General features: G+C 41.9%; 3 protein-coding genes and 1 long non-coding RNA gene across 10 annotated transcripts; 1 reads left to right on the top strand and 3 right to left on the bottom strand.

Moving 5' to 3' along the window:
- Nucleotides 1-40,336: 40,336 nt before the first annotated feature.
- Nucleotides 40,337-42,871, bottom strand: LOC149751114 (uncharacterized). The gene is made up of 5 exons (XR_016398621.1): nt 42,682-42,871; nt 42,530-42,566; nt 42,109-42,248; nt 41,766-41,840; nt 40,337-40,690 (listed from the first exon to the last, which is right to left on the bottom strand). It is a non-coding gene; the product is annotated as an uncharacterized LOC149751114 (long non-coding RNA).
- Nucleotides 42,872-43,158: 287 nt separating this feature from the next.
- On the bottom strand, nt 43,159-43,871 carry LOC149751113 (uncharacterized). The gene is made up of 2 exons (XM_089927937.1): nt 43,275-43,871; nt 43,159-43,221 (listed from the first exon to the last, which is right to left on the bottom strand). Exons 1-2 carry the CDS (start codon nt 43,869-43,871, stop codon nt 43,159-43,161), a joined length of 660 nt encoding a protein of 219 aa, XP_089784063.1.
- Nucleotides 43,872-44,813: 942 nt separating this feature from the next.
- NUDX14 (nudix hydrolase homolog 14) lies at nt 44,814-71,683 on the bottom strand. 7 transcript variants are annotated; one of them, XR_005507935.3, is made up of 10 exons: nt 71,381-71,682; nt 65,071-65,176; nt 64,080-64,157; nt 60,970-61,062; nt 60,661-60,753; nt 49,535-49,633; nt 49,048-49,164; nt 48,222-48,425; nt 47,394-47,545; nt 44,814-47,324 (listed from the first exon to the last, which is right to left on the bottom strand). XR_005507935.3 is itself a non-coding variant. In XM_088712109.2 (9 exons), the coding sequence occupies exons 1-9, from the start codon at nt 71,665-71,667 to the stop codon at nt 47,541-47,543; spliced, it is 1,125 nt and encodes a 374-aa protein (XP_088568235.2). In that variant the 5' UTR covers nt 71,668-71,683; the 3' UTR covers nt 47,406-47,540. The 7 variants fall into 7 exon arrangements, 6 of the variants coding, with proteins under 6 accessions (XP_088568235.2, XP_088568237.2, XP_088568238.2 ...); XM_088712109.2 differs by lacking the exon at nt 44,814-47,324 and having other exon boundaries at nt 47,406-47,545; nt 48,222-48,468; nt 71,381-71,683; XM_088712111.2 differs by lacking the exons at nt 44,814-47,324; nt 47,394-47,545; nt 71,381-71,682 and adding an exon at nt 68,424-68,673 and having other exon boundaries at nt 48,027-48,468.
- LOC103723652 (alpha-L-fucosidase 1-like) lies at nt 45,055-46,935 on the top strand. Its single transcript, XM_008814625.6, has 3 exons — nt 45,055-45,581; nt 45,661-45,900; nt 46,000-46,935. Exons 1-3 carry the CDS (start codon nt 45,055-45,057, stop codon nt 46,682-46,684), a joined length of 1,452 nt encoding a protein of 483 aa, XP_008812847.1. The 3' UTR covers nt 46,685-46,935.
- Nucleotides 71,684-72,089: the final 406 nt, after the last annotated feature.

Below are 72,089 nucleotides of genomic sequence, written 5' to 3'. Positions count from 1 at the left end.
ACAATCGTTGTAAGGTTGTGGTTGGTGAGCCTGTGGGGAAAACCAACTGGGTTTGATTGTGAACCCGGAAAAACAATCGGTAGGTTCTAGTCGGTGAGCCTGTGAAAACCGACCGAGTTCGTTGTGATCTCGCAAAACAACAAGTTGGGTTGTGAGCTTGTAAAACAACCGGCTGTAATCTGAGGGATTATAGTGAAATTCCCAAGAGGTCTTGGGGAGTGGATGTAGGTGCTGGGATGCACCGAACTACTATATGTTTGTTGTGTTTGTGATGCTTTTTGTCATTGTCTATCTTGCTCACTTACTTACCTAGATAAATTGCCTGCTTAATTCTTATCCGCGCATCCTTTAGTTGCAAGCATATTCAATTTACTTAATCAAGTCTCATTCGATAAATCAACCTATTGCTAAGTTTAAATTTCACTGTGCAACTATACAACTTAGCATAATTAATCAAAAACTTTTAGAAGTAGGTTAAAAGTATTAAAAGACCCAATTCACCCCCCCTCTTGGGTTGTATCTACTGGGCAACAAGTGGTATCAGAGCAGGTGCTCAAATATTATTTGTAGTCTTAACCGACTAGAGCCAAAGATCATGACAACCCCACATAACGTATTACTTGCTGAGGGACTTTCCACAAACAGACCTCCACTGTTTGATGGATCTAACTATATTCAATGGAAAACTAGAATGAAAATCTTTACTCAATCACAAAACTATGAGTTATGGAATGTCATAACAAATGGCCTACACACACCCACGAAATTAATTGAAAGTATGTTCGATAAAAATTTGGCTGAACTAAATGCTAAGGCTATGAACCTTCTCTACTGTGCATTTAATAAAAATATTTTCAACCAAATTTGTATATGTTCATCTGCCAAACAAATATGGGATACTCTTGAAGCAACTTATGATATTTCCGAAGAACCCCATGTTAGTTTACTTGAGGATAATTGCAAGACTAACATTGAGCATGCAGGAAACACTCTAAATCAGGAAGAAAGATTCAAAAGCTTCCTAAAGACAAAGAAGAAGAGGAAGCTAGAAGAAAGGAAGAAAGAGATAAAAAGGAAGAAAGCCTTGACCAAGAAAGAGTCAAGCAAGAAATTAAAAGTTAGGAGCAACAATGATGATATTAGCTCCAAGGAACTACAAGAGGTAACTAACTCGTGCTTTATGGCACAAGAAGACAAGGTAAAATCTGAATCTACTCTTACCTCAAATGATTTTCAAGAAGAATTCTCTTATGATGAATTATTAAATGCTTTTCATGATTTGTATGGTGAATGTAGAAAATTAGCTGTGAAGAATAAAAATCTTAAGAAACTAAATCTGAAAATTTCAAAAGAAAGAAATTCTAATGATGAAATACAAGATAAACTAAATTCTGAAAATGAAATTTTAAGGTTAAATTCAGAACAATTAATTCAGAAAAATCAGAATTTAATTAAAGAAAATCAAAACTTAAGTAAAGAAATTAACCAATTGAAGTCTTTTATTAACAAATTTACTGTAAGTTCAGAAAGATTAAAAATGATGTTTGAAAGCCAACATGCAGATTTTGATAAATCAAAATTTGGCTTAACTCCTTCACTTAGCAATGAATCCCTAAAGAAAAAGGTTATCAATTCACCAAGCAAACCATTAAATAAGATAACTTATTTCAAACATGAAAAGAATGGGCATAACAACTTTACCTATCGTTCTAACATAATTAAATCAAGTAGTAAAGTTATTACAATTAAACAAATTTGGGTTCCAAAAGGAACTATATGTCCTAACTCTCAAGAACCCAAGCAAGCTTGGGTACCCAAAATGAAAATATGAGGATGTAGATTAAGGTGTGCCAAGATACCCATGAAATAAATAGAACTTTCATACAAATGGGTACTCTAGACACACATTAAAGAGTGAAACTTAAAATACACTTATGAAAGTAATTAAAAATTAATAATAATGAAATCAGTAACCCTTGCATCTCATCATTACTTTTGCTTTAGTATTTGATTAAAATATGAATTGCAAGTATTGATCAATTTTGTGATATAGAAAATACTTTTGAAAATATTATCAAATCACTTCATTTTATAGTATGATTTACTCACTATTGGATAAGTTGCTAAGAATAACTCTTTGAATTCTCTATATGCTTGATTGAGAGTTTTTATCCATGGCATTATTGTTTATCGATCATAGATATGAAAATGTGCATTTGGTATACCTTTGAATATATGCACTATGAATACCAAGATTAAAGAAACCATTTTGGATATAAAATCAACTCATGCTAGTATGTACTTAATCTCAAAAGACCTTGCCTTTGGCTTATCTGAAAGGTCAAAGTTTACTATGCATGTTAACTAAGGAAACAAACAAATGTTTCCAACACTAAGTTTTCAAAAGCTTACATTGGTTTTGTTCTTGGCACTTAAATTGAAATATTTTCTGCATTGGCACAAACTCACAAAAAGGAATCAAATGAAAAAGGTTTGCAAACTATGAATCATGGCATAGTATTGAAAACCAATTTTGTATTAAGTTGTGCACAGAAGATAATATTGAATGCAATTGCCTCTGCACCAAGAACACCATAAGTTAAAATAGGATCAATAGAATTCTTGAAGAAATAAAGAAGGCAATGTTGTATGATAGTCTGATTAAAAGCTATCATCATTGCTTGTCATATATATGTATCTATTAGGTCTATTATTGATGAAAACTCCATTTGATCTTCTGAAAAATAGAAAATGATCTATTGCATATCTTTCATATTTTTCAGTAATTTATGATATGCTTGATATGGTCTTTTGAAAATAATGCCAAATCTGATACAGATATTTTTATCTTTGGATATCATTCATCAAGCAATGCATATAGAACATTCATGAAAAGATTCTAGTTGTAGAAATATGAATTCATTTTATTCTCTATGAGACTAATGATTTATTATCAAGATACTAAAATTAGATTATATATGTATATGGTTAATCTTTTACATATAACAATCTGAAAACTTGTTAATAATTAGAACCAAATTGAGTTTTTCAGAAATGCACTCAATAAAGAAAAATTGATAACTACTAAAAGACTAAATCAAGAAAAGATGAAATAGATCTTGATGAAATTCTTGCATGATTAGAAGTAAAGATCACCATTATCATCTGCTTGCTTTATGAGCTTTATATTCTGTCAAATGAATGTGTAGAATACACTCCTATGTGGTTATTTCATTAAAAAGGGATCTATGTAAAATAACCACCTTATTTGAAAACACTCATTACAAATATGATAAAGCAATTTGTGATTTGGAACAAGCATCAAAAGCATGATAGAATAATTATTTAATAGACCAGACTGTGTGATCATTATGTGCCCTTGTGCAAGACTTCAATCTAACTCTAATGAATCATAATTTATTGATAACAAATGAATCATAATCTGAATTTTGATAGAAACAATTGTTTAAGGCAATTTGATCAAAACTTAGCTAGCATGCCTTATTGATAATTATCTTAAGCAAATAGAATCTAAGCTAAATTGATGTTGAAAATAAGAAATTAATTTGACCTGGATGAATCTTCCTATTGCTTCACATGGTTGTCCTTGAACAGTCTTGGTTAATGAAACTATCTCTTTAGTTCAAGTGACATATGTTTGCTTATATTTAGGCAATCTCTTGAGTAAAGTGACTCTACATTCAATGATTATCATATCTTAGGTTGAGTTACCTAGTTAAGAAATATGTTATATGAATGTTTTGTATCTTGAAGAAACTAATGACTTTCTTTCAAGAAAGAAAAGAATTTTGTTAATAATGCAGGATCCTTGAGTAAGAAAATGAGAGATTTCAACTTGAAGGATATCTCCATGTAAGATACAATAAACATTCTCATGCAAACAAGAGAGAGGACCTTCTTCAGCCAAAAGTTCATACATAAGAAATCTAGTAGGTATTTGACTGAAGAATGCAGAATGGATTGGTAATTCTAGATACCTCTCTCATAAATTAATTGAGCAAAGTCAATAACTTAAATCTTAGAATGGCATGGTTAAAATCTTTAATTATTAATTCGTTGATATCATGTCTATATATATGTATTCATTGACTTATGCTTTCAGAAATTGATTCATGGTTTGCTCAAATTAAAATGCACCTATGCCTATATCATAACCATGAAATACACAAGTATATGCTTAAAATTTTGATGTAAAATAACTTGTGAAAAGTTATGAATCCTTGAGCACAATGAAAATATTGTTTGCATGATATACATCTATATGATACATAAGATTATTTCTTTATTCTGCTCTTTCATGTAAATTACTTGAGAATAACAAAAAGAGAGAGAGATAAAGAAAAAAATGGATATTATTCAAGAGATGTAAAATCTAAGCAAAGGCAAATACTCCAATCTTAAGGAAAAGAAAAACAAGCATAATATATTCAGCACTTTTGGAAGGAATAAAATCCATAATTAATTACACTTAAACAGGGAGAATTTGAAGTAAACATTTTAACCTTTCTATATTGCTCATCATAGGGATGGTGCCAATGGGGAGGCTAGTGGTAGTACCCGGCACTATTTGACCCAACTATTCGGTGTAGGGCATATTAGGGACGGCACAAGAGGGAGGCTAGTGGTAGTACCTCGTGCCCCTTCCCAACTCCACCGGATAGGGAGCAAATAGAATATAGAACATAAGAAAGTTAAAAATGAAAGACAAAGTAAATGAAAGTATATAAGAAGAATCAAGTCAAATTTTTAATCACTTGAAAACACACTTTAAGGATGAAATCAGTGCAAAATTATATTTAAATAGGGGGAGTTTATTTGAAAAGAATTGATTTTGATCCTTGACATTCTTTTTCTTAATATTTTAATGCATGACTTAACACATAATATATTTTGCATATGGAATGATGTTCTGAATTATGGATTCTCAATATTTTGTAATGTTCCATGATTGGATAATCTGATTGAATGTTTGAAATACTATATGAAGTTATTTTATTTTATTATTGAAAAGAAATTTCAGATTTGTCGTTCACAATCATCTCTAAAATCTGGAAGTTAAATAAATTTGTAAAAAGGAGAAGAGAAGGATATCTCTATTTAGGGAAAATAAATTGATTTTGTTCTATCCTTCAACTTGCCTAAATTTGGTATATAATGTTCTAATTCATACCAAAACTCAACATTAAATACGAAGATTCTGAAAGTGCTCTAATGTTATTGAAATATGTGTCTTCAATCATAATGATTTAAGATGAGCTACAATGTGGAAGATACATATCTCAAATTATGACTTTGAAAGTCTCTATTGAAAATCAATTGAATCTGATTTTATATAAAAGCTTAAACTCAATATGATTGCTAAATAAAATCTTAATGTAAGAAAAACAGAATTAATTTACTTAAAATCTTGATGCCTTGGTTGATTGCTCCGATACACATCCGAAACATATCATTACTTATCTTTAGAGTGTACCAATATTGGTCCAAATGATGTGTCTTTCGATGATCTTGATTGCAAACAAAAATTTCTAAATATATGATTTTATTTTGATATTAAAAAGATTTATTGTGTTTCATGTATACATTGCTGAAAAACTATGATTAAGAAATAGATATCTATAAATATATATACCTCAATGATCATCTATATGTTTTTCTCTCCTACATTCTTAAAGACTTCCATCAGAATATATATAGAGTGAATGATTTTAAAGCTAGAAATATTTCAGCTCACTCAAATGATTCTAAAAGAAAGAAAATGTGAATGCGTTTGAAAGAAACTGAGCCTCAAATGAATCATTTTCTGATTAATATTTCTATACATTTTCTCTAAGATTAAGAGAAAGCATAACTTGTTCTTGAAGGATTAGAAAGAGTAATTGCCACAAATTTTGAATAATGCTATATTACTCTACATTCTCGATATCATAGAATTTCAGTTTTATTCACGATTATCATTAAAATCTGAAATTCAACAATAGAAAAGAATGATTAAAGAAGAATGCATCTTTTGAGGGGGAGCTTTAGATATTCAGTATCTCATACCTTGATTTTTATGGATTGATTTTGATGAACCTCCTTATATTGCAAGACTTGCTTTAAAAGTTGTCTATAAAGGTTGTCTTATCTCAAACATTGAGTCTTATGAAAATAAGCTGATACTTATAGAAAATATATTTGTTTTGAGATTGACAATCTTATTGAACATTATCTTCAAATTTTAAACTCTTAAATGGAATGATCAATTAAAAGGAAAAAAGAAAATTTTTAGGAGGAGAGATCATATGGAGCTCAATCGCACAAATCCATAACTAAAGGAGAAAGAAAGAATATTAAATAGTTGATCTTAAGAGCCTCTAATTTAATGAAAAAGGGGGAGAATAATGTGTTAAATTTTCTTGAGTATCTCTCAGAAAATCTATTTTGGAATTCACTAATGAGATCTAATTGGCTTGCTCTTTAGAACTTCAATTTTGTGCCAATTCATATTTTTTATGTATCAAATTGTGCTTTTTTTTTTTGGGAATAAAAGAAAATCTTTAAAAGAACTCTAAATGATCTTTCAAAGCTTTGCATTTTATGTATGCTCTAAGATATATCATAAATTTTATGAATTCATGTTTTGGTATTTATGCCATAATATTTTTACATCATAAAAGAACTTTGCAATCATACTTAATATATTGCTCTTATACTCTGAAAATTAATTAAATTGCTCTCATGTTGATAAAATACTTAATATTTTGGGCAAAAGTTCTTAAATGAACAAGCTTTCATACTTATTATTGAAGAGAGGTTAGATTTCCATTCGTGCTTTCTTTGAATATCATTCGTGGTACTTCTTGAATTAACTTAAGAAAGATTCCACCTACACTTGATTAGAAAACTATCTGTGGTATCAAATTAGAAAACTTCTTAAAATCACATTCGATGTGTTCTGCTCTGAAATTATCTTAATTGTCTCTGATCTATGCTCATTAATCTGATTCTAATATTATTGCCTTGAGTTATATGATTCATATCCTTGCAATAATTTGACATGCAAATCAGAGTACAATAAGAAAAAGAAATATTTGAGTATTCTTATCTTTGTGCTTAATGTTTCACTATCTTTTTGATGTTGTCAAAAAGGGGGAGAAATATCTAAGTATATGCTCATAATGCTTTGTGTTTTGCATTGAACACCAACTCAGCTTAAATTGAAATATGTTGATTGTGTTAAGCTGATTAAATCTAAAGCATTATCATGAAGTATGTTTTTAAATATATATGTTTTCTACTTCATGCAACTTAGCTATGTATTACTTCTAGAACACAATATATTTTATATTGCATATACTCCAAGTTTTGTCATCATCAAAAAGGGGGAGACTGATGACCCAAAGATTGATTTAAAGATTGATTTTGATTATCACAAAACCTTGAAGTATAAATACTAATGTTTGTGTTGCAAGAAGAAAGATTATTTATTTTGCAAGGAACATAGCAAGTTGGAAGAATTCAAGAAGGCCTCCAAAGCTCTCAAGAAAAGTTAGAAGAAAGCCACACCTCATTGGCCCAAGATTCAAGTTCAAAGGCTTCAATTTAGAAGAGCAAGTTTTAAGAAAAATTCAAAGGAAAGGCACTCGAGTCGACTCCTACAGTTCCGAGTCGACTCCAAGGAGCAACAGACAGCCGGACAGAAAGATTCATCTCAGAACCTGTCAACGAGTCGACTCCTGAAGAGCGCGAGTCGACTCCGATGTTCACCGAGTCGACTCCAGGGTAGTATGAGTCGACTCCTAGGAGTCACAGGCAGAAAAGTCTGAGAGCAGTTTTCGGGTCTGAGATTCGAGTCGACTCCAGTGGAACGCGAGTCGACTCCAGTGGAACGCAAGTCGACTCCAAAGAAAGTGAGAGTCGACTCTCAGAGGAACACAAGGAAAAAGACAGAAGACCAATTTACTGACTCTGAGATTCGAGTCGACTCCCGCAATACGCGAGTCGACTCCTAGACACCGCGACCCCAAAGAAGACAGAAGACCAATCTGCTGTGTCTGAGAGCCGAGTCGACTCCCGCAAAATCCGAGTCGACTCCGAGGCAGCGCAACCCCAAAGACAGAAGACGGTATTTTCGTCTCTGAGAGGCGAGTCGACTCCAAGACAGTTCGAGTCGACTCCAAGGCAGCGCGACCCCAAAAGACAGAAGACTGTTTTTGGATACTGAGGGCCGAGTCGACTCCGAGACAGTTCGAGTCGACTCCGAGACAGCACGAGCCAAAAGACAGAAGCTCGGGAGTTCGGACTCTGAGCGTCGAGTCGACTCCCAGAATTTCCGAGTCGACTCGAGTGAGCAAAGTTGAAAAATACATCCATGGATTTCTTGGGATGAGCCGACTCCAAGAGTGCCAGGTCAGCTCCAGACTTTGGGGAGTCGACTCCGGGATAAGTCGAGTCGACTCCCAGTCGAGACAGCATTTTAATTCGAATTTTGAACAGTTGCCGAGCCGTCTCCAGAAAAGCATGAGTCGACTCCTGCAACAGTCGAGTCGACTCCAGATCGCGCGAGTCGACTCCGATCCCAACGGAAACATTGTCAGGAGTTGCAGAATGTGCATAACGGCTCTATTTTTGTCTCTAACGGCTAGTTTTTTGTTTCCACGCCATCAAAAGCTATAAAATCAAGAGGAGAGCTAGGGGAGAAGGGATGGAAGTGGGAGAAAACATTTAGGAAAGAGATCTCAAAGAAAAATCTCCCAAAAGCACAAAAGGGCCATTCAAAGCAAATAGAGAGAAGAAGAGCATCCGAGTGAATCCCAAAGCTTTCTCTTCAACTGTGTGCTGCCTCGGTGATCCTCTACTTCATGCAAAATCAGAAGAGGGTCAAGTGAAGAAGAAGCCGAGTTCCTCCATCTACGAATTAGTTTGAGGGCTTCTTCTCTTTACCTTACTTATTTATATTTGCTATATCTGCTTAAGTGAGAAGCTTGTATTTGTCTTTAAACCTTAGTTTTAATATCTTGTAACTTGATTCAATCAAGGGATTGAATCAAGGGGTTAAGGTTAGTTGGTGAGCCAAAGAGAAAACCAACAGTGTTAGGTTGTGGTTGGTGAGCCTTTGGGAAAACCAACTGGGTTGATTGTGAATCCGGAAAACAATCGTTGTAAGGTTGTGGTTGGTGAGCCTGTGGGGAAAACCAACTGGGTTTGATTGTGAACCCGGAAAAACAATCGGTAGGTTCTAGTCGATGAGCCTGTGAAAACCGACCGAGTTCGTTGTGATCTCGCAAAACAACAAGTTGGGTTGTGAGCTTGTAAAACAACCGGCTGTAATCTGAGGGATTATAGTGAAATTCCCAAGAGGTCTTGGGGAGTGGATGTAGGTGCTGGGATGCACCGAACCACTATATGTTTGTTGTGTTTGTGATGCTTTTTGTCATTGTCTATCTTGCTCACTACCTAGATAAATTGCCTGCTTAAATCTTATCCGCGCATCCTTTAGTTGCAAGCATATTCAATTTACTTAATCAAGTCTCATTCGATAAATCAACCTATTGCTAAGTTTAAATTTCACTGTGCAACTATACAACTTAGCATAATTAATCAAAAACTTTTAGAAGTAGGTTAAAAGTATTAAAAGATCCAATTCACCCCCCCTCTTGGGTTGTATCTACTGGGCAACACTATCGGTGTGCTCGCATCGGCCACCAGTCTGGCAAGTGTTGGTTCCAAGACTCGGTTTTGAAAACGAGGGAGGAGCTTGGGCTCACGGCGATAGGAGACCCGGGTGAGCTTCCCAGTGGATTGAAAGCACCCTCGCAGGCCGAGAGGCGAATGGCTTTTGGCCTGTGGATGACTGTCACCCGGCAGCGGCAGCAAAGGGGAGGAGCCGCCAGGGGTGTGACGAAGAAGGGGATCGAGTCGGCTGAGGCAATTCGGCGGCCGGCCGTGGCGGCCTCAGTGTCAGGCCGGTCGGGGACGAATCGATCGTGCCTGACTCACCGTCAGACTCCAAGGGATGGCAGAAACCCAATAAGATTGCCCAGCAGGTGTCGCCGGGGAAGGCTCCCGAGCAAAGCCACCCAATAATTGGCTCGGCGACGAGTTCCCATTAGACTGAGTCGACTTGGAACCTACTGCAATAGAGAACCAGCTCAGGCCTGACCCATGATTTGGGCCCAGGGTCAACAAGCGAAGCGCCCCAAGCTACGGGCTCGCCAGCCAATGGCCTTGGCCCAGGCCCAAGTCAACCCATGGGGCTAACGGGGTTGCAGGCCCGAAGGACCAGGGCCGGGCCAAGGCCCAACCGAACACTGGCTAGCCTGTCAACCGGTGCGGAGAGCAGGCCTGGCCTACTGAAATGGACACGTAGCCCGTCGAAAAAAGGGCCGGCTAAGCATGGTACGACCTATTTGGCACGGGTTCCCTCCATGCCAAGTGGCCGAGGATGGTGGCGGCAAATCTGGGGGTTGATCGGCGGAGGTTCCATAGTTGGAGCCTGTCGCCGACGGTCATGGGTGGCTCCCGATCAGCCAGCAATGGTCCCGACGGTGGTACAAGTGGTCACCGCGGCACGCTCATGCATGCGAGGGCGGAGGTACTGTTGAAGAGGGTTGTGTTGGCCTCCATGGTGCCTGGTTGGGGTGTGGCCCCGGCGGGATCCCAGTGGCCGACCTGCAAGAAGTGGCCGGAGGGAAAAATGGAAAGGAGGTGAGACATGAGGACAAGGTGCGCCGGCATTGAGAGATTGGAACTGTTTTGGGAGTTGATGCAGCAGAACTTTCATGCGGGCTGGCCCATGAGGAGGTTGTCAAGCAAATAAAACAGGTTGTGGAGAGACATGGTAGATGGAGGCAGGGAACTCTAGGGAGGGATGTGGCCCAGCCTAGCACCATCCAGCTTGTTAAATGAAAGTTCTGTTATGGAACTGCTGGGGGGCAGGGAAACCATCCTTCAGACCGGCTTTCCGAAGGCTGGTCAGCCTTCATGATCCTGAGATTTGTGTTTTGTTTGAGACAAGGTTGTCGGTGGTTAGCCTAGAGCGGGCTAGGTGCGCTATCCCATGTTCTTGGGGGACATATGCAGTGGAGTCACGGGGGTTGTCTGGGGGAATTATTGTATTATGGAGGAGGCGGTCTTGTAGTATTGATCTGTTTCACCGGTGTAGTCAGCAGGTAGTTTTAGTGATATCAGAGGATAGTAGGCCACCTTGGGTCTTATTGGCAGTTTATGCGAGCATAGAGTATAGGGAGAGAAGAGTGTTGTGGGATGAGGCCACTAACCTCATCCAATTGGGGCATCCGGTGTTGATAGCGGGGGACCTCAATTGCATTGATGGTCCAAAGGAGAAGAGGGGAGGAAAGGCCTTCACCAACAAAATCGAGGTCAAACAATTTTAGAATTTTATTTTATCCAATGGGCTAATTGATCTTGGTTTCACTGGTCCGAGGTTCACTTGGTGTAACAAGCGTCTGAGACTGGCACGAGTTTGAGAGTGGATAGATCGAGTTTTTGCATCGACTGAATGGATTTAGAGATTTCCTGACTACTGGGTGCACCACCTGCCCAGGATAGCTTCAGATCATAGCCCCGTACTGCTGAATACCTCACACTCAGTTCAGGTTCATAGTCCATTTCGTTTTGAGAAGGTATGGTTGTCCTACTCGAGGTCGTGGGACGTGGTGAGGGAGACTTGGCAATTGCTAGTTCGCGAGAATATGATGTACAAGGTGACCCGAAAGTTAGAGTTGACCAGACACTGATTGATCAGATGGAATAAGGAAGAAGTGGGGAACTTGTTCAGGAGGGTGGAGGAAGTCGAAGCATCCATCACCAACTTACAGGCCCGAGAGGACGTGGTGGAGGACTATCAGAGGATGACCAGGGGGAGCTTAGGGGGCTACTGGCTGTGCACCACTCTCTACTCAGCCAGCAGGAGGTGTTCTAGAGGCAAAAGTATAAGGCTTCGCCGTTTGAGAACACCGGGGGTTCGGGGGGTGGGCCCCCCGGCCTTTCGTCTAGTTGTTGAGAGTTCAGTGGATCGAAGAGGGGGACCATAACACGAGATTCTTCCACCAATCGATCATAATCAGGAGGTAGCATAACAGAATTCACAGGATCCGGGAGAGCAGTGGATAGGTGTCGGAGGACATGGAGGTTGTGAGGAGAACCCTAGAGTAGTTTTTTCGTGCCAGGTGGACCGAGTCAGCGGGCAGTGTTAGTGGTGTATGTGGGCTGAATCCAGAGGAGCAGGTCTCCAAGGAAGAAAATGATGCCTTGATTAGACCAGTATCGGATATGGAGATTCAGGAAGCCCTCTGGTCCCTGGGTGAGGACAAAGCCCCAGGTCCGGATGGGTTCCCTCCAGTCTTTTTTAGGAGGTACTGGCATATTGTTAGACAGGAGGTGTTAATGGCTATTCAGTAGTTCTTTGTATCAGCGTCGATGCCCGAGGAGTGGAGGCAAACTTTCGTTGCCCTGATCCCAAAGAGACAGGATCTTGTGGAGCCAGGCCATTTCCAACCTATCAGTCTGTGTACTACCCTGTATAAAGTGGTGGCAAAGGTTTTGGTCCAGAGATTGAGAGGCATCTTGCCCAGGATCATTTGCCCTGAGCAGGGAGCGCTTGTTGGGGGATGTTCGATCTCTGATAATGTCCTCATTGTACATGAGTTTATGACTGACCTGTAGAGAGCGCCTCGATGTAGGAGTTTGATGGGGGTCAAACTGGATATGGAGCGGGTATATGATAGGATGCGATAGGACTTTGTGTGAGGAGGTTCTTGGAGGTGTTTGGATTTCACTTACAGTGGATCAAGTGGATTCAAGGCTGCATTATTTCCCCATCCTTTGCACTTTTGATAAATGGATCCCCATCGTGGTTCTTGGAGTCATCGGTGGGCCTGAGGCAGGGTTTCCCCCCTTCACGGCTATTGCGGGCACTTCGTCATGTAGCAGCAATGCATGAGGTAAAGGCCTATAGGCTGGTGACAGGTGCGGCCTACATTTCACACTTACTTCTCATAGATGATTGTTTTTTATTGGCCTGTGCGACACGGAGATCAGCACAGGCTTTCAACAGGATACTGGAGAGGTACTGTGGAGCTTTAGGTCAGATGGTCAACTTGTCTAAGTCAGCCATCTGCTTTAGTCTGAGGACCGACCCAAGGGTGAAGGCCTCTATCATAAGCAGTATGGGGATTGGCGAGCAGGAGGGGACACTTAGATTCCTTGGGCTCTCGATTATGGGTCGGCGTCTATGGAGGGGGGAGTGCATATCCATGGAGGTGAGCATCAGATGTAGATTGGAGAGTTGGCAGACGAGTGCCTTATTGATAATGGGTAGAGTCACTCTTATAAGGTTAGTTTTGAGTTCCATCCCTGTTTACTTACTATCTAATACATTGGGGGGGCGGGGGGGCAGAGGGGACGTCCACCTATTGGCATGGGAGGTTATTTGTCAGCCTACTAGTCGGGGTAGGTTGGGAGTCCACTCTCTCCTAGAGCGCAGGGAGACACTGGCTGTTAAGCTGGCAGTCAGATTTCTCTTGGAGCCGGAGAGTTTCTGGGTCTCTCTACTGAGGGCGAAGTATGGAGACCCCACCACCTTGGTAGATTTTTGAGCTGGTTGAGGGTCTTCTTTCATTTGGAGAGAGATATATGCTCGTGCCCCGGGGGTGCTTCGGGCGATCATATAAAAGATTGCAGATGGTCGAACCATCAGCATTCTGGAGGATAGGTGGATACCGAAGGGCTCATTGTAGGACTGGCCCATACTGATCAACCATGGATGGTTGGAGGATCGCACAGTTAGTGATTTGTTTGCTCGGGAGGAGAGAAGATGGGATGCAAACCTTGTTAAGCGGATATTTGGTGAGCAGCTTGCTGAGCGGATCCTATCGTTGCAAGTCCCTATGGGTTTGTCAAAAAAATATAAAAATTAATTATCTATAATTGTTGTTGGTGATAATAAAATTACATCATCAATAATTGCAATTGTATTGATGAAAACTAAGGTTTGTCATCTAATTAATGTTATTACTTTTTTATAAAAAAATATATTCATGAAAAAAATTGGTCACCATAAATATGGTGCCAAAAATTGTAGTAATTGGATAATAGTCTAAAATTTGAATATTTAATTTATATTGAGTCTGATTCAACTAAGGTTTGGATCACTGATCTAACTTGATTTGAATTAAAAATATAGTAAAAATTAAACTATTTAAAGTATTAAAAGTTTTCAATATTAAATACCATTATTATTTTTAATTACTTCGTGAATAAAAATAATCATGAATTATGTATTTTTAAATAACTTTACAAAATTATACAAATATTGAAATATATTAATTATTGATATTTCAAAATATTTTAAATAAAAAATTTCAGAATATTACAAAGAATAAAATAAAGTTAATCATTTTTTGTCAAAAGGATGAGGATTGAACTTTATATGAAAATAACTAATTATTAAAATATGAATCACCATAATATTTTTGAAATGATAATATTTTTTTAATGTGAATAAGTTGGAATAAGTATAATAAACCATATCATAAAAATATTATCATTTCAAATATATTATACTAAGTTGGAATAAGTATAATAAAATATAATTATATATTAGAAGTTAATATTGTCATAGTGGCTGAGTAGCATGCAATAATTTGAGAGATCTTAAGTTCTATTCCTTGTATAGGAACATAAAATAATTTTCTCTACTATTAAATTGTAAGCATATATAATATCCAACTTATTTTCAACTCTAAAATTTATCGATTTTTTTAGTGATGATTTTTTTTTTACTTTTGTGATGAATGATATTGTTACAAAAATATAACCTTTTTTATGATAGTTTGTTTATGTCACCATAGATCGATTTTTAGTGACTAAGAATATTTTTTATTGATGAAATTCTTTTTCTTGTTGTGATGAATAATATTATCATAGAAATATAATCTCTTTGATAACAAGTTTGTTTATGCCACATAGATTAACCTTTGGTGATAAAAAATATCATATCATGACAAAACTTTTAATTTCTTGTGATGGAAACTATCATCACCAAATACTTTACCATTTAGTAACAAATACATTTTTGTCATAGTTAATATATATTTGTTGACAAAATATTTCTGTTGTCAGTGTATATCTTTAGGAATGCACTTTTCCTAGCGAGATCATGACGATTTTTTTGTCACTAATTTTTTTTTTATAAAAATTGATTTTTTAGTGATAATTTTTATTCATCAAATATATTTTTTTTGTTATAGTATCCTTGACAACTTCAATTTGTGGAGAACCCTAGCTGGGACCTATTACCTACATGTACTAATGATTGTGATTGAAAAGTAAATTGTGAATGGCCTCAAGCAAACCATAGTGGAACTTAACTTGGCTTCTTTAGCAAGAGCTTTGTTTGTGTTAGAATAATTCTAGATTATTCTAGAATGATTCCATGTATATCCTTGATTAGGACCATGATTGATTTGTGATTAATTGTGCCAAACTTAATTAGCTTCCATAAAGACTGAATATATTATCAAACTTAATCAGCCTTCTAATACTACATAAAAGCTGCTTCTATACATTATAATTTACAGATAGAAATATAATTCTTTTTTCTTGTACTTTTATTGTCAACAGTTTGATCGACCTCAGGCCACCGTCACTCAATCAAAGGGGCAAGAGCGGCAAGGGCTTTCTCATCAGAGAAGCCTAGCGGGTCTCTGGAGGTCCAAGATGGAGCTGGATCCGGTCTCTCTAATGAGAACTTCAACCTATGTCTCTCAGGCTACAACAGGACAAGGGCAAAGAAGCATCCAGGGTAACCTTGTGTTTTTTTTCTGCTGAAAACAGGCGCTTCATATAGTACGTGTATGAATACACCTAATAAGATCAAAATACAATAACTCCCGGAGTGCCAATGGCAACTCCCCCTCCTCCGACCAAAGGGCATACCCCGAGTGGTGGGCCACGTAGGCAGCCACCCAATCGGCTGCCTCATTGGCCTCCCTGAATACATGCTTAGCCTGGATGGCCATCTCATCTCTCATCATCACCACGATATCGCGGATCAAGGGGAGGTCTGTGCCCTCACCCCTCAACCCCCTCTGAATCCACCCGAGGATAGTGGCCGAGTCACCCTCCAACATAATCAAGCTGGCCCGCAACACTACTCGTGCATGATGAAGGCCTGCCCAAGCTGCACTCAGCTCTGCTCCGGGAACTGAGGTATCCAACAAATGGCAGCCACCTGCAGCTACTGCCCTAGAGTGCGAGTTCCGTATGACAAAACCTGCAACGCCCCGCGTGCCGCCATCCATAACCGACCCATCGAAGTTGACCTTGAGGAAGCTCGGAGGTGGGGGCTCCTAGGTGAAAAACACCATCTGAGGAGCTGCCAGAGCAAAGGGGGAACCCCAGGTGTCCCAAGCTGTCAAAGGTCTGTCTGCAGATAGGGTGGGCCTGATCTCTATGGCCTGTGCTCGAGCGAGCTCTGCCACAAACCTCGGTGACATCCTACGCTCGCCTAGAGTACGAGCGTTCCTTGCCAGCCAAATCTGATGTGCTGTGCAAATCGCTCTGATGCCCTCCTCGCGAGTCTGTGAACTGGCTAACCACTGCCGTATCACCCTGAGAAACTGTAGTCACGCACTCCGGGCCCCCTGCAGGATCCTAGTCCACTGCCATGTCGCCCTCTCCCATGTACACTGGAAGAGCACGTGGTCCACTATCTCCTCAGCTCCACACGTCCCGCACTCTACCGGGACCCCCCAGCCGCGCCTGCTCAGCTCTGCTCTCGTCGGAAGGCGGTCCCAACATATTTTTCATAGGAAGAGAGCTGCCCTCGGGTGAAGTCCGAACCTCTAGATCCAAGTACAGTCCGGCCCCGGCTCGTGCTCCGATTGAATAATGCGGGAAAGATCTCCCAGTCTGACACTAGCCCAGCTCGAGGTACCCCACACCCTGATGTCCGGCCCCCCGCATCCGGGTAACGGAATGGACCGAATCCTCGCAGCTAGGTGTGCCCCGAACAACAACCTGAGTCTGGCCTCATCCCACTCTGCCCCTCCTGGTACTAGGAGGTCACACACCCATAGCCCCTCCACTGCCTCGGTGTCAACCATAGTCGGCCAGCGGCTCAGGGGAAGGGAGTCCACCCATGAATTACTGGTCACATCAATATTCCGACAGTTTCCAATCAAACAACTAGTATGTGCCAATACAGACGGCGGGTACCTCCCGATCATGCGCCACATGAAGGAGACTCGACGACCCCTCCACGCCGCCACTGAAACCCCCTGACCATATCTAGCATCACCTGACTCCAGAGGCCATGTGGCTCTAACATGAATCGAGCCGCGTGCCGAGCAAAGAACGCCTCGCGCCTCTCCATGAGGGACTGCACCCCCAAGCCACCCTCACTAGTAGGAAGGCAGACCTGCTCCCATGCCACCAGGTGCACTCCGTGACCTCCAACGTATGACCCCCACAAGAAGCTCCAAAGAAAGCGCTCGATCCTTAATAGGACTGTCTTCGGAACCACTGTGTTGGCCATAAGATACACCGGTATGGATCCCAACACCGCTCTAACCAGTGTCACTCTCCCCATCATGGATAGGGAGGACGCCTCCATCCCTCCAACCTGCTCTGGACTCGCTGCACCAAACCCGAGCACTCTGCCACCCGTAGCCTCCGGCCAGTAATAGGGACGCCTAGGTAGGTAAGCGTCCTCTCCTGCTCCGGTATCTGCAGTATCCCTCTAATCTTTAGTTTGACTCTGCTCTCCGTGCTGGGGCTAAAGGAAATGGTAGACTTCAGCAAATTCACTCTCTGGCCGGACGCCGCGCAGTAGTCTGCCACCACCCTGCGAAGAACCCGAGCGTCTGGAATTCGTGCCCTGGTCAAAAGAAGACAGTCATTAGCAAAAAGTAAGTGGGAGATAGAACGAGCCCTCGGGGCTGGGACATAGGCCTCCAACTCTCGGCTAGTGCACACCCTCTCCAAAGACCGAGACAAGATATCAGCACAGATAATAAACAAGGGGATAAGGGACATCCCTGTCGTAACCCTAAGGTGGACTCAAAGAAGGATGACGGTGTGCCGTTGACCAAGATAGAGAACTTTGGCCCACGGACACACCCCATAACCCAATCAATCCACTGCCTGGGGAAACCGTATGCCTCCAACGCCCACTGAAGAAAACTCCACCTGATCCTATCATAAGCCCGCTCCATATCCAGCTTGACTGCCATTAGGCTGTGCCGCTTCGATGCTCGCCGAAGATCCCACATTATTTTCTCGGCCAACATAACATTGTGAGAAATATTTCTGCCAGCCACAAAAGCCCCCTACTCCTGGCTAATGATACCAGGCAAGAGAGGCTTCATCCTGCCCACCATAATTCTTGCCACAACCTTGTATAAGGTTGTGCACAAGCTGATAGGACGAAAGTGATAGGGCTCAGTCGCATTCTGACGCTTAGGTATGAGCGTGATGAAGGTAGCCTTCCAACCCACAGGCATAGCTGCCTGGGTGAAAAAATACTGAATAGCCTCCACCACTGCTAGTCGGATAATACCCCAATACCGTCGAAAGAAGAAAGGGGGGAAGCCATCAGGTCTAGGGGCCTTGTCAGGAGTCAAAGCCCAGACCTCCTCTTGTACCTCCAGCGCCGACACCGGCCGGATCAGGGATACACTCTCAGCGTCACGAATACCCACATCCACCCTCAGAGGGCGGTCCCCATCACTGGCCTCCTCATCCTCCGACCATCTAGTGCGAAAAAAGTCGAGTAAGACCTAATGGATGGCAGGCTCACCCTCCACTCGATGTCCAAACCCATCACGCAGAGAGTGGATCATGCTCCTCTGTCTCCGTATAACCGTAATCCGATGGAAGAACCTAGTATTACGATCACCCTCGCTAACCCACTGCACTCGAGATTTCTGTCGCCAGAAAGTCTCATGTTGCCGTAGCAGCTAGTGGTGAATCGCGAGCAGTCCCCGGAGATCGGCCATATCGTCCTCTAGGAGCACACCCCCTAAGTCTTCCTTCCTTTGCAACTCAGTGATTGAGGTCTCTACGCCCTCCAATCGCCAGAAAATATTGCCCACAACCTCACAGTTCCATCGGCGAAGGCGCCTTTTAGTCAACTCAAGTTTGCGTGAAACCCGTTGCATAGCATCGCCATGCACCGAGACCCGCCACGCATCGCGAACAATATCCCAAGACTGAAGGTACGACAGCCAAACCTTCTCAAAACGGAAGGGGCTGTGATGCGTAGGACCCGATTAGGTGGAGAGTAGCAATGGGCAGTGGTCCGAGGCAATCCGAGGCAGGTGGCTGATCCGGCCAGTAGGGAATCAGAAGATCCAATCAGGGGATGCAAGAGCCCTATCTAATCACACCCAAATCCTAGCACTGCCCAGCTGATTATTGCACCAAGTAAACTGTGGTCCAGAAAAATCTAAGTCTACCAGACCGTTCCGCGACACAAAGTCACGAAACTCCCTCCTGTCCACTCGATCCGTAAAGGCAGCGACCCCCCCCGCTTCTCATCCTCGCTCAGAATACAGTTGAAATCACCAATCACTACCGTCGGGATACCCTGGGCGGTCAGGTTGGTGATCTTCTGCCAAAGGTCTCTCCTAACCCGGTGGTCCGTGCACGCGTATACACCGCACAGCACCCATGGAGCAGCGTCGGGTCTTAATATGACCATGATTACTTGTTGAGAGCAGTTGTGGAAGACATCAAGCCTCGCCACACCCGCCTCCACAGAACCAAAATGCCTTCCGACAACCCCTGGGAGTCGACTGCATAGGTCTCCCAATCCCTCTCCATGCGCCGCCTCAAGCGGCTAAGCCCCTCGCCAGATAATCGGGTCTCGCAAAGGAAACAGATCTCCGGACAATGGACCTGCACTAATCGTTTGAACGAAGACATGAAGGACAGCTTGGCCGCCCCCCTATAATTCCAAGCAAGAATCATCATGGGTCACAGTCCACATAGTCGGCCTCAGACTCATCCTCTCCTAAAGATGCTGGACCGTCCTCAGGCTCGGCGCCCAGCCAGCCTCGCTCCTCCTCCTCTCCACTAGGTGCGGCTACAAGCCCCATAACAACTGTCCTGACACGCTGCATGACAGTAGAATGGTCCTGTAATAACCCCAAAAAAAATTTTTATATAAAAAGGGATAGAATAGTCCTTTAAAATTGATATAAGAGGTAAAATTGGAAAGGAATCAAAAGTTAATGGCATAACAGTAGATATGTTGAAGTGTTAGGGGCAAAATGAAAATTTAATAATATTAAAAAAAGGGTGAATAGTATCTTGATGTGATTTAATTGGAGGGTTTGAGCTGGCTCACGAGAGTGAAACAGAGAGGAGAGGGGGAGGGTTCTCAGACGACACAGAGAGAAAGAAAAAGAGAAGAAGAAGAAGAAAAAGAAGAAGAAAGAGGGATTCGAGGTGGAAGGGAGTCCCGGTTGCACTTCCAGCTGAAGGGAAAAACGTAGATCTCCTTCCCCTCTACGCAAGGACCTCGATTTCCAAAAAGAAAAAGGTAAATATCTGTCCCTATCTAGTCTTTTGATGACATTAGGCTATACAAAGGGTGGATATAGTCTAGAGGGGTCGGATAAGGGTTGTAGAGGCGGTTAAAAGAGGAAGAATCGGATTTTGACAAATTTTTCCGGCATTACGGAAAAACTGTGTCGAAGTTCGAACTTCGGTGAATTATTTAGAGGGCCAAACGGCCTCCGATGATGATGTATGTTATCTCTTTGGAATCCTCTATGAGTGTAGAATGTTAGGTAAAAATTTTATCAAATTTGGAGTCCTGAAAGTGGATCAAAACTGGGATGAAGTAACCCACTATCAGTCCGGATTACTGTTCATTCGGGTGGAAAATAAGGGATTTCATGCTATAATAGAGTATTAAGCCTAGATCAAGCTAAAACGGACCTTGTACTCATGCAAAGGAGTCCCTAATACACATAAATGGTGAGTTAATTAATTAAAAAGAAAAAGAAAAAAGAAAAGAAAAGATTTAGAAAACGGAGGAGTTGAATCAATTTAAGTTCCCTATGTTATAATTGGCACGTAGATTATGGCCCTTGATACAAGACTAAATGTATTGTAAATGCATGTCACAGTTGAGCAAGAAGCTAGAAAACAAGAGGAAGAAGTTTTTCACTGCCTGCTGTAGATTTTTGGAGGCGTATCAGGGCTGTGCCAGATTGACAGGTGAGTGAGAGTCATGTACTTTGCACCATGAGCATCCTTAATTCATTTTCATGAATGTCGCCAAGTGTGAATTGATTCCACTTGAGCATATTGATTGATATTGTGGTAGATTCCTCTATGTTTTGTTCTCCATGCTTGATTATTCTGTACATGCATTTGAGGAAACATTGAGAGGAATTACGAGGGGTTGATGAGTAATCAAATTGATTTCGAATTGTGAAATGATTTCTTTTGTAAATTGATTTCATTTTCTCTATTTCAAAGATTTGTAGAGCCTTTTTAGTAGTATATTGAGTTGTAATGCACTTCCTTGACCCCTCACTCCCAACCCAGATGTTAGTTTATAATTGGGTCGGAATCGAGTGAATGGTAGTCTTGATCATACTCCTTTTTAGTAGAGTATTGGGAGGATGCATTATGGCATTTATGCATAGCTTGGCAGTATCTACAGGACACCTATAGTCGATGGGGGTTGAACATCGGCCTTTGTGCACATAGTAGCCTTCTGGGTGGGCAGAGCCCAGTCCCTTCCTAGGGGGGACACGGCCCTAGGCGTAGGATCGGCCGGTCCTACGACTTATATTCTGCTTGCCGCCGGACATAGTAAGACCCCGCGAGGTGTAGTACGGCTTTCCGCGGATGTAGAATTTCCGCGAGGTGCCATTTAGTATGTAGATGTGAGATGGATTTTTGTTCTGGATACTGGCCAGCATTTACATGATCAGTGTGGTGTCTTATCCTGCATATGCATGTGACAGTGGAAAGTTGTTGCTGGTTCGCCTGGGGCATAAAACCCACCTCCCGACAGCTGTCTAGCATTTACATGATCAGTGTGGTGTCTTATCCTGCATATGCATGTGATAGTGGGGAGTTGTTGCTGGTTCGCCTGGGGCGTAAAACCCACCTCCCGATAGCTGTCTAGCATTTACATTATCGGTATGGTGTCCTATCCTACATATGCATGTGACAGTAGGGAGTTGTTGCTGATTCGCCTGGGGCGTAAAACCCACCTCCCGTCAGCTGTCTAGTGATGATTTCGCATATTGACACCCTGATTTACATATTGGTGTGGTGTCATATTCTATGTATGCATATGGCAGTAGGGAGTTGTTGTGGTTTGCCTGGGGCGTAAGACCCACCTCCTGATAGCTATTTATCGATGATTCAGCATATTGACACCTGATTTGTATGTTCCAGCATTATGATCTGTTGAGCATATTCATGAGTAATATATATGTTTACTTGATTATTCCATATATGCTTCAGATGAGTTGATATTGATTGTGATGATATTGATGATTTACTCTATATTCTCTATGTTGAGATCATGTTCATCTTGTTATTGATCTTGAAATTTTACCTCGAGCCATGATTATATCTGATCTCATGCGCATAGTACTCTCTACTCCACTCACTGAGTATTTATATACTCACTCCCCAGTTTGGTGTTTTTGATTGCAGGGCAGGTATTGTACAGAGAGGAGCAGGGTTAGAGATTGCCTGCTAGCTGTGCCGCTCCATAGTATAGTATAATGTAGATAGAGGTTTATCCCCTTTTGGTGTATTATAAACCTTCTGTTGTATTTAGTGTATAGTTACAGTCATAGATCCTGTTGTGGATATGGGTTTGACCATGGATGGAATGGGAACCAGATTTTTATACAGTTGAGTTATATACCTGTGATGATGTATTGATATATATTGTCCAGGTTCGTTATGTGACAGGTTATGTGATTGCTGCTCTGACAGGTAGCATTGTTGTATGTAATGAGATAATCCTGACAGGTCACCATAGGAAAGGTGATCATTTTGTGCATGCATCATGCCAAAATTTTTCAGAATTTATGGATGATTGATAGGTAGTAGGGTTCTACGTGGTGGCTGGTGGCCTTATGCCTACCCGCACCCTAGGACCGTCGCGGCGGCCCGCCGGGAACGGGGCGGGGGTCGTGACAAAGCTTGGTATCAGAGCAAAGGTTAAGAAGAGTCCTGTCAGAGCAATAGGATGAGTCAGGATTAAGTATAGGATTATACTATGGAGCATAGGATTTTTCTGTATATTAATTTATAAGTCATTTACAATTCAGTAAAATATATTATGACTCAGTGTGTAACGACCGTCCTTTCTTTTTAACTCTTTTAGAGACATATAAAGAATACCTCCAAGGAGAGGACCTGCTCATCCTAGAAAGAGGATGGAGCCAGATATAGCATTGGATGCGGGTTCTGCACATGTCGAACCCCAAAGAGAAAAATCTCCTCCTGCTGATAGACGGAGGGTTAATGATCAAGGAGAGGTAGGAAGTAGAGATGCATTGATGGAACAGTTACTGGCAGAGAATCAGGCTCTGAGGGAGCAGATTGCTCGGGGGAAATCTCCTGTCCCGTCAGTAGTATCCATCCCACCTCCTGTAGTTGTGCCAAGAAGTTTGGCCAGGCGGGCTCTAGATGATGAGGGGATTACTGTACAGAAATTTCTGAGGCTCAGAACCCCGGAGTTTAAGGGGGAAGAAGGTGAAGATCCTCAGAGATTTCTGGAGGAGACTGAAAAGATGATACGGAGACTGCCCTGTTCTGATGCAAGGGCTATAGAACTTGTAGGGCTTACAATGAAGGAAGATGCTTGGGACTGGTACCAGAGGCAAGTGGAGGATAGATTGTACAGTAGGAATCCTCCAACATGGGAAGAGTTCAGGCAAGCAGTGATGGATGAGTTTTTGTCTCCGGCTGAAAGGCAAAATCGGGCTCTTCAGTTTGAGAGGCTGAAGTAGATGCCCAGAATGAGCGTATCTGAGTACGCTCGTGAGTTCACTAGATTGGGGAAGTATGCTCCTTACATCATCCCCACTGAAGCTGCCAGGATAGAAAGGTTCAGACGAGGTCTGCTTTTTCCGTTGTATAATGCAGTGCTGGCAGTAGAGGTCCCCACCTTGTCTAGGCTGATTGATAAAGCAAAACAGTGGGAGACCAGAAACAAAGAGGAAAGAGCTGAAAAAGAACAGAGGAAAATGAGTGTGGGAAAGGAGCAAAGCAGTAGAGGTAGATCTGAGGGAGTAGATCTCTCGGAGGGCCCGACGGAGCAGTCTGTACGCTCAGCTCCACCTGTCCCACGTAAGAGAAAATGGAGGAAAAGAGGTCAATCACAAGATACTTTTCTACCATCAGTACCTCGTCCTCCAGTCACTATGGCCAGAACTGAATTCGGGTTCCAATCATGGCCAGTGTGTGACATATGTGGGAAGCAGCACCCTGGTAGATGCAGAATGGGCCAGGGAGTGTGCTACAGATGTGGACAGCCGGGTCATTTTGCCAGAGAATGCCCGCAGGGTGCCACCCAGCAGTTTGTGCCTTTAGCATCCTACCCTTCTGTGCAGATGGACAGGCCTAGTAGTAGAGGGCCTGTAGGCAGAGGTAGAGGTCAGACACCAGCGTCACAGCAGAGTGCTGGACCATCTCAGCCATCAGCTCCAGTAGGCAGAGGGCAAGGAAGGGTGTTCACGGTAAATCCACAAGAGGCACAGGCATTAAATGTAGCTGTGACAGGTATGCTCATTATTGATAAGATTAAAACTACAGTGTTATTTGATTCTGGAGCTACCCATTCATTTGTGTCTCCTTATTTTGCTAAAAAATTAGCTAAAGATAAGATATTAATGTATATTCCCTTAGCAAAAGAGAAGAAGAAGAAGAAAAAGAAGAAGGAAGAGGGATTCGAGGTAGAAGGGAGTTCCGGTTGCACTTCCAGCTGAAGGGAAAAACGTAGATCTCCTTCCCCTCTACGCAAGGACCTCGATTTCCAAAAAGAAAAAGGTAAATATCCATCCCTATCTAGTCTTTTGATGACATTAGGCTATATAAAGGGTGGATATAGTCTAGAGGGGTCGGATAAGGGTTGTAGAGGCGGTTAAAAGAGGAAGAATCGGATTTTCACAAATTTTTCCGGCATTACGGAAAAACTGTGTCAAAGTCCGAACTTCGGTGAATTATTTAGAGGGTCAAACAGCCTCCGATGATGATGCATGTTATCTCTTTGGAATTCTCTATGAGTGTAGAATGTTAGGTAAAAATTTCATCAAATTTGGAGTCCTGAAAGTGGATCAAAACCGGGATGAAGTAACCCACTATCAGTCCGGGTTACTGTTCATCCGGGTGGAAAATAAGGGATTTCATGCTATAATAGAGTATTAAGCCTAGATCAAGCTAAAAGGGACCTTGTACTCATGCAAGGGAGTCCCTAATACACATAAATGGTGAGTTAATTAATTAAAAAGAAAAAGAAGAAAGAAAAGAAAAGATTTAGGGAACGGGGGAGTTGAATCAATTTAAGTTTCCTATGTTATAATTGGCACGTAGATTATGGCCCTTGATACAAGACTAAATGTATTGTAAATGCATGTCACAGTTGGGCAAGAAGCTAGGAAACAAGAGGAAGAAGTTCCCCATTGCCTGCTGTAGATTTTTGGAGGCGTATCAGGGCTGTGCCAAATTGACAGGTGAGTGGGAGTCATGTACTTTGCACCATGAGCATCCTTAATTCATTTTCATGAATGTCGCCAAGTGTGAATTGATTCCACTTGAGCATATTGATTGATATTGTGGTAGATTCCTCTATGTTTTGTTCTCCATGCTTGATTATTCTGTACATGCATTTGAGGAAACATTGAGAGGAATTACGAGGGGTTGATGAGTAATCAAATTGATTTCGAATTGTGAAATGATTTCTTTTGTAAATTGATTTCATTTCCTCTATTTCAAAAATTTGTAGAGCCTTTTTAGTGGTATATTGAGTTGTATTGCACTTCCTTGACCCCTCACTCCCAACCCTGATGTTAGTTTATGATTGGGTCGGAATCGAGTGAATGGTAGTCTTGATCATACTCCTTTTTAGTAGAGTATTGGGAGGGTGCATTATGGCATTTATGCATGGCTTGGCAGTATCTGTAAGACACCTATAGTCGATGGGGGTTGAACATCGGCCTTTGTGCACATAGTAGCCTTCTGGGTGGGCGGAGCCCAGTCCCTTCCTAGGGGGGACACGGCCCTAGGCGTAGGATCGGCCGGTCCTACGACTTATATTCTGCTTGCCGCCGGATATAGTAAGACCCTGCAAGGTGCAGTATGGCTTTCCGCGGATGTAGAATTTCCGCGAGGTACCGTTTAGTATGTAGATGTGAGATGGATTTCTGTTCTGGATACTGGCCAGCATTTACATGATCAGTGTGGTGTCTTATCCTGCATATGCATGTGACAGTGGGGAGTTGTTGCTGGTTCGTCTGGGGCGTAAAATCTACCTCCCGACAGCTGTCTAGCATTTACATGATCAGTGTGGTGTCTTATCCTGCATATGCATGTGATAGTGGGGAGTTGTTGCTGGTTCGCCTGGGGCGTAAAACCCACCTCCCGATAGCTGTCTAGCATATTGACACCCTGATTTACATATTGGTGTGGTGTCATATTCTATGTATGCATATGGCAGTAGGGAGTTGTTGTGGTTCGCCTGGGGCGTAAGACCCACCTCCCGATAGCTATTTATCGATGATTCAGCATATTGACACCTGATTTGTATGTTCCAGCATTATGATCTGTTGAGCATATTCATGAGTAGCATATATGTTTACTTGATTATTCCATATATGCTTCAGATGAGTTGATATTGATTGTGATGATATTGATGATTTACTCCATATTCTCTATGTTGAGATCATGTTCATCTTGTTATTGATCTTGTGATTTCACCTCGAGCCATGATTATATCTGGTCTCATGCGCATAGTACTCTCTACTCCACTCACTGAGTATTTATATACTCACTCCCCAGTTTGGTGTTTTTGATTGCAGGACAGGTATTGTATAGAGAGGAGCAGGGTTAGAGATTGCCTGCTAGCTGTGCCGCTCCATAGTATAGTATAATGTAGATAGAGGTTTATCCCCTTTTGGTGTATTATAAACCTTCTGTTGTATTTAGTGTATAGTTACAGTCATAGATCCTGTTGTGGATATGGGTTTGACCATGGATGGAATGGGAACCAGATTTTTATATAGTTGAGTTATATGCCTGTGATGATGTATTGATATATATTGTCCAGGTTCGTTATGTGACAGGTTATGTGATTGCTGCTCTGACAGGTAGCGTTGTTGTATGTAATGAGATAATCCTGACAGGTCACCATAGGAAAGGTGATCATTTTGTGCATGCATCGTGCCAAAATTTTCAGAATTTATGGATGATTGATAGGTAGTAGGGTTCTACGTGGTGGCTGGTGGCCTTATGCCTACCCGCACCCTAGGACCGTCGCGGCGGCCCGCCGGGAACGGGGCGGGGGTCGTGACAGGTCCATACCCACTCCTGGTGGCAGTGCAATGGCCATGCTCCCCTCCATGTGTGGGGTGGGGTGGCCCCCCACCACGCACCTACCTGGGGTAACATCCTCCAGCACACCTGCGGTCAGAGGAGGAGGGCCAAAGCGAAAAACCCCCTCTAGCCCACTCCCGAGACCCACATGAGCGTCCCACAATCGAGGCTCACTCGACGTACCCACCATGGGGGGGTCCTGGCCACCGGCCTGAGGGAACCCCAAACCTGCCGCCAACTCCTGACAGGGGGGCTATACCGAAAGGGGCCTGCTGGCATCATAGGGCCTCCATCCCTGGTCAGCTCATCCTAGGCCAGAGGAACCAGCTCAGTCATGTCCCCAAGGCCCGAGGCTAGTCGGGCGCACGGACTGCTCGTCACCTGGTCCTGTGGCCCCCCACCAGCCTGGGCCTGGGGCGGCCGGGCCCGCGGGCCTGCCCCCTGGCCCGAAGGCATCAGGGCCTGCGGCCCCAATGCGAGATGGGCCCGCGGGCCCTGCACACCTGGGGGCTTCGCGCCCCGTTTGCGGGGCGCGACCCCATCATCGGGCCCACCCTCGACAGGGGGCGCGCCATCAACACGGGGCACGCCGCGTGCACCTAGCGTGCCATCAAGGTGCGGCGCGCCATTGGCGCGGGGCGCGCCATCCGCTCGGCCCGCCGTAGCCGGCCCACGGCCGTGGCGCCTAGCCCTGTGGGCCCGTGCGCGTTGGGCCGGCACCGGTACGGCCTAGATCGCCAGGCCTGGGCCTCCTTGTGGGCCAAGGCCCGCTGGGGGCCTAGGCCTTTTCTGGTTTTGGGCCCGGGCTGCAACCGCCCCGCTGGGCCCAGGGTCGGCCCACGGGGGGGCCGGGTCGACCGAGACAACCGGGTCGACCCGCCGGCTTGGCCCCGGGTCCTCCGATTCGACCGAGTCGAGTGTTCCTTGCTAGAGGAGCTTGACAGGTTCATGCAGCAATCCACGACAGAGTTTGCTCCGGCTTCTCTAGCACATAGGTATAGGAAGCCAAGCCTCTTTTGGGGCCTTGGATTAGAAGGTGTTGCAGGTGTTTAAGCAAGCCTGGAAGTGTGAAGGCAACCACTCGCCGAGGGTTTGTTTATCTATGATGTTGCGCAACACTAAAGCCCTTAGAAGGTGGAGTAAGTGTAACATAGGTAATTGCTCGACGAATTCTCCACCTTTAGGAGTTGGAAGCTTCAAGTGGAGGTCTCAATGACACGGACCATTTGCACTTACTTGAATTGCTTAGAACATATAACCACAATTTATGGTCGCAGGAGGTGCTTTGGAGATAGAAGTCTAGAGTAACCTGGCTAGAGGAGGGGGATTCTAATATAAAGTTCTTCCGCTGGTCTACTACCATCCTTTGTAGAACATACAATTGGATTATAGTTCTTCATACAGAAGCTGGGGTCAAGTGGAGGAGGAGAACGCTATTGGAATCCTTTTACAAGACCATTTCAAGCATAGATGGAGGGTTGAAGCCCAAGCTTAGGAACTTTGTAGTCAATGAGGCGCAAGTTGCAGCAGTGATATAAGATGAAATTGAGGAGTCTGTGAAAGGTATGTGTTCTGATAGAACACCAAGTTTTGACGGCTATCATTCTCAAAAAATTGCATTATTAAACGGGAGATAATTCTAGCTATCAAATACTTTTTTTTTTGTGGTACAACGGTCGCTCACGTTAATCTAGCGTAGGTGCAACAAACTGAGTCAAGATATAATATTCAATTTGCTAGTATGCCTATGTCATAAAAGTAGACTTTATTACACTAATTCCAAAATCTAGTTCTTCCACAAATATTGTCTATGAGATTGTAGCTAAAATTTTGATTAATAGATTCAAGCCAATTCTTCCTTCACTGATTTTAGAGTCTTAGGGCACGTTTGTTCAAGGTCAAAACATCACTGATAACATCCTTTTGGCATACGAATTAATGCATTCCTTGATGACGGCTCCTATAACAAAGAGTCTAATGCTTCTAAAGGTAGATATAGAGAAGCATATGACCGAATCCAGTGGTCCTATCATTTCTGGTCTTAAGGAGGTTCGATTTTTGTACTAAATTTATTAAATGGGTCCAAGCTTGCATTTTTGGTCCACAATTTGCCTTGCCAATAAATTGCTCACCCTTTTCATGGTTTCATGTTACTTATGGCTTGAGGTAAGGGCGTCCCCTATCTCCTAATCTTTTTATTTTTTTTTACGGAAATGCTTTCTAGAACTTTGGTAGCTGTTCAAAGTGATATTTTGCAGATCTTTAGACCTAAGGCATATGGTCCTTATGGTTCTCATGTTTTATTTGTCAATGGTTGTTTCCTAGTGGCCAGAGCTACAGTCAAAGATGGTCTCTATCTGAAAATGCTAATTGATTCTTATTGTTATTACTTTGGATAGGCTATTAATATACCAAAATCCCACAACTTTTATGAGGCCCAGCCTTATAGGGCCAGCCTGTTGGCTCGGTCCCAAACAGTGGCTCAAGGGCCTCCTCCACCACAAACTTCATCGGAGGTTAGGATAAGCCTAGCCTCCACTGCTATACAAGGTCCTCCTAATCCCTTTCAAGCATCACCGACGATCGTTGATTACTATTGCCTCTTTTCTCTTGTTGAGTCCATGGCTTGGATTCATCATGCTTGTCGAAAATTGAGGTCGGAGAGATCGCTAGAGCAAGGTAAGGCTCGAATCTACCTTCTACTTTTCTCCTTGTTGTGGTAGGACCACTTCTCGGCCGAGAAACCCATTAAAAATTGGCCGAAAATTTTTCTATGTCACATCCCCCATTTTTACCGGTTCTTTTTTCTCCTTTTCCAACCACCGCTACCGTTGGTGTTCGTCGCCGAAAGCCCCAACCCTTCCCTGCTTCTGCCTTGGCCAAAGCTAGACCCGCCAGCGAGCGGGTTGGGATCGAAGGACAATGGAGCCAACAATCATCCTCCTCGGAGCCCTATTTTTGGACTGAATTTGGCTGGCTGGCTGGCTGCCGCCACCGGCCACTCTTTGCTGCCGACCCCCACTTCCGGCTGCCACCTTGCTGGACCACTATGGTTAGCCATCGGTCCACCCTCTTCCTTTCCCTGTTTACCAAAGAGAAGAAAGATAAAAAGAAAGAAAAAAAGAAGAAGAGAAAAGAAAGAGAGGGATGGGCGCCCATCCCCCTCTTTCTCTCTCTATATGAATTTTCTCTCTCTACTCTCTCTAGGATAGTCGGATCCAATAGGGACTCTTCACAGTTATTTTGAATTAATCCTGATAATGGATCATGATCTAGAGTTATCAGGCGGCGTGCCAACTCCCACTCTAGCCTCTACTAAATACTGTTAGATTTGATTGCCCTGATCTTTATTAAACTATCTATGTCCTAGTCTGAGTATGATTCCATGAATTTCACTTTAATCGGACTGACCAAGTGCCGGGCACTCCCACTTGGTCAGCCCTATAAAAGTATTGAAATTTAAAATTTTTATTTTTAAAAAATACTTATGATGAAATTTTAATTAAAAAATATAATTTTTGGATATTATGTTCTCAGAAAGATTTTTAGAATTAATTGGATCTGTTAGTTAGATTGTGTTTGCAAGATAAGCAATATTTCACTTTTTCTAAATTTATTAGCAATTATTAAATTATTATATTCATGACTTTTGAGAGGTATTATTCATGATGCATGAATTTGATGGAGGGTATATTATTATAGAAAATGTTATTTTAGAAAATTATGACGATATATGATCTTATTATAGATAGGATTGATTGATTTTGATACCGCATAATTTTAGAACTGAAATATGAAACCTAGAACTATTTGAATTTCGATCTAGCTATGTTGAGGACCCCGCCAATGAAAATTAATACGTTGGCACATGATTTATCCTAATGGTTGTGTCCAAGATGTTTGGCAATATAACCCCAACAAACCAGCAGTCCTGAAGGACTTTGCTAGAAGATGATGCGCAGCTCAATACAAGAAGATTAGTCGGTATTATGACCTTACCATCGGATGATGTGGTCATAACTCGGGATCAATAAGATGAATTGAATATTTGAAAGAATTTTAATCCGTGAATAGAATTTAATATTTTAAGAAAGATTTGATTCGTATATTAGTACTGCATATATTCTTATTTTCTATAAATTATTATCTATTTGATTGCCTGAATTGTTTAACTAAAGTGGTTATTCTTACTGGGCTGTATAACTCATTATACGATTTTTTATTGTTTTACAGATTCAAAGAATTAGTTAGATTGGGGTTTTCAATATGGAAGATTAGCATAATTTTGGCGCTTCATCCTCCTACACAGATTTCAAAGTGCTTCATTCTTTATCATCCATTCATTTACACAAATCTTAAAATGGTCTCTCCTCTACCATCTATCTGCCTGCACAAATTTCAAAGAACTTTTTCCTCTATCATCGATCTAAAAGCATTCTATCCTATATCATCCATGGCATGTACATATCTTAAAGTGTTTCATCTACTATCATTAATCTGCCTACATAGATCTCTCAAACAACTCCTTTCGTTATCATTTATCTATTTGCACGGCTCTTAAAGCAATTCATCCTTTATCATACATCTATCTATAAAGGTGTCAAAGCATTCCATCTTTTTTCATTCATCTGCTGGCATATATCTCAAAGCACCATTCTCTCTTCCTTTCCTTTCAATTTCTGTCAAAATAAGTGCCTCTTGCTAAATTAGTAGGAAAGGTAGTTTCAAAGTTTTACAAAATTAGTTATCATGTGATCCTTATATGATAAGATTTTGTAACGGAAATAGGCCTTTGGGTCTAACTGTAAATGGCCCAAACTCAAAGAAGCATCTCTATAAATTTTTCATAAATAAATTATATAAAATATATTATCTTAGGTTTCCCAAATTTTTTTTGGGTGGATTCCAATGACAAAGTTTCAGTCAAAAAGGAAGAAACCTGAACATTGGAAATTGTCTATAATTGGTAAGATTGTTACAGACAAAATCCTAAATATCATAGGCTTTAAGGAAAGTACGAAGGCTTGAACTATTGCAAAAAAAAGTACACTAAATCTTAATTCTTTTTATCCAATTTTGACCACTCCCCAATTATGAATGGTTGATAATTAGAAAACAGACTCAATTCAGGGATGGAGATGATCTCCATCCAATAAAAATTTCAGGACCATACGGACCCACATGGAAGCTACAAGATGTAGCATGTGTGAGTAGAATCTCACCACCATATCCTCTAATTATGGCAACACATTGGCACGGTCCTGAACCCTCCAAAAATAAATAAATAAATAAATAAATAAGAAAAAATACAATTACCAAGCAAGACAAAATTTTCATAATTTTAATTATATTATAGTCAGGATACACTGGTTCAAGTTTTGCGTTGTTTGACATTGTTAATAAATCATTTTTTCGCCCAAAAGATACAACTCCAGCCCCATACTATCACTACAAAAGAAATGATATCTCCCGGCGGTTTTTTTGGTCTCTACCGACGCTTTTAAGCGTCGGCGAATTTCCAGCCCACGCACCTCAAAGCGTGGGTCAGACGTCGGGCAGGTGGGCGTGGGTCCGGTTTTTGCCGACGCTAAGAGAAAGCGTCGGCAAAAACAGGGATTTGCCGACGCTAATGAAAGCGTCGGCAAAAACGGCTTTTCCGACGCTTTAAAGCGTCGATAAAGCGCAATCCAGTTTTGCGTTTTCGCCGACGCTTTAAAGCGTCGGCAAAAAAGGCTTTCCCGATGCTTTAAAGCGTCGATAAAGCCCAATCCAGTTAGCGTTTTCGCCGACGCTTTAAAGCGTCGGGATTGCTTTTTTTAAAAAAAAAAAATACGAATGTAAATTTGTTGCTTTTGGCAAAATAAAGCTCATGAGTATAGCAACCTAACATAATAAACAGTTGCCGACGCTTCTGATATATGCTCCTTAGGATCATGCCTCTTCAGCAGTTGCCGAGCAGTGCCTAGTTCTTGTTTTCAATTAATGTCCTAAATTACTTTGGGAAATGCTAATGACTGAACTACCAGTTGTATTTAGGTCAGGAAGGTTATATCTTCTAATGACAGTGCCTGTTCCAAGTCCTAGCAGTTAATATAACATGGTATGGCCTCATGGCTTGTATTTTCCCAACTGATAAAAATAAGAAAGAAAAAAAATCTAATATCTAGATAAAATTGTGATTGATCCATCAAGTATACCTGCAACCAAGTACTCAGCACAAATTTTGCACTGAGAAAGAAGAAAATTCTAATATCTAGATAAAATTAGAATTGATCCATCAAGTATACCTGCAACCAAGTACTCAGCACAAATTTTGCACTGAGCTTAATCTGTACCTGAGCTGGGGAAGTAAGCTGTAAGGATGATATAATCATACTAGTTCAATTGATAACAGAGGTCCTCAAAAATCATAAAAAGTTTGGAGCCTTCTGTGTACCCTTCTGAAATGGGCTGAACTGCTAGGCATCATCAGCATCCTGAAGATTTCTATGAAATTTTCTGCACACAAAAAGTCCCCCGGGCTCACAAATGCTGGCTTGGCAATTTATAGGAATTCCTATATCCCTGTAAATTGCACTAATTCCTGCACACACGGCAGGGCTTTTCAGAACACCCTTAGCATTACTCATCATGGAACATAGCAGAACATCTCATATAAGAGAAGCTGTACCAAGAGTGTTGTCGGCGCCCCGCACCGGAACCCACTCACACCAGCGCCGCCACCGACGTCGGACAAGCAAGAGAGATACAAACGGATAAGCACTCTCTCGCTCCCTCGACTCCGGACTCAAGGATCACCTCTTCGCTCCGCCTACGAAGGGCAAAAGATTACCCCGTGGTATCAGTAGGATAAAACACTTGAGCACCGCAACGGATTATCAAAGATCAAAGGAAGAAGAAGGAAGAAAATAGCAAAGCAAACACAAAAATGTAACGAGGTTCGGCTACAAATAGCCTACGTCCTCCACCGCTCCAAATCTCAATAAGGATGAACTGATTACAGAGATAGCACACACCCGAACGATCACAAGCGATCGATCTACAAGAGATTCACACAGAATTCCCTTTGCACAAGAAGTAGGATCCCAATCCTCTTCTTCTCTAGAACCCTAGCCTCACAAACAAGAGTCTCTCTCAAATATACGGCCAATAATCTTACCCTAGGGCTCTCATGAGTCCTATATATAGTCTCAAGACCTTCAGATGATCATAGCCGTCGAAACGCCACCAAAAACACCAAAAGAAAATCGTCCGTACGATTTTTCGCGAGCCCGAGTCGACTCGGCTGAAGTCCGAGTCGACTCTGGCACGTCTGAACAACTTCCAGTTTAACTGGCACGATCTCGAGTCGACTCCACTGTATCTCGAGTCGACTCGACGATGCTCCGAGTCGACTCGACTGTAGTTCGAGTCGACTCTGACAGTCCAGACAGAAACATGGTTTTTGCGACTTTCTCCTCTCGGGTCGACTCGACAGACCTCGAGTCGACTCGACTATTCCCGAGTCGACTCGACTGAAGCTCGAGTCGACTCCGACAGTCCGCCAGACAGAAAACTATGCAGAATTGATTTTCCTTCAATTCTCTTCATCACCAAAGGTCTCCACATACCCCAACAATCTCCCACTTGGAGACCTTGGGTATATCCTCTTGTTACTTGGCTCTCCTCTGTGCTCCCACTGAAACTAAATCATCCTAGTGAAATAGGTACGATGCCTCCTCAACGTCTTCAAGCATGAAGACCAGCAGAAGCTGAACAACTCCTCAGCTTCTCCACCGTGACGACCTTCGTCAACATATCTGCAGGATTCTGACTTGTATGAATCTTCTCCAACTTGACGAGTCCCTGCTCGAGCAATGACCTCACGAAGTGGTACCGTATGTCAATATGCTTCGTCCTTGAATGGAAAGCTGAATTCTTTGCCAGATGAATTGCACTTTGACTATCTGAATATAATATGCAATCCTTCTGTTCCTTCCCAAGCTCCTTCATCAAGACTTGAAGCCATATTAGTTCCTTGCACGCCTCTGTGGCTGCCACATACTCCGCCTCCGTAGTCGACAATGCAACAACTGGTTGCAACCTGAAAATCCAACTGACGGCTCCACTGCCCAAGGTGAACAAGTACCCTGTCGTGCTTCTCCTGCCGTCCAAGTCCCCTGCCATGTCTGAGTCCACATAGCCCTGTAACCGGATCTCAGAACCTCCATAGCACAATGACATGTGCTCAGTGCCTTTCAGATACCTCAGTATCCATTTGACTGCGCGCCAATGCTCCAAGCCTGGGCAGCTCATGAAGCGACTCACAACTCCCACTGCTTGAGCAATGTCTGGTCTCGTACACACCATAGCGTACATCAAGCTCCCCACTGCCGATGCATACGGGATTTTTGACATATTTAGCTCCTCCACCCGCGTCTTCGGACTTTGCCCTTTTGAGAGCTTAAAATGGGCACCCAGCGGTGTGCCAACAGGTTTGGCACCCTCCATGCAGAATCTCCTGAGTACTCGGCTGATGTACTCCGCCTGAGATAGTCTGAGGATATGTTTAGACCTATCTCTACTGATCCGCATCCCAAAGATCTGTTTTGCTGCTCCTAGATCCTTCATTGCAAATTTTCTTGACAGCTTCAGCTTCAATTTTGCAATCTCATGCATGCTAGCTCCTGCAACTAACATGTCATCAACATACAATAGCAAGATAATGTAAGATGTACCGAAGTCCCGGAAGTAGCAACAGTGATCCTCCTGACATCTCCTGTATCCTATCTCAAGCATGTAACTATCGAACTTGAGATACCATTGTCTGGGTGCCTGTTTCAAACCATAGAGGCTTTTCTTTAGTTTGCAGACTAAGTCACCCGTGCCAGCTGCAATGTATCCCTCCGGCTGCTGCATATATATCTCCTCATCGAGATCTCCGTGGAGAAAGGCCGTCTTCACATCAAGCTGCTCTAAGTGAAGGTCCTCTACTGCCACCATGCTCAGCACCGCTCGAATAGTACTCATCTTGACTACAGGAGAAAAGATCTCTGTGAAGTCGATACCTGCTCTCTGCTGAAATCCTTTTACAACCAGCCTGGCCTTGTATCGCTTCTTCCCGCCTTGCTCTTCCTTCAGCCTGTAAACCCATTTGTTTGACAGTGCTTTCTTCCCCTTGGGCAGATCCACCAAATCCCACGTTTGATTCTGCTCCAATGACTTCATCTCATCATCCATGGCCAACTCCCACTCCTTCCTGGTATCAACCTCCAATGCCTCCGTGAAGCATTCAGGTTCGCCATTATCTGTGAGCAGCAAATAACTAAGAGTCCCATCATACCTTTGAGGAGGCTTCCCATGAGTACTACGAGTGGACCTTCTTAGTTGTTGAGGGGGTGCCAATGCTTCAGGTTCTTGCTCTGACTGAGTCTTCTGACCAGAATTTGTAGACTCCTCTTCAGGATCCACAAAACACGGCTCAACAGGTTTTGTTTCTGATTCAGTGCTCTGCTGCATTTTCTCATTGAATACCACATCATTACTACGAATGATCTTCTTGTGTTCGGAATCCCAAAGCCGATACCCAAACTGTTGACCTCCGTATCCAACGAAAATACACTTCTTTGATTTGGCGTCTAGTTTGCTTCTTTGACTGGAATCAACATGGACATAACTGGTACAACCGAATACTCGTAAGTGCGCCAAATCAATCTTCTTCGCTGTCCATGCTTCCTCAGAAATCCCAAATTCAAGTTTCTTTGATGGCCCTCTGTTGATCAAGTAGGCAGCAGTGTTAACTGCTTCCGCCCAAAACTGCTGTGGCAATCCAGCATGTATCCTCATACTCCTGGCACGCTCATTAATTGTTCTGTTCATCCTTTCAGCAACTCCATTTTGTTGTGGTGTTCCTGGAACTGTCCTTTGCCTGACGATCCCAGCATCTGCACAGTAGTCCTTAAACTCCCTGCTACAATACTCACCACCGTTGTCCGATCTCAGGCATTTCAACCTCTTTCCTGTCTCGAGTTCTACCATCACCTGCCATCTCCTGAAGACCCCAAATACCTCTGACTTGTGCTTCAAGAAGAACACCCAAAGCTTCCCGGTAGCATCATCAATAAAAGTAACATAGTACTGAGATCCACCAATGGAAGAAACTGGTGCAGGCCCCCACACGTCCGTGTGCACGAGATCTAGCTTTTCTTGCTTCCGAGGTTTACCTTCTTTGTTGAATGAAACACGCTTCTGCTTTCCGAGAACACAATCCTCACATAAGTCCATCTCAACACTCCTGAGACCCTGCAGCTTTCCCAACTGGTGCATCACCTCCAGTCCCTGATAACTCATGTGCCCAAGTCTACAATGCCATAACTTGGTGTCCACATCTGCTGCAACAACTCCAATAGAGTTCTCCGTGCCGTTGGTGACATAAAGTGTCCCAACCTTCTTGCCACTAGCCACCGTCAACGAACCTCTGGATATCTTCCACTGATCAGCTGTGAAAGTAGCCTTGTACCCCTGGCTCGCCAACTGTCCAACAGAAATCAGATTCCTCTGCAGTTGAGGTACGTGCCGTACGTCCTCAAGCTCAAGTGAAGATCCAGAAACCAACTTCACTTCCGCGCTTCCCCTTTCTTGTATGGTGCAAGGCTCTCCATCCCCTAGGTAGACTTTGCCAAAGTCTCCCTTCTCATATCCTTTAAGAAGCTTCCGTTGGGATGTAGCATGGAAAGACGCGCCCGAGTCTATCACCCAAGACTCGTCACAGGTAGACAAAGATAGAACGAGGGCATCCATATCACCGTCTTGAGCAAGATTTGCCAGATCCTTGCTGACTCCTTCGGTGTGGTCGCCTTGCTTCCCTTTAGGAGATTTGCAATCCCTCCTAAAGTGCCCCATCTTCCCGCAGTTCCAGCACTTCGCTCCCTTGTTCTGAGGTGCTCGAGACCTGCTGGATCTCGACTTCGAGTCGCTTCGAAATCGACTGTCCTTCTTTTGTCTTCCCCGGTCAGAGGTGTTTAGTGCACTTCCAGACGACTCCGTAGCTCCAGAAGATTTCCTTCTTGCTTCTTCACTCAGAAGCACTCCCACAACGTCATCAAAAATCAACTTCCCCGTTGCCGAAGAGTTGCTCACCGCCATCACCAGGCCCTCCCAGCTATCAGGCAATCCGGAGAGGATTAGCAATGCCCGAATCTCATCGTCAAAACTAATCTCCACTGACTCCAACTGGGCCGTGAGTCCATTGAACTCGTTGAGGTATTCTGCTATGCTGCCGCCATTTTTCATACGAAGATTAAACAACCTCTTCATGAGAAATACCTTGTTTGATGCTGAGGGTTTCTCGTACATCCGCGGCAATGTTGCCATCAACTCCATCGTCGTCTTCTCGTTTTTGATGTTGAATGCCACTTGGGATGCAAGTGACAATCTGATGGTGCCGAGCGTCTTCCGATCGAGGACCTCCCAGTCTTCATCGGACATCTTCTCTGGTTTCTTTGCTCTACCTCCAAGAGGTAAATAGAGATCCTTCTGGTAAAGGTAATCTTCTATTTGCATCTTCCAAAACCCGAAGTTCGTGCCATTGAACTTCTCAATTCGCAACTTCCCTTCATCCGCCATTGCAGAATAACCAATAGCTCTGATACCAATTGTTGTCGGCGCCCCGCACCGGAACCCACTCACACCAGCGCCGCCACCGACGTCGGACAAGCAAGAGAGATACAAACGGATAAGCACTCTCTCGCTCCCTCGACTCCGGACTCAAGGATCACCTCTTCGCTCCGCCTACGAAGGGCAAAAGATTATCCCGTGGTATCAGTAGGATAAAACACTTGAGCACCGCAACGGATTATCAAAGATCAAAGGAAGAAGAAGGAAGAAAATAGCAAAGCAAACACAAAAATGTAACGAGGTTCGGCTACAAATAGCCTACGTCCTCCACCGCTCCAAATCTCAATAAGGATGAACTGATTACAGAGATAGCACACACCCGAACGATCACAAGCGATCGATCTACAAGAGATTCACACAGAATTCCCTTTGCACAAGAAGTAGGATCCCAATCCTCTTCTTCTCTAGAACCCTAGCCTCACAAACAAGAGTCTCTCTCAAATATACGGCCAATAATCTTACCCTAGGGCTCTCATGAGTCCTATATAGTCTCAAGACCTTCAGATGATCATAGCCGTCGAAACGCCACCAAAAACACCAAAAGAAAATCGTCCGTACGATTTTTCGCGAGCCCGAGTCGACTCGGCTGAAGTCCGAGTCGACTCTGGCACGTCTGAACAACTTCCAGTTTAACTGGCACGATCTCGAGTCGACTCCACTGTATCTCGAGTCGACTCGACGATGCTCCGAGTCGACTCGACTGTAGTTCGAGTCGACTCTGACAGTCCAGATAGAAACATGGTTTTTGCGGCTTTCTTCTCTCGGGTCGACTCGACAGACCTCGAGTCGACTCGACTGTTCCCGAGTCGACTCGACTGAAGCTCGAGTCGACTCCGACAGTCCGCCAGACAGAAAACTATGCAGAATTGATTTTTCTTCAATTCTCTTCATCACCAAAGGTCTCCACATACCCCAACAAAGAGAATAAGAGGAAAGCTTGCAGGTTCATTCAGGGGTAAGGGTAGTTACCTCCTTCAAGGAGAACTGGTCAAGAAAAGAGAGTCACCCAGGTTATAAAACTACAAGCCAAAAGCCATTACAGATACCCATACCTCCCTTTAACAGAAACAAGACAGACAAGAATAGACCTTGTTCCTTTATTGACCCAAAAGAAAACTTATTATTCCACTCATTGTCCCTCAAAGCCACAGAGACTTCGATGGATAGCAAGTCTGGAGCATTGCAGTTCTTAAGCACTTAAGCAGAAGAGGAGTTCAGCTTCTTCTGCTTCCTTCTGCGAAGGCCTGTGAGTGACAAGGGGATTGTGCTTGAGTTTCTCCTTCAGGTTCGAGTGTTGGGCATGGGTCATCGTCGCAGGTGCAGGAGGGGATGCCAACAGAAGGGAATGGGCTGCAAGTGAGAGGACAGATAAGCTCTGAAGAAACTGCTGCCACACGGCTCTTCCGAGTCTCAGATCTACAACCTGTTTCTGGTGGCTCCACACGTCGGTGAATAGATGAAGTGACAATTACTAACCAGGAACAAACACCAATTCCCACAATATATATATATATATATATATATATATATATATATATTCATATTCTAAGCAAACAAACAGAACTGAAATAAAAACTATACTCCAAGAACACGGATCTCATGGCCATTCCAGCTAAGATGTAGTATATGGACTATATTGATGATTTCATGGGTTTGATTACCATTAAAAATACGATACTAGCCAGGTCCAATTAGTATATTTTTATGAAACCAGAAATATAACTCAGTGGCACAAAGAAATAATGGAAATGAAAAGGGGAGTAGGAACAGGGGTCAAAAAGATGGAGCATTCATAGCCATACAAGACCTAACCCAACTTTTCAGGATCAGCAGAAAGAATTAAAATCCATTTAATAAATATTAAATGTAGTTGAGAGACCTAACTCTTCATCTAATTAGAAGCTAAATGTAGTAAAATGAATTATATAATGATTGATATGAACAATTAACTTAAAGAGAATCTTATCAAAAAGATAATACCTGGCACAGCATCTAGAAGTGTTTAAATCAAGGAATGCCGTACCGGTCCGTACCGGCCGGTACGTACCGGTCCGTACCGGCCGGTACGTACCGGTCCGGTCCCTGACCGGTACCGGACACAGATGAAAACCGGTATTTCCGGTTTTCTTCTGTGAACCGGCCGGTACGGAGACCGTACCGGCCGGTACCGGCCGGTACCGCTTGGTACCGGCCTCGTACCGGTGCGAACCGGCCGGTTCGCACCGGTACGGTGTTTTTTTTGGGGGGGGGGAACCACAGCGCCTCGCTGTGGTTTTTTTTTTTTTTTTGATGGGAAAGAAAGTGGTCCGGACCGGTACGGTACCGGTCCGGACCGGTACCGTACCAGTCCGGCCGGCCACCGGTACGCCGATCCGGACCGGTACGGCGGACCTTGATTTAAATATCAGTACTACAGTCTTTTGTGCCAAGCATGGCAATTTCACAAACGGACTCAACTATATAATCATTATGCATCAAAGGATTAAAATAGAAAGACTTCTCACCTTCTAGATTCCACAAGCAGAGCACGCTGTTCAGATGTTTTATCAGCACTAACATCTCTCTCTCTAGCAGTATAGCTGCACAAAAATAACCAGGCTACAGCAATCAGATGATCAGCAGGGCACAAAGATCGCAATGTATCATGTATTGATACTGTAATATGCAGAAATGCAGCATTGAAAATACACCAATTACCATGAAAACTACTATTTACCAGTGAAAATTCATGAGAATACATCAAATTTATGTTAAATAGCTTCGCACAACCAAAAAAAAAAAAAAGACAGACAATCATTATTCACGACTTCTTGAGACCTAATAAGAGCTGAGTGAGTAAATCAGTACCTCGAAGGAAGAACTGCTTGAGGAACAAAAGGGGCATAAGCAGTTTCCCTCTCAACTGTAAGCCTTTGAGCTTTCTGAAACTCTTTCAGAACTGCTTGGAAATCTTTTGCATGCTTTGCATCGGCTATCTTTTTGCTTGCCTGCATTTAGAAATTCATGTCTAAGAATCACGGAATTAAGGGGGAAAATCAGCATGATGTGTAGACCAATAGTTTTAGAGGCCTTATTAGAATGAAGCATATATACAATATGTCACTTCTATATAGCTGGAAGTCTCAAAATAGCTGCCACCATGTTATAGTAATTTAAACACTATGCACCAGAAACAACAATCGTGACCACTACATCATTTGACAAGGAGGTATAGAAGATAGATAGCCTATGAAGTTCTGAGAGAGCAATCTAAAATATTAATACTTACATGGGCGAGGCAAAGACCAAGACAGAGATAACATTGCCTGCAAGAATAGAAGTTAAGAGAAAGAAAAAACAGTTAGTTATGAGATGGTCATTTAATATATGGGAGATAGCTATGGGAGAGTTTCTTGGGGGGAGGGGATAGCTGAAGCTCACCAACGACTCCAATGAAGAAGAGAAGGGCTTCCATGATGAGAAGAGTCTGGCAGGAGAAGTCTGGGCTTGGGGTTAACTAATAGGAGGAGGGAGAGATAAGAAGAACGTGCTCTATTAAATGGAATAAAGTATTTTTATTCCATCGTTCTCTTCTCCTCCTCCACAGGCTGGGACCTATCAGAAGATGCCACTGTATTTCTCAAAAATAAAAAGCAAATTGATCGTACCAATTACTATGATCCAATTCAGATCAAATAAAAAGAACCCCTATCTGTCCAACATTAAGTTGCACATGAGTGATGCTTATCAAGACATTGTAAAATGATAGCTGGAAGTATCAATTCTTGAGTGGACATATTTCATTCTAGCTTAGGTTTAACAATTTTCATGTTATATTGCTCTAAAGAAATGCCAACAAGTAAGCCAGCAACAGTAGAGAACAGCAAATTTCAAGATAATCTTTAAACCCCAGCAACCTTACATGTTTTCTTTTTTGGGGGAACCAGCACTAGAACGGTATGCTATCACCATCTTCATAAACTGGAAATCATTGACTACATCATAAAAAATTATAAATATAAACCATAACCAACCTGAACACAGACCCGGGTGACGAGGGCCGGGTAGTCCTCTTCCCTGATGAGGCCGAGGTGGGCGAGGCAGTAGAGGAAGGCGGCGAAGTTGGTCTCGTGGCCGGTGCCGTAGTCGATGCGGGAGGCGTTGCCGAAGGAGTCGAGGAGGTAGGGGAGAAGCTCGTCAGCGGCGGGGAGGAGCTCCTCGGAGGTAATAAGGGGGAGAAGGAGGGCGGGGGTCTCGGCGGAGAGGCGGGCGAGCCAGGAGCGGTAGGGCGGGTTGCCGTAGCGGGCGGAGTGGGGGAGTGGGGGAATCTCATCGATCCAAGAGGTTAGGGCTTGGAGGAGGGAGAGGAGGGAGGTGACGGTTTGGGGGAGGGGGGGAACGGGGTCGGAGATCTTGCAGCCGCGGACAGAGTGGGAGAGATCGGCGACGAAGCCAAGAAAGTGGCGGCTGGCGGCAGAGGAGATGGAGGCGGTGGGGCCGCCACAGGCGGAGCACACCGACGACGGCGGCGGGCTGGCCTCGGCCGCGGTGGCGGAGGTGGAGCAGACGGCGGCGCATGAAGAGTCGGCGGAGGCGGCGGAGGAGGGGGAGGAGGGCTCGGCGTCGGTCATTTTTTATGGGAGGCGATGCAGGGTTCGGAGGGAGAGGATGAAAAAGAATCGAGGCGGCGGGAGGGGAGAAGGGAGAAGAATCGGGGCGAAGAAGAAACGAGAGAGGGCGAGAGAGCGAGAGAGCGAGAGAGAGAGCGAGAGAGAGAGAGAGAGAGAGGAGGCGGGATGGGTGCGGGCGGAGGGAGAGGAAGAACCGGTTTCTTGCAACAGAAGAAGGCCGGAGGGGAGGGAGGAGGAGGCAGAAGAAGGAGGAGGCAGAGGAGGGAGGAGGAGGCAGAGGAGGGCTTGATATGTCGATCGAGGATGGAGGAGGGGGGGCGGACGCGGGTTTGGTTTTCAACGACGCTACTAAGCGTCGTTATAGGCCAACTCTACGACCACGCTATCAAGCGTCGTATATTGCCGACGCTTTTAAAATGCGTCGGCTATTTTTGGCGCTCTGCGGGACATTGCCGACGCTTGCAGCAAGCGTCGGCAAAAACATGTCGTTAAAATCTCTTTTTCCCATAGTGTATTATATTAATTTTTTTTACCAATATAAATCCTTAATTGGAGTTATATTGAATTTGAATTCTCCTCCGAAAGCAAATCCTTAACCGTACCGGAAAAAAAAAATCAAAAAGCAAATCCTTAAAGAAGCTCGCAAATATTAATCACGACGACTTACATAGTGCATGACAGCTACATTATTTGGCCTCGCACAATGTAAGGATCATCCTGCTGTCTCACCATATGCATGGCTGTGATTTATCATCCAGTTTTCCTATTGTACCTCCAAACTGGGGACGATCCCAGACGGTCACCCAGCCAATGCCAATTCAATTAAGAGCAACGATAAGACGCCACACCAGCTGAGTGACTTTTTGTGTGACTTTTCTTGGGTTGCTTTTTAAACATTTTCCTTTCCAAACTGCGACACCATTCCCTCGTTTTGGTTTAACGTGCAGACAAGCACCCACCCGTGACCCATGTTAGCTTCTGTTTATGCCTCTCTCACACAACCCTCCACCCACATCCCTCCCACCCCAAACCTTTCCTACCTTCCTCCCATTCCCAACCCCCTCTTTTCCCTGACCTTTGTCCACTTCTCAGCACACAACGCATCAAGAATCTTTCTTTCCCCGCTTCTTTCTCCTCCTCTCCTTATATCACCACAACCAAAAGGGTGAGCAGCGAGGAAAGCATGAGAAGTTTATGGTTTCTGATTGCCATCTTACTTCACCAATCTCTCTCCGCTCAGTCTAAACTCCCAACGCCGCCGCTGCCGCTCCTTCCGATCCCCGCCGCGGCGCAGCTGAAATGGCACCGCCGGGAGCTCGTGATGTTCTTCCACTTCGGCATGAACACCTTCACGAACTCCGAGTGGGGGACCGGCGAGGAGAGCCCGTCGCTCTTCAACCCCACCGCACTCAATGCAAAACAGTGGATCGATGCCGCCGCCTGCGCAGGCTTCTCCCTCGTCATCCTCACCGCCAAGCACCACGACGGCTTCTGCCTCTGGCCTTCGCAGTACACCGCCCATTCCGTCCAGCGGAGCCCGTGGAGAGGAGGGAAAGGCGACGTCGTCAGAGAGTTCGTGGATGCTGCTCGTGCCCGAGGGATCGATGCCGGGCTATATCTCTCGCCGTGGGATCGCCATGAGAAGTCCTACGGTCTTGAGATTGAGTACAATGAGTTCTACATGGCCCAGCTCCAAGAGCTGCTCACTAGGTGAGAAACGCTGGTTAGATCACTACCACTGGAAGGATCGAGGTTTCGAATTCTACTAAAATTCTTAGTTTGATGTTAGATATGGGAGCATATCGGAGATATGGTTCGACGGCGCCAAGGGAAAGAATGCGAAGAACATGACGTACTACTTCGAGGATTGGTTTGCAATGGCGAAGCAGCTGCAAAGCTCCATCAACATATTCTCCGATGCCGGTCCCGACGTCAGGTGGGTCGGCGACGAGAAGGGGTTTGCAGGAACTACATGCTGGTCCACCATTAACCGCACCATGCTGAAGATTGGAGATGCCAGTATAGTCAAGTGAGTCCTCATTAAGTCTCCATTGAATCAGCAATGTACATATCCATCCATTTCAAGGGTAGTTAGTAGTGAATGATTGCTGTGTCCGACTCAATTCAGGTATCTGAACGTCGGTGATGCACGAGGAACCGACTGGGTGCCGCCGGAGTGCGACGTTTCGATTCGGCCGGGCTGGTTCTGGCACAAGAATGAGACTGCAAAACCATTGAGCCAGCTGCTAGATATATACTACAAATCGGTAGGCCGGAACTGTGTTCTTCTACTCAACGTGCCACCGAATTCCACCGGCCTGGTCTCCGACGCCGACATCGAAAGGCTAAGAGAATTCCGTTCAGCAATCAACACCATCTTTTCGACGGATTTAGCCCAAGGAAGCAAAGCAAAAGCCAGCAGCCAGAGAGGCGGCAGCTTCGCAGCGATGAACGTGGTCGATGGCGATGACCAGACCTACTGGGCTCCGAAGGAGGACAAGGATGGGAATGGATATTGGATTGAATTGGAGAGATGGGATCCAAGTGCGAGCTTCAATGTGGTCAGGATTCAGGAGGCTATTGCAATGGGGCAGAGGATAAAGCGGCACGAGGTGTATGCCGATGGGAAGCTGGTGGCGAGCGGGACGACGGTGGGGTACAAGCGGCTCCACCGGCTGAAGACGCCAGTTGAAGCCAGGAAGGTGAAGGTGTGGATCAAGGAGTCACGGGGGGTGCCGCTGATATCGGCAGTGGGCCTGCACTTTGATCCATTTCATAGAGTCTCCATGAAGAATAATGAGACTTCAGTTTGAATTCATCTTTCACCAAATCTTGTTGGACGAATCTACTTTAAGAGAACAAATTAAGAAAGAGATTCTCTTCTTGTGATATCTATTCATCCTTTTCTTAGTTAAATGTTCCAAACTTTCATTTTATAAGAATGGAGAGGAGCTTTCCTACCTTGTAATGGGGGAATGATTGAACGCAATTGCTTTGGTTGTTCTAGAAAAAAAGCTAATAAAATATTAGAATAGAGACCGAAAGGGTCAAGGCAACTATAAAAGTAGATCCTATGTGAATGAATGTGATGCGGTGGACCTGCCAAAGGTATGGTTCAACCACCATGAGCGATAGCTCATGGGCTCCGTCTTTTAGGCTAGTTATCTATGGTGAGTGAAGGGTGCGGACTGTATCGTCTTTGAGGAAGATTCTGCTATAGTACTCGAGTAGATCCAGAATTCGGATCGTGCAGCCGGTGGAATGTGATTGATTCACCATATCCGTCGACTTTTGAATGAGTACACCTCTCATTGGGCTACTCATGCCTACAGAAAAGCAAACAGTGCGGATGGATGGCATCTTTGCGGCTCAGCATTTCAGAGATTTCATTTGGGATAACCATGCCTTGGTTCCATCTTTCTTGTATTCTCTCATCCTTTTTGATTTTATGAGCTGCATCCATGTTCGTTATGTGTAAATCGCCGTTGTACCAACAAAAAAAATAAAAATAAAAAAACTCACCTAGAAGTGGTTAACGTATTGTTGGGTCTCATTCTTTGATTTTGCATCCAATCATTGATTGCCACAAGTTGGTGACTCTTGGCACCTTTAGAAGCAGAAGGCAGCACCATCTGAAGCTGGAGTTGTGCGCACTCAAAAGTGCGCATCTTAGGCTGCCGACATTTAAGTCTCATTAGAGGACAAAAGTGAAGGAATTTCCATCCATATATGAATTGGTAGGCACCATCCATATAAAAACTGATCTTATCCAAGAAGATGACAACATTAAACAATTATATAGATAAATATTATAGAGTTTGATGACTTGAATGAACAATGATCAGTACAAAAAACAACATGAGAACTTCAAGAGTTTGCACACTTCAGTCATGTTGCAATTTGATGAGACGTGGAAGAAACTCCACGATGAGATAATTTACAACGAGCAAGATCCAAAATGGTTGAAATTTATATGAAAACATTTTACATCAAAACGGTGGGCAAAGACCCACCAAACATTTCATTATCTTGTGTCAGTTTAGCAAGCTAATAATGTTAAAGGAAGTTTTGTCAAAGCCTTTATTTTTTCCTTAAAGAAAGCACCATACATATAAGTATGATGCAGCTGATGCATCATTGAGACGCTAAAATTCCGTAGGTCCCGCAAATGAGGGCAGTGTAAATTATTGACTATTTGTTGTTTAACTAAAATTAATTGATGGTTGCAAAAAAAGAACTCTAATAAGGTGTTCTTGAGGTGTGACTCCAGAATAGATTAGATATTTATCAACTATTGATCAAAAGAAATAAAAAACAGAGGGGAAAAGAAAGAAAGAAAAGAAGGCATACCTATGCAGTTCAGCATAAATTTGCAGCAGGCTTCATCTTGTGATCTTAGAATGATGTAGGGGGCAGAGGGGAATCCAGCAGCAAGGTATGAGCAGTAATGGAGGGGATGACTAGAACTCGAACTGGGACGTGGCAGATTCGTGGCAACTTGACAGTCTCTGAGGGGCATTGCTTCACCAGCACTGCTGCTGACCAAGCAGCAAACTATGGAGGACTTAGAAAGAACAATAGAAACTTGTTTGTTTTTCTGAAAAATTGAAGTAAAATAAAAAATAGAGCATAGTTTGTAGGTTTAAACCAAGAGATGCAGCTCATATTTTTTTTTTAAAAAATAAAGATAGGGCAAAGCTCATTGAAATTTCATGGATATCAAAGAAATGTAGAGAAGGTGGGATATGAACCTAAGTTACTCGCATCAACAGCAAGAGATAAATGCAGATCATATTTATAAAAGATAATTTTTCATTTTGCAGAGAAAGAAGTGCAGTAGCTTGATGACCATTTTCATTCCACTTCCAAATTTTTTTAGGAAAACGATATATATATTGGTTAATTCGTTCTCTGACATTTTGAGAATCACCCAACTCAAAGCATCATTCAAAGAATTAGGTGGCAGCACCATACAACAAAGCAGTTTCTCTATACAAATGGTTCTGTAAAAGTCATTTAACAGCAAGACTCTCTCTTTAGCCTATGTAGAAAGATTCTGGACATTTCTTTGAGGCAGTAGGCCATCCCTCTTGGCCATTTCATATAAAGCAATTGCAGCAAGAGCTTTTGCATCAGCGGTTACACGCCAAAGCTTAACATAAGGAACCACATGTACCTTGATCAGTTCACCATGGTCCCGAAGGCCCATTTCCTTTCCCTGCAATGAATTTATAATTTGCTCCTCGACATGCCCTCTGTATAGAAATAGGCTCAATTCTTCATCACATCCACCCTACACAAACACATCAGCGAAGTGTTTTATTGGTCCAGCATTATTATTAAAAAAACTAAAGAGCATAACAGAATAAGAAACCATCACTGAAAAAAAGATTTTAAGGGAAAGCTCCAAATGATCACTCTCCATCAGGATTGCATCACAAAATAAAAGACCAATCCAATTATTTCCTTTGATTTCCGCCTGTAAATGAATAGACTACATAGGTTCCTCCAACTGAGACAGACTGTTTTCACAACATTTATGTCTCCATATGGAAAATATGCTTCACTCTATCTAGGATGGCCCATCAAGATGTACGAAGTATACCTTTTGATGGTTGAACTACATATATCATATTTTAGCTGAAATGAAGTTGACAAATTACCGGTGATGGAAAAACTTTGCATCCAGTTGTTGGGTCAAGAAATGCTGTGAGATTAACCATATCTTCGATGTTTAAGCATATCCCTGTCTCCTCCTCAACCTGCCATGATAATTTAATATCGATCATTGATGAAAAAAGCTATGATAGATAAGACATGCATCCATGGCCTCAACTGATACCAAAAACTCAATAATGTTAAAACAACTATGGAATGTAAATGCACTCATTGTAGAGGTCAATAATGAGAATTTAGGAGTTCTTGAGTGACAAGCCTGATAAACATTGCTGACCCTTTCTGTAACAGCTTGAGTTTTTGGGATGAAATTGTTAGTTAACATGGTATGAAAACTAAATTTAATGAAGGTGCATTCATATCCTCTCCATATCAATTTCTGATTAAATAAAGATAACTCAATTGTCATCGTCAATTGTGTCTTGACTTGTTTATCCCTCAACATACACTGGATTGAACATGAAAGGGGTGTTAAGCCTAGTAAACATTGATAAGCCTTTCCCTAGCAACCTAAGCTTTCGGGTAAATGGTTAATTAGCAGAAAGAATATCACAAACTGATACTTAGTAAAAATGATTCTGATTAAGTACAATAATAGTCAACATACTTTTGAACTACCACACTGTTGAAGATTCTATTGCATTTTTTTAGTGATACTGACAATATGTTCAAAGATAAAATAGATTCAGCTTTGCTACAAGTACTTGATGTCCCATAAAAATAGAAATCATGAAAACATATGGGAAATTGTAGTCTTCCCCCTGGATTGACTGTCATTTTATGTTTGTTCATTGTTGACTGAAAATTTTATGTCCAGTCTTTGTTACTAATGGCCATTTCACATTTATTCCCTTGCCCATGCATAAGTAGGTACAAAACATGCTCAACTGTAACACAAACTGGCGTAACCGTGTGCAAGAAACAGGAATAACTATGAAAAGGGACTAAAAGTAAATTCTGCATAAAGGACTAAATGCGAGATGGAAGTCAAATAAAGGATCTGGTATTAAGTTTCCCAAAAGAAAATGTCCATAACAAAAAGATAAGAGAGAGTGAGACAGTGACAGAGGCGAGGGGGAGAGAGAGATCAGAAGTCAAAGCATTTTTAATCCACCACAAAGAAAAATATATGGAGTACATCATAAAAAATCCCAAAAATGACTGTATCACTTCACCTTTTTCGATAATGGACATCTCATATTTACATTTTCGTCTAATTCTTAATTATGCAATACCATTAATTTTCATGACTCTGGAACTACCCAAAATAGGACTATATTACATGCAACTAGGGAAAAATAAAACCTATGCTCCTAGACATTGAACCACAATATTGAGTTCATGAAACATTAGTGGTAAGTGTAGGGTTCGCTCATAACAATGATGCAATCAATTTCATAGACTTTTCCAATTCTTAAATGTAATGCCACTTTGAAGCTTGTTCTAAGGAAAACATTTTTTTAAACACAGATTGCTCCTACTATATGACCACTGGTTGAAAAAATTCTGAACTCATCCTTCAGTTAAGAATCTTAGTTATATTCTACTACAGCCTTTTGACTTCTGTTTTCAAAAAGTTAATCATGTATGCACTTGCCCTTAATTTTTTCATTATATCTCTATTTTTGAAAAGCTACCATCATTTTCCTTTTCCCTTGACAACTAGAGACAAAATCTAGTTTTCTTTTCCTCACCACTGTCTAAGGATGCAGTTTGTGTAATCCACATGTGGTATGTTGGCATTTCATGAGTACCTGTTTTCAAGACAGTTCTTGTCCATGCCTGTTTAGTTTATGATATTCAGTCCCTCATTTACCCCAATAGTACTCTATCTCAGTGCAACATGAGTATGGGCATGAAACTAGGTTATGGGTCTACCAGAAGAATTTTAGCAACTAGAAGGATCTATAGAAGATCCAACATTTAAAAATGCATTTTAACCAGATGTTCCTATCTGATTCTGTGTGCAGTTTGATTATGCAGAAGATGAATGCATATAGTCTGTCAGATGGTCCTCAGTTTATAACTTGGACTATGCCCATAAATGCCAAGTCTTGGTGAAGAAAAAGTCTCTTTCAGGTACAATAACAAGACTGAAGATATTCTAATATATCTACACTTATTAACAAATCTGATATTAACACATGACAGAATGTTACAGAACCAAACAAAATCTGGAGAATCCTAATAAACCTAGACACTTTAGTTCGTTGACATTTACATTAATCGGTTGAAAATGTATGCCATGCAATGGTTTATAAAAAATAAAAGCAAGGTTTTGGACACACCACCCCATCCTAGATGGTGCAGTAGGAACTGGTATCTGGTTGGTTCGGCCAAGGTTCTCATCTGGAACTACTACTTCAAGACCGAAAAAAGGAGAGGGAGGGGGAGAGGGAGGGAAAGATAGAGAGGGAGAGAGGGAGGGAGGGAAAGAGAGAGAGGGAGAGAGAGCATCTCGTAGGTTGGGGAAGTTCTTCAAAGTTCCGTCCTAGTTCCGAGCACCTCTCGGGCCTCGACACCACCCTCCCAGCCAAGCAACAAAGACAAGGGGCTCGGAATCCCGCTTCCTATTCGTGGTGTCCGTCATGCCAATGGCAGGAACCAAGCAATGAAGACAAGGGGCTCAGGATCGTCTAGTACTTTGGGGGAAGATGGAGAGGGAGTGATGGGGACATCAGAGCCCTTCATCCAGATGATCCTGAGCCCCCGGATTGAGTCAACCCCGTTTATTTGCATATTTATTTTATTTTTATTTCTGGGCTTGTTTGCATTTTAGGGCTTATTTGTGTTATTTGTGGGCTTATTAGGAGTTATTTTTGTGTAAGGGGGTTTTATGTTAATTGTGTTTATTTGGCCCTATATATAGGAGACTATTTTCATGATTAGGGTTTTAATGAATGATTAAGAATTTCTTTTCCCCCACATCTTATTCTTCTTCCTCCTCCTCCTCCCCTTCTCTTCTTCCTGCGTCCCTAGAACCTCTTCTTCCTTCTCCCTCTCTTGTTCTTCCTTCTTTTCCTTTTTCTCCACACTTGTGCTACATCAACTTGGTATAAGAGCCAGGCTGGTTTTACCCCTGCTGCCAAAGCCACGATCCAGCTCTTTTCTTTCCCCTAGCCATTTTGTCCTCCTAAGCGCCGCGGCCTTCCCCTCTGCTATTCCTGAAGCGCTCGGACTCGCGTGCTTCTCTTTCCCGATGCTCACCAGAAAAGCAAAAAAAAAAAAAAAGAAATCCTTTCTTCCCTTTCTCGGTTCTCGCACAAGGAATAGGGGCAAACGCCTTCGCCAGGTCCACCCCACCCATCGTCACATCTGCGCCCACCGCCGCCAGCAGCGCCGAGACACCGTCGGACGTCCTCGCCGCCGCCGCCGCCGCCGCCGCCCAGTGAGGGTCCGAGCCCGCCGTCGAAGGAGCCATATCCCCATGGAAATGTTGCCGCCCGAGTTCCCGTGCCTGTCGGCGCCGCCCGTGGCTACTGTGGTCAGCCGCCTCCTGTCGCCACAAGCTCCGCCCCCGTCGCCGCAGAGCTGCGGCTGGGATCTCCACTCCGCCCGCAAGCGCCGCCACGGAGAGCGGCACGCCCTTCCGAATCCGTCGGGAGGTTGAAGAAGACCGGTGTTAACGGGTAAGAGCCAAACCCATTAGCCCGTTACCCGCTAGCCCGAGTCCGGCTCAAAAAAAAAAAAAAAAGCTACGCACGTGACTTGCACGTGATGGACCCTTAATGGGTTTTCGAAGCGGGTCACGCCCGATAACCCGGATCCTAACGGGTATGAGCTGAAAAAAAAAAGAGGCAAAAAAAAAAACTTACCTCTGCTCATCTTCCCCAACCGCACGCTGCGCCGCCGCCCTCGTAGCGCCGCTCCGCCCGTGCCGCCGCCGTCTTCGCCACTTCGCCGTCACCATTCCCGCCTCCGCCGCCCCGCACTCACCGTTGCCGCCTCACGCTCTTGCCCGCGCCCACCGCCCGAACCCCATCGCCATCTCTCCCCTCCCCATCGCCTTCGCCCTTGCTTCCGCCTCCATCCGACACTACCAACCGGACCCAAGGGAATCTTCCCTGCAGCGCTGCTTCCGCCGTCGCCATCCGCCGCTTCGCCACCCGAGAGCGCCGCCACCCTTTTCACCTTCGCCGTTCTCCACCTCCTCCTTTCCGCCACTGCGACCACCACCTCTTAGAGGCCTCATCTCCGGTCCTCACCGTTTCCCCTTTGTTTCCTCCCCACCCCACACACACCCTGACTCCCAATAGCCCATCGGATCCACCAACAAGCCGACACCACCATAACACCAGACCCCTCCCCTTTTCTTTATTCAACGGGCCCAACTCACAGGTCCAACCGGCCACTTCAAGGGCCACACGGCCGACTCTGTTTGTCCGATTCTGAGCCCGACAGGCCCCTTTTCACAGCAGGCCCGACGAGTTGCTGCGCATGGATCTAATTGGAGCTCTTTGACGAGTCTACTTGCTACGCCGCGCTTTTGGTCGTCGCCCCAGCCCACGAGCACACATTCTGGTCGACTACTTCACGACAGGTGATAGGTTTCTACTTTTCTTGGGTTTGTCCATTTAATTATGTTCTAGTTCTCTTGCATGATAGTCACATTTTGAAAACTTATATTGCTGTCACAATTCAGAACATTGAACCTTCACTTCCGAACCCGCCCTATTACCCATTAAATCTTGATATTAAATTAGCACACCTTAGTAACAGGACGTTTCTCAATATTATTCGATCAGATTACTTTAGGATCAGAACAACCGTACTACTTGATTGCAATCTAATTTCTTAAATTGAATAATCTTAATCCTTAATTCTGAATAACCGAAGTAAAATTCAGCAACATTTAAATTTTAAGTTATTCTTGTGAAGACTTGCTGATTTCTGAAATCATAATAGATTGCATTAGTAGGTTGTCCTGCATCAAATTTGGTCCTACATCATAGTTATTAGGGTTTGATTAGTGACACTGCATTTCACGTCATCACCCAGTGTCATCATTGCATGCCAACCTGTAGTGATATGGAGTACCATGGAATGCCGTACCGGCCGGTACGGGCCGGTACGTACCGGTCCGGCCGTGGACCGGTACCGGAACGGATAAAAAACCGGTATTTCCCGATTTTTTATCCGAACCGGCCGGTTCGGGGCCCGTACCGGCCGGTTCGGGGCCCGTACCGGCCGGTTCGGGGCCCGTACCGGCCGGTTCGGGGCCGTACCGGCCGGTACCGGCCTCGTACCGGTGCGAACCGGCCGGTTCGCACCGGTACGATTTTTTTTTTTTTTTAGAACCACAGCGCCGCGCGCTGTGGTTTTTGAAACCACCGCGTACCGGCCGGTACGGGACCGGTACCAGCCGGTACGTACCGGACCGGACCGGTACCGTACCGGTCCGGCCGGCCACCGGTACGCCGACCAGTACCGGTACGGCGGACCTTGTGGAGTACTATCTCAATCAACCTAAAACCTCTGTAGCTACCATGAATTCCGACATTTTGAGGTCTATCATAGAACAGATCGTTGCCATGCGGGCTAGATACAAGAAATTCACACAAGAGATCCGTGAGCTCATGCAAAATTCTAGGACCCCTACACCGCCAACCCCTGTTGCAGCCCAACCTAAAATCAGTTTGGTTGCACCACCTGTAATCCTTCCCTATTTTCTTGGGCACCAAACCCAATGTTCAAGGTGTCAACAATTCGACCACATAGCATCCCAATGTTCCATTAGGACCTACCTGATTACTGAACCAGAAGTTAGGAGCAAGAGGTCGAATATGTCAAAGAAGTCTATGAACCAAATATAGAAGACTATGAAGACGAACCTATAGAATTAGATTTTGTCCAAAATGATTCCCAAAAGAAGACTATTGATCCAAGTACAACCAAGCCACTTCACATCACTACCGTGGAAGAGGTAGTGACAGATATTGAGAGCCATTCACCTGAATTGGCACTTGTAGCTAAAGATACCCATGTGGAGTCCAATCTTGAACATTCCCCTATAGTAGTTTCCCTTCTAGAGGAGTTTAATGATGTAGTCCCTGATGATCGTCCGGATGCACTTTCTCCGATGCGTGATATCCAACATGCAATTGATCTAGTTCCCGGAGTATTTCTGCCCAACCTTCCACACCATAGGCTCAACCCAAATGCATATACTAGGACCTGGAATTTAATATTACCGACAGTTGAGTTTGCATGTAATAGTTCGGTTAACAAGTCCATTCGAAATGGTGCATGATTACAAACCTAGGCAACCCATAGACCTGTTTTTCATGTCTCATCAGTATAGAGTCTCTGAGTCTGCACAATCAATTGCATCACATCCACATTCATTGCATCAAGAAGTCAGCAATTGTATTCACTTTAATAACTTAAAATATAAATTCCTTGCTGATTTACACAGACGTTATAAAGAGTTAAGTGAAAAAGATTACGTCATGATAAGAATTAGGCTTGAACGATTTTCTTCAGGCAAACTTGTAGTGCGGAACCGTTCAAAATCTTAAAGAAAATCAGTTCGAATGCATATGTTGTGGATCTTCCTGATGACTATGGAATTAGTGCAACATTTAATATTGAAGATTTAGTCCCATACAAAAAGACAATAGTCATGCCTTCTAACCCCTTTATTGATATACCTGCCCATGTTGGACACCCTGATCTATTATCTGCTGTTGAGCCACCACCTCCCAAATTTCATGCACGCAGAGAACAAATAGAACATATATTGGATGAGCAGGTTATTTCAACCAGAAATGGTGGTTACCAACGTTACTTTGTTTGGTGGAAAGGTCGACCAAAGTCTGATGTGACGTGGATTTTCAAAGCACAGTTGCAGCGCCTTGACCCCGATCTTCTGGAGCAGTACGACAGCCGATCAGACCTGTACTCGACGGGGTTAAGTTTTTTTCATCCGGAAGGAGTTGATGGGGACATCAGAGTCCTTCATCCAGATGATCCTGAGCCTCCGGATTGAGTCAGACCCGTTTATTTGCATATTTATTTTATTTTTATTTCTGGGCTTGTTTGCATTTTAGGGCTTATTTGTGTTATTTGTGGGCTTATTAGGAGTTATTTTTGTGTAAGGGGGTTTTATGTTAATTGTGTTTATTTGGCCCTATATATAGGGGACTATTTTCATGATTAGGATTTTAATGAATGATTAAGAATTTCTTTTCCCCCACATCTTATTCTTCTTCCTCCTCCCCTTCTCTTCTTCCTGCGTCCCTAGAACCTCTTCTTTCTTCTCCTTCTCTTGTTCTTCCTTCTTCTCCTCTTTCCCCACACTTGTGCTACATCAGGGAGAGGGAGAGGGAGAGGGAAAGAGGACCTTCTAGGACTTCGGTGGGAAGGGTTGTGTGCGTGGGGGAGGGTCGGGGGCTTGGGATATATGATGGGGTCTCAAAGCCTTTAAAAGGCCGAACGGTGGGGTCGGGAGGCTTTAAAGGGTCTAATTGAGCCAACCGCCTGAGCCTCCAATCTTGCCCAGTTCAACTCGGTAAGGCCTAAACCGCCTAGCTCAGCCAACCATGTATAGAAGTCATCTACACTTGCATTTATCCCCTTTTCCCCTCCTCCCCACCCTCTCAAACCCCCACCCCACCCCACTTTCAAGGAGGTGGATGATCCAATTAGACAATCCATAAAATGATTATCTTTGAGAGTCCTTGAGAATATTAACTATAATTGAATTGCTTTCTTTAACGATCAAAACAACACCTAAATCAGCAGCAGACAAAGCATATACATACACACCTTACCTTCATCAAGAATAATGTTCTAAGCCTTTCAATCATACAAAGAACATACTGAGGGTGCCAACTGTGAGCAGAATAAACATTCAATAATCTCCTCGCACAAGCTCTTAAACCTTTAGGCATCATCTACTGATTTTACCAAATTTTAATCAGAACACAGCTAGTGTTGTTGAAGGCAACCACTGACACTTGATGCTTTCAGGGATCCTAGGCAAGCAGGTAATCCGAACACCCATGTTGATGCCTAGGCATGAAATCATGTACATTTAAAAGATGGTAAATATCCCTCCTTCCCTGCAATTGACTTATAAGAATGTATCTCAAGGAGAGAAGCACAATAAATATAGAGCAGGTACATGCACACATGCATGCATGTGCACATGCACACACAGGCATACATACATACGTATGTATACACATGCATACATACATATATACATATATTTATCCACTCTCTTCTTTACTTCCTATATAATAGTTTAGTTAGAGAAGCTAGGAGAGTGCATAAACTAAAAGTGGGAGTTCATGTATTAAAATACTTAACCAGTTTATCAGTCTACAACCATCCATCAAATATGCCTTCTCAAATCAATCACATGTTCCTAAGTTCCATCTATTACCACGTTTCCTGTTTGAATGTTTGATGGATTATAGGGATATTATAACAAGGTGTTAAGTCTGAGCTAGTTGGGGGGGGCGTTCGAGCCATCTCGTTCTGTTCTTATGCGAAAATGGGACTGCGTTGGGATCAGGACTCCAAAACCCATCCATGCAAGGAAAGAAGAACAAAGAGGAAAGAAAGAAGAAGAAAAGGAAAAAAATGAAAGGAAAGAAGAAGAAAAAAGAAAGAAAGATAGAAAGGAAAAAGAAGAAGAAAGTGCTGCTTTTTATCGAACTGCTAGCCTCATGCTACTTCAATCTAGTCGCCCACCCACTTTCCACTATGCACCGCACTAGTTGCACTTTAATTGGAGCCAACCTGTCACTATTGTACCATGCAACCAACCAATATCAACCTCCTTGTCTTTTTTGAATTCATATTTATAACTTTGACGACCATACATCATAAACCACCTCATCCATTATAAGAATTATATAAAATGGATCTACACTTTTTTAAAAATTTAAAATATTTTAATAATTAAAATATTATATATTTTGTAAAACAAAAACATTATATTATTTAATTTTATTTAATAAATGTGGTAATTTATAAAATAATGTAAAAAAAATTATGCATATTTTCTTAGAAAATATGTCCCAATTGCAAATATATTATAATATTTTCATGATTCTTAGCTGAATTTTTTAACTTATTAAACACTTTAAAAATTGGTAATTTGTAAATAGTAATGCAGAAAATGGCTGAATTATTTCAAAAAATAATTCTAAATTATTTAGACAGAATACTGATTTTAATATTTTCTGATTATATAAATATTTTTAATTAATTTTTAATAAAAACTAATATTTAAAATTAAATATCTAACAAAAATTTTAATTCAGATTAATGTAAACCCCCTTATCATGAGTAGTTGAGTACTATATCTATATTCACCACTTATTTTTGAAATTTGTTCGAATTTGAACTTAAGTTTGGATAGCCATAGCAATGCCCAAATTTAAATAAATTACTATAAAAAAAATAGCAGGTAGCATCACATCCTCAAATATGCTACCATTTTCTAATTTTGAAAAATATTTCTTATTATTACTTTTAAATAAAAATATATTTTTCTTCTAAAATTGCATGACCTATAAAAATCATGATTGCTTCTTCAATGTGTAGATCACCCTTAGACCTATAATAAATCATGAAATCATGACCAAATATAAGATTTTGGCATGTTTTCACCTTATTTTGTCATTTTCAGCTTATTTTTGGCTTATAAAAAGAAAACAAAGAAGAATGGAGGATAGGGGAGGGATTATATCTTATCCTACCTTCGATTAGGGCTAGAAAGACCAAAAATCTGCATTTGTAGCTGATTTCCCTCACCTTCTCCCTCTTGCCTTCTCAAACTCAGAACAAAAGAGAGGAGAAAGGTATCTGAATATCTCCTCTCTTTGACATCATGGGCTAGTACGAACCAACTCGAACCAAGTCATATCGAGCCAAATGTGATGGTTCTACTTGGTTTGGACCCTATTCCTACTGAGTCCCAAACGAAACCTACGTATTAACCCAATTCCGCACTGATCTAATATAGTCCACCCCTAGCTAGACAATTTAAGTCGATATTGCAGACCTTGATGAGGTCGTTGCTTATGAACTCCTAAGCAGTTTGAGAACCTTGAACATAACTGGAGTAATCATGCTTCCTTTCAGTTTCAAACTTGACTAAGTCTCATGCAATTTGACAGAATAGTAAACTTTAACAAGGACATATGACTTGCTTTGATAATAATTGATATGCACACATGAGAGTGTGCAAACAAAATATATAGATAAAGACTTGAGAAAAAAGAGTCAGAAGGTCAAACAACAACCTTACTCTCCATCAATAAGATGTTCGATGTGCTTTTTATGAACTACATGTAACTCTATATATAGAAACATAAAATTTATTAAATTTTTAGGAATAGTTTTATTCAGCGACCAGCCTAGCCACCTAGGCCTTCAAAGAGGGTCAATACCTAGGACCGCCTAGCCAATTTAACAAACTTAAAGAAGGCAATTTGTGTTGGTTTCCATGTCCTCCCAATACCCAGTTCAAATATAAATTAATAAACTGTTGAGGTTTCATGAGGTTGCCTGAGTTCATTTTTTCTGACTTGAGCATTGCTATATGCATTAAAAGTTTCTTTTATGACAATATAAGTGTCATTTGAACCAAGAAAAAAGAAGCAAAAAAAAAAGAAAAAGAAAGAAAAAAGAATGTCATTTGAATTATCACCAATCCACATTTTCAAAAGCACCAAAATTATATTAATAGCGCACTTACTTCATCTACCCAAATATGTCGTTAGTAGCCATCTCTTACTGTTTCCAAGAATATTAAGTAGTCAGTGGACCTTTTTAGCACAATCTTGCAAAACTCAACTTATAATCAATCATGAGATTCAGAGATATTTTTGTATATGGCATGTGCATTGCATGTAAATGCATCAAATTCACGTGTGAACTGTGCAGATTTGTTGTATCCAGCATACCCATTTCTAGAGATTCCACTAGTGCATGCACTGACACCACTGGTTTCACAGATATGCATGTCTTTTTAAAGCAAATAATTGGTTCATATCTTATTCCTAGGTTCCATCTTCAAATATACACTTTATGACCATCTTAGGAAAGACCAAGGAAAATTTAGATGTGAACTATAGAGCTTCAAAATATATCTTACCTCACGGACTGCTGTGCCCACAACATCACCTCTTTCATCATCTAACATGCCAGCTGGTAGTTCCAATATAAACTTTCCAACAGGAACACGAACCTAACATTTTCGAAAGAGCTCATCAGAAACTAGCAAAACTGGAACAAGTACCTATCAGGGAGCATTTTATGTGGAATAAGATAAATGTTGCTGCTGCTCAGAAGTGAAAATGTGTAACGAAAAGAATATATCCTTCTTTAATGTATATATGTAGACCAAAACATCGAGTTATTCACCAAAAAACAAGACTTATTTCACTTTAACCTATACATGTACCTGCTCAGTAAGAACGACATAAGTTTCCCCTCCTGACTCCAAAAGAATCAACACAGCAACAGAAGGTCCCCGTGCAAAAACAATTCCTGGAATCTAAACAAATTGTATATAGCTTATAAACAGAGTGCAATAGATCCCATAAGCAGACCAACATTAGTAAGTGGTCACTATAGATGGAAGAGATGATGTATTACAATACATACAAGATAGAAACATGTTGAAATGTGTGAATGCATGCACAAATAAAAAATGTATAATGATCTTTTTAAGTGTTCGATTCTTCAAGGCACCTATATAGTGGAAGCATGAAGGGATTTATGACCATATTTAAGACAATAAACCCCCATCCAATGCTGTGGCATGCCCCCACAACCAAGGTTCGTCGTCTCAGTACCGAACCCCACACCAGTGTCACACTAGCACAGCGTTGATGAGGTACGATATGAGATTTTTTTGGCGTACCAAGTGTCGGTACGCCATCCGTACCAAATACTAGTACCGAACTGGTACGATACGCACTGTACCGCCCGGTTCAGGCTGGTCCAGCATACCTTGCCCACAACAAATGCAAACTCTAGAATATATCTATAACAACTAATCTGTGGCATGCACCCACAACAAATGCAACAAACCCAAACTCCAAAACGGTATCTATATCAACTATTCCACAAGAGCAATTTTTTCACATATTTCATCTAATGCGATGCTTTCTAATTATTTATGCATCTTAACAGACTGAATTCCTAAAAAGCTTCGAATACCACTAAGTATATATTTTCCATATTAGGGGGTGTACAAAAAAGCAAGAATCGCCGAACTGGTACCGGTAGGCGTATCAGTCGGCCACTGGACCGGTTCAGTACCGGTTCGAGTCAGTACCCAACTAGTACCATTGGTTCGGCCTCCAAAAGCCCAAAAAAATTTGACCTGGCCAGTACGGGGGCCGGTATGGGCCGGTACCGTTTTTCGCCGCTGTACTAGACCGGTCAAAGATCGGATCGGTCCGATACGGGCCGGTTCAACATACCATGCAAAAAAGTCATTTTCCAGATTTTAAAGTAAATTAAGTGCTTTTTATAAAAAAACACTTAGTGATGACATAATTTGAAAAGTGCTTCTCTAAATAAGCCAAGTAGTGGCTTTCAGGAGAAGCTAGAAACACTAACTTCTAGCTAATGCTTATGTGAACTTACTCCAAATTTGTTTAGTAAAATGAGTCCGCAGAACAAAAAGATAAATCCTTATTTTCATTTCCCATTTGCACTGAAGGCATTTTTTGTTGGACAGACCTAAATTTGATAAATCCAACCCGACTAAACCCAATGTAGCCCAATATTTAGATATGAGTAGGGTGAAGGTATTAAACCTTTAACCATTTGCACAATAGGTTCAACAAAATGGAGTGGAGCCTCTATGAAGAGAAACTAGATTTGTCTCAAAATTTCTCCAAATTGTGAGTTGGACCATTATGGTTTGATCTCAAATATACAGTTTGCACCCACACTTCAAATCCAGCGCATTTGCATCAATATAGTACCCGCATTAATCGCAAACAGTAGTTCTGCATTATGTGTTCACCAAACACCAAATGTATGAAGATGAGGTTCTTACTTAAGGACTACTAAAGTGTTTTCTAAGAATGTCCTTTTCAAAAAGAAGTAATGTAAGACATGCCCTTTGCAAACTACAGGGCTGGGTCTGTGCACCTTATTTAGTTCATGCATTGGTTCCTGCAGATTTCTGGTTTACAAATAAACAGGTCTCTGACAAATCAAGCAGAAATCATGTTATTTGTTGATGGGTAACTACTAAAGAAAGATACAATCAAAATCATCCACAAAATTCACATTACAGAGTATCTTTAAAACCAAAAAACCCTAATGAATGGCATAAACCTGGTCTAAGTCTCCAAAACATAATCTTAGACAAATCTAAGTACACTTCTAATTGTTCGCAGCCACCAGGGATGCAATGCAACTAATCAAAGCAGACAACATATAAGATAGCATACCATCTGTATAATTACCAGCTAGATGTAAGGAATCCAAAAGATTAATATGGTAATAAAGGATCTACAATGTTAATTCATAATGTCTGAATTATGAAACAGCCAACATCCTGAGGTCCTGAATTATTATTACTCAAAGGAAAACATATATTAATATTGATCATGAGACAAGTGATACAGTTTTGGATGTCCAAAAAACCCGGTCCCTGGACTACTACATTAGTTTATATGAAAAAAATTACTATTAATGTTATTAACTTATTTACTACAATGCCGCTTGGTTAGAGAGGTGGGCTAATATACCTCTTGACCATGCTAATGATCCGGATATCTACGAGGGGCATCGCCACTCGACGAAATTTTAGATATCGGTATGTATATTGTACTTTAAATATATATAATTGATAGTATTATTTTATATTTTTTATTTAACTAGTTGATTTTAGGATATTTCATGTTACTTCTTATAGCATGCAACATCTTACTAATTATTTTATATTTTGTATCACTTTAAAATAACAAGATGCATTATTTAGGTTATATCGGGATCAAAGAAATATCAAAAAATATCAAATTATACTTAATTATTAAAAAAGTTGGAAAAAATTGATTACCAACTAATCAAATTTGAAAAGCTTAAAAAAAATTAGTCATGCCGGTACCATGTATTGGTAAGGTACCAAACCGATCCCATAATCGGCATGCCCAAGCGTACCATGTGTTAGTACGGTACACGAACCGGTATCGTACCGATCTTTCTGCCAACCAGTATGGGTCCCATATTGGTTCGGCGGATATTGTGTTTAAGGACTTGAATTTTTTTTCTCTGATGTTAGTTTCGGACATGATCTAAGTCTGTTGTTTTCTAGTTGGATTAAACAAGATATGACACATAGGTTGGCGAGATGTGAAATATATAAATACATTCACTTACAACACAGAGTTGTTTAGAAAATACAATTCAGTGAAGTGGCCAAAATCATTTAAAATATCTAAGTAAAGTCGATTCAAACTTCTTCATAAGAGAATATGTATACCAGATAATTTAAGTATATTCAAGAAGTTCAAAGTCCGGAAGAATCCATTATCATGGTCATGTTACCTTCCTTCCTGTTTCCTTCTCAACCACATCTGCTTTAAACTTCAAAAAACCAACACCTGTTCCAAACATATCCAATCCCTGCCATCAAGATAATAATCAATAAAAAATTCATGGAGACTCGAGAGCCTGGATGATGAAAAGCTTGCAAAGTACAATAAAGGAAAGAAAGGCTTTGGATTATCCAAAAGGAATTATCTAGCTCATGCCCACCATTTTCTCTTTCTTATACTGTAGTCAGAACAGCTACAAGGGAGTTAAAGCAAAGGGCTCATAAGTTCACCTTTGTCGGATGCTGCTAATTCTGCCATCCAAGTATGAAGAACAAAGATTTAGGTTTTTACAGAAATCTAGTCACAAAATTGAAAGTTAAAGGAAACAACTTAAGATCATACTTAGGAAAACAGTGTGCAGCTTAATTTGCCTTGTGGCTGAAAGTTTACTCATATACATTTCATGTCAGATTCCTCTCTTGTCTTCAAGTTGCACTTGTCAGGAATCAGCACCAATTCAGAAGTTTAATATGAGGTTGAACACCGAAGGTAGAACATTAAATAATAAAAACTTGATCTGTAAGCTCGACCCAAACAGGAGGGACAAGACTAACTGATAAAACTATAAGCTTCCAGTTTTAAAAGGCATTTCTCCCTCTAATGGTTTAGAAGATTAACTAAAAGAATTGTAATAGCTTACCTTTTCTTTCTATTTTCTTGGTAAGCAAATGGGAGGCAGTGACATCGTTTTTCCATTATAGCGGGTAAGCTAAGATTAAATTTGTGACCTTGTAGAACTAACCTATAAGGTTAACCACAAATAGGAGATAGATTCATCTTGCATCATATATCTCATGGGGATTTAAGTATAAGCTTTGATGGAATTTTACAGCAGCATATATATCCCTAATACGCTTCATCTATGAGCTTTAAAAAATAATTAGAAAAAAAGTGGCTTCATCTAAGTGTTTGACCTGTTGGGACTCGGAATTTAAAAGTACCTGAATGTGCACTTGTCTTAAACACATCTGCCCACGAGCTAAAACACCCATTTCACTTTGCATATTCTTCAGCCATTGCCTGAACAGAGCTGAATCTATAGCATTCCTGTGATAAAGAGCACAATGAAAGTTGTAATGATGCAATTTTAGCCCAATTTAGTATAATTGATAAACGTGAAAGTTATTAGAAAAGGTATCAAAATGCCATGCAACCAAAGAACCAATTCTTTCCATGTAATCATTTGAAAACTTAACTCTCTAAAGACTGGAACATCAAGAACAAGTGAAGAAGCATATTAGGATGCATGAAAGGTAAAGCAGCACTCTGAAAAATTAGGACATCTTGATGCCTAGGAAACATGAGTACAAATTAATATTGTGTATACTGCAATAAGGAGATAAGGAGTCATTTATTTCTTTTATGTTTTTCTTTTCATTTCAGAAAGATAGCAAACAGTAGTTCAATATCTGTTTTAATGGACAATGGTAGCAGTATTAGATGTTTGCCCAACTAGAAAACACTTTAAGAGCAGGATCAAGACTAGTGAAGTGCATGAACCACCCTAAGCAAGATTTCAGTCATTTAGCTATGCAAAAAACTGAATTTATTTTTTTAAATGTCATTGACAAAATAGAGAACAATGTGATCAATGTTTAAAATTTAGCATTAGACCAAGCTTGGAAAAAGCATTTTCACTTAAACCAAAACATTAAGTTTCGGCCAAAATTAAGGAATCTATTAATCTTTTTTTATGAATAAAAATATGAATATATTTTCATCTGGAAAAATAAAAAAATAATTACATAACTTTTTAGGAGCGACTACTCAGGCCAAGAAGGGAAGGTAGTGATATCAAATAACTTTTTAGGGGCCACTACTCAAGCTAAGAAGGGAAGATAGTCATGAAGATAATCAGATGGTGGTGGGTTGATCATCCACCTGTCCTACTGAGTTTTTTGTTCCATCAGTTAGGATGTGATTATGATTGCTCAGTCCACTTTTCCTGATGCGTTCGCTCTTCTAGTGTTGGCTCTTTTTGGGTTCCCCCTTGCATCCAAAACAAAAATACAGTGGAGTCAAGAAAGATTCATGTTTGTCTACAGAAGTTGGTTGTCCTGTATTAATGATGCCCTTCCCCATTCTTTACCCATTTTTACAAGTTCAGGAATCTGCTATGTGTTTATCTTTTACAACATATGAATGGAAAAATCCACAAAATCATGTGATTTAAAGGTGAGTAGTGCTTTTAACGTAGACTTGGAGGCCTAGCGCAAGATTTAGAGTTAGCCATTTAAGCAAGCTATGCAATAAAATTAAATCTAAACCTAGAATTTTGGAAGCAATTATTGAATTTTAAATTTAATGAACAAGGAGCAAGATGCTAAGAAATAAATAAGAGGGATAATTAGTAACTTCTTGCCTCGCTACCTAGAAGGCTCCATTAATGCCAAGGACTCTGCCAATTTGGTGCCTTTGAGATGCTCTAGTACTAAGAACTCTACCTATTAGCCTCATCGCCATTCCCCAAAATCCACCAAAGTCATGCAATATCCACCATGCAGAAAGAGAACACAAAAGTATACCCTGTAAAAGAGAAGCTTTATTAATTTTCAATTGATCAAAAATGAGTACAAGAGATGGTATTTATAGGCTCTGGGGTCCTTACAAAGCTAGCAACATCTAGGCATCCTCAGAGTTTGGGGAAAAAAGGAAAAAAGAAAAACAACTCTAAAAACACCTAGAATAAGAAATCTCGCCATGCATGGCTTTCTAGAGGGAAAATTCCTTTCGACAGCAAAAATCAAACTATCCATACCTTCCAACACCAGTTATTATGGCATCAACCATGTAGATCCAATTCTAGTTGAATTCGGACAAAATTTGTATTGACACAAAACTTCGCTGTGCATTACCTACCAATGCACCGTCACTTCAACTGATTATACTAACACACTGCAGTTGGACGGTACTAAGACATTGTCAGTTCAACTGACACATAGTCCATTCAACCAACATAGGAACTGATTGCATTGATACAACTTCACTCTATTGACCATATATTCTTCGTCTGAGCTCTGATTGAGGTGATTGAGGTGGCGTTGAAAAGCTTACACGATGTCAAATGCAATATAGATGGTTGAAGCTTTAAACTCAAACTGTGCTAATTAGAACAAAGTCATATTTCAGACTTATGGGCATAGCATTGTACCTAATAGATCAACTAGACCTATACTTTTAGAAATACTGAGCCCTTTTGGACGGTTGTAGTCCAGTGTCACCTTATATTCTTCTCTTAGCTAGTTTAAGGGTGGTTTGGAGGTTGTACAAGGCTCTTTGATTGTGAAGAACTTGGATTCATTCTTTAGTCTTGTTCCAGCACAACTTCTAATCCATCCATGACTTCTATGTCTTTGGAAGTTTTTGACCCCTTACCCTCCTCCTTTAACAATATCGATCATAGAGTTTGATAAAAAAGAGTCCAGGATCAGAAAATGATAGGGTTAAGCATCTTCGTCCTACATCTGCTCTCCTTTTCCTTTTAAAAAAGTTGATGAGTAATCTATTATTTCTACAATTAGCTTTATTTTATTATATTATCATCATCATCATCATCATCATCATCATCTTTGTTCTTTATTTATTTCTCTTCTTTGTTTAATGCTTCTTATGAGGGGTTTAAACTTTAAATCTTAGTACTAGGGGATTCACTCCTAGGGTAATATGGAAGCAAGATAGTACTAGTACAACCAGCATGGATCTAATCAATCATTAACAAAATAAAATGGAAAAACAAAAAAAAGTTGCATCCCGATCGGTCCTGACCATCCTGTGTCATGGCGCAATCACAATGGTCAGAACATCCCAGTTTTAGCGAGAAATGGTGTTCGGCACCTATCGCAAGTATTGTTTCTTCCTAGAAAAGTATGGTATTCGCAGGACACGTCCCACCAATGCCATTGGAACATGAATCCTTGCTTCTTATACATTAATATACTTTTTACAACTAGCATGCACTACATGCTCCTATATGCTAGTTTATTTAAATATACTTTGAATAATATTTAGTGATGTTTGATGAGACTTTGAGAATCCAAAGAACAACTTGAAGAAGTAATTCTCAAAGATGAGAATTGCTATTATAGTTCATTGTATGTATTGGACTACAATAGTAGCTATCTCCACAATGACCATAACAGTTGTCATAATAATGCAACCTCAAAATAGCATGAATATCATTTCCAACAGCTAAGTTTAAACAAAAACATCATTGTCATGACAATTGTAACATCTAAAAACACAAAAACTAGCAACTCAGCATGATTTTCAACTAAGTTGAGACAAATGGACTCACCAATTTCCCAATAAGCCTTGAATTTCAGGTCTCAAATGCAATAATAGATTAAAACCAAGGATTGCCAAACCGGCTGATTCAAGGCCACTAGCCGATTCGAGGTGTGCCGAACCAGGTTGGTTGGTTACTGGCATGGTTTAGCCCTTCGAAATGGTTCACTTCAGCCCGTATTTGAGTTGGCCAATTCGAGTTTTCAGTTCACTTCCATTTATTCACTCTCTCGAATCATTGAGAGACCGATCGAGAACAACGCCCTACCCCCCCCCCCCCATCACCCCATTACTAGCGATTGTTCGAAGTGCATCCTGCTCCCCCGTCGGCCGCTCGTGACCCCCCTCCACCGTTCAAGGGCTTCGATGGCCGGACATTTCTTGCTCCCTCTCAATGGAAAGCCCTGGCCCTTCCTCCCTACCTCCCACTCTCTCTTGCTTAGGGTTAGGGTTAGGGTTTAGAAGGCCCCTCCCCTTTCCTCCCTCCCTCTCCCTCTCCCTCCCTCCCTCTCTCTCTTTCTCTATCTCACTTAGGATTAGGGTTCGGGTTTAGAGGACCCCTCCCCCTTCCTCCCTCCCTTTCCCTCTTTCTCTCTCAATTTCTCCCTCTCCCCCCCTCTCTCTCTCTCCTTATTTTCAATATGCCCCAGAACATCACAATACGGACATGTACTATATCAAATCGATTGCTAGCCGATATGCCTGCCGGTACCAATTCGGCGAACCTTGAATAGATAAAAATAATAATTTATTATAAAATTATTATTAAGAATCTACCAAGTACACATAACATATATGTATATATATATATGAACAAACAAGCGAGCGGACAAATCTACTGACCCATATATGGATGAAAAGATGGAGCGATGGGCCAACAAATGGATGAGAAAACAGAATGATAGACAAATGGATGGACCAACAAATAGATAACAATACACACACATATATTGACAAGATATCTCTTAGACTACAGGACATAAGCTGTAAAATGAATGCATTCTCTATACTTCTCCACCAACACAATAATCAATTGAAAGCATCAAACCCATAAGTTTCCTTTTATATAGCCTTTACTGTGCTATCTTATAAGGCATAAAAAATCGAAACATCCTAAATAGATTTACAAAAGAAATACAATCTGGTTAGAAAATGATAAGTTAGAATCATAATCTGAAATTTAAATTAAGGAAACCGAAAATATGCCAATATAGTATATATCTTTGTCCACAAGCTAGTATTTCCTCCCTTCTCTTATTCTCCGCTCTCATCTAAACCCCTCCAAATGCAATGAGCAATTTCAAACCTATTTGGAGAGGAAAAATAACAAAAATGAAGAATCAGATGAACAAATAAAAGAAGAAAAGGGGAAATGCCAAGAGTTGATAGACTTGGGGAGCCTAAATAAAGGGTTTGGTTGCACATCGAGTTGTTGGCCTTATTTTTGTGTAAACCGGCGAAGTGGCCCTCATTTACCTTTATAAATTCCTTAACAGCCTCACAGATAGGAAAGTAGCCCTGTATGTGCTTGCATGAATGAGTCTGCATAAGAAGGAGGCTAAGCTTATTCGAATGCCCCAACTTTTGAAGGCAGCCTTCTAAGTGATCATGCTCTTAGCTATAAGTGGATTAGGTTCATACACTCGAAAAGCCAATTTTGAATCCATGCACCCTAATGTAAACATGATAGTATCCTTCCATTCAGTAAAACTGGAATCATTCAAATAAGGAATGTGATTTTGGCTCCCATTAAATGCATTAGAAGCAAAAACTACAGACAAAGTAACATGCATCAAACCACAAGCAAAAACATAGATAAAGTAGATCACATGGCTCTTTAGGATTCACTTTTCTTGGGCATGCCAAAGGGGGGTCATTACAGTCCTTCTTTTGGCAGGGTACTGCAACACCAAAAGGGTTTTGCCCATATGGCCAGATAAATTCACATGATGGAAATGGTAAGTCACATACATTGGTGACAAAACAGCAAAACTACGTTTCGGTATGAAAGGATCATTGGTTTGTGGTTGCATAAGTCTATAGGCTGCCTAAATGGACTCAAATGATGTAAAAGCAACTAAATTAAAAAAAAAAAACATAAAAAAAGAATAGCATGATTACCAAAAACATCCATGATTGCTTTACTTTGTAAAACATAGAGTGGTTCAGAAAAAGAATAAATAAAAGAAGGTGGTATTGTTATTGGACAAATACTGATTTTGATAAGTGTTGTAATAATAAAAAATGCACCAGCAAAAGGTTTCCAGGAGTATTGAGAAGTAGGTGCTACAGCAGAATGAAGATTTTGGAGCGATCAGTAGTGGAAGTTAAAACTCTCTAATCGAAAAGCACTACTAGGCATTGATCTTCTATTATATGATGCATATCCCCTTCACCATAAACTAATATTACTGATTCCATGGAAGTTAAAACTCTCAACATCTAAACCATTAAAAAAACAAGAAAAGAAAAAACAAGTAGAATTGCAACGATACAATCCAGCAGTACCTAAAAGATTATATATAGAAAAAGAATGCACTACCTTCTGCACACGCAAAGACACTTAAATTTACCAAAGCTACAATGCAAACAAAAAATAAAAATAAAAATATCTTGTGATGTGAGTTGATTTTGTTGTTTTTGCTTTAAAACAATATCACCCTAGTTTCTAGAAAAAGAAGACTAAATCCAAAATCCTTAGAATTTGATTCTGCAAAATTTAATCCACCTTTCTAATCTAATTTCTCCAACATGAACCTTGAAGCAGTATAAGATATTGCTCCTCAAGATTTGCTTATGCTCCACGAATCTATTCTAGTAATTTCCAATTAGCGATCAGGTTCATATCGTTCGGTACCAGAGCACATTTCTCAAGGCATATTATACATATCCATCAATCTAAGAATCGATTTACGTTTGAGCGACCGCTACATCAAAGCTAGAGATAAAATAGAATCGGAGGGCAACCTGAGATCGGAATTGGATAGGCCGGGGGCGGCTACGATCTGGACGGAGTCTCCACCAGGCAAGGTGATGGTGTGGATCGGCGGAGGAGCGTCTCGGGTGTCGCTGGACGCCGACGCCATTCGTCTGGAAACCAGTTTACTACTACTGCGACGGGCGTCGATAGCACGGCTGCTCGCGGATCTCAGGGAATGGAAGAGACGAAGACCGGTAAGAGCGTTTCGGCGGGGAAAGATCGAGGAGAAGAGAAGCGAATCCGCCCGGGCCGCCATTGGTTTTACTGAATCCATATTGGCGTTTATTCCTCCTCCTCTAAAATAAAATAAAATAAAATAAAATCAGGTAATTTCGGAAACCTTTATTGTCCATAACAAGGGCCGTTATTTACAATATAGGGACTTTTAAAGGGAAAATATAGCCTGCTGTAATACTAAATTATACCATTATTCCAACCATTAATAGTTAAAATTAGTTTCCAATATAAAATTATTACTAGTCATAATGTGCAATCAATTTTTTTCAGAAAAAGATTTTAAAGTAGTTAATACATACTTAACTTTTTTTCAAACAATATATGCCATCTTCACATTGGTTTAAAAAAAAAATCTCTTTTTCTTTCTTTTTAAGTGGAAAATATTGGCTATTATGATACTTGAATTATTGCATAGCAATAGCATTATTTGATGTGGTTTGTGTCTTATAATTGTTAGAT

Source organism: Phoenix dactylifera, chromosome 16 (genome assembly GCF_051530095.1).
Source record: "Phoenix dactylifera cultivar Ajwa chromosome 16, Ajwa_hap1_PhDact_Kaust_v1.1, whole genome shotgun sequence".
Taxonomy (NCBI): Eukaryota; Viridiplantae; Streptophyta; class Magnoliopsida; order Arecales; family Arecaceae; genus Phoenix; species Phoenix dactylifera.
The sequence above is the reverse complement of the archived record's forward strand: the minus strand, read 5'-3'. Positions and strand labels throughout refer to the sequence as shown.

Coding starts and splice junctions, on each gene's coding strand:
- LOC103723652 (XM_008814625.6), top strand. CDS start 45,055: ATGAGAAGTTTATGGTTTCTGATTGCCATCTTACTTCACCAATCTCTC. Junction 45,582..45,660: donor CTCCAAGAGCTGCTCACTAG/GTGAGAAACGCT, acceptor GTTTGATGTTAG/ATATGGGAGCATATCGGAGA. Junction 45,901..45,999: donor GGAGATGCCAGTATAGTCAA/GTGAGTCCTCAT, acceptor GACTCAATTCAG/GTATCTGAACGTCGGTGATG.
- LOC149751113 (XM_089927937.1), bottom strand. CDS start 43,871: ATGACCGACGCCGAGCCCTCCTCCCCCTCCTCCGCCGCCTCCGCCGAC. Junction 43,222..43,274: donor TCACCCGGGTCTGTGTTCAG/GTTGGTTATGGT, acceptor AATGATTTCCAG/TTTATGAAGATGGTGATAGC.
- NUDX14 (XM_088712108.2), bottom strand. CDS start 71,667: ATGGATTCAGTAAAACCAATGGCGGCCCGGGCGGATTCGCTTCTCTTC. Junction 61,063..64,079: donor AGAAGGAAACAGGAAGGAAG/GTAACATGACCA, acceptor CAATTTGTTTAG/ATTCCAGGAATTGTTTTTGC. Junction 49,165..49,534: donor GCAAAGTTTTTCCATCACCG/GTAATTTGTCAA, acceptor GTGTTTGTGTAG/GGTGGATGTGATGAAGAATT.